At 37.1% G+C, this 62,322-nt stretch overlaps 9 protein-coding genes and 1 non-coding gene across 14 annotated transcripts; 7 read left to right on the top strand and 3 right to left on the bottom strand.

The window, feature by feature from the left end:
• The first annotated feature begins 6,343 nt into the window (after positions 1 to 6,343).
• On the top strand, positions 6,344 to 9,344 carry PBG1 (20S proteasome beta subunit G1). Its single transcript, XM_086669040.1, has 7 exons — positions 6,344 to 6,478; positions 6,580 to 6,629; positions 6,952 to 7,028; positions 7,634 to 7,763; positions 7,931 to 8,090; positions 8,229 to 8,414; positions 9,066 to 9,344. Exons 1-7 carry the CDS (start codon positions 6,473 to 6,475, stop codon positions 9,177 to 9,179), a joined length of 723 nt encoding a protein of 240 aa, XP_086525166.1. The 5' UTR covers positions 6,344 to 6,472; the 3' UTR covers positions 9,180 to 9,344.
• Positions 9,345 to 10,869: 1,525 nt separating this feature from the next.
• On the top strand, positions 10,870 to 13,521 carry LOC147550097 (uncharacterized). Its single transcript, XM_086670538.1, has 2 exons — positions 10,870 to 11,522; positions 12,673 to 13,521. The coding sequence occupies exons 1-2, from the start codon at positions 11,392 to 11,394 to the stop codon at positions 13,139 to 13,141; spliced, it is 600 nt and encodes a 199-aa protein (XP_086526664.1). The 5' UTR covers positions 10,870 to 11,391; the 3' UTR covers positions 13,142 to 13,521.
• Positions 13,522 to 14,028: 507 nt separating this feature from the next.
• Positions 14,029 to 18,095, bottom strand: LOC147550096 (Ribosomal protein L20). Its single transcript, XM_086670537.1, has 3 exons — positions 16,864 to 18,095; positions 15,206 to 15,439; positions 14,029 to 14,485 (listed from the first exon to the last, which is right to left on the bottom strand). Exons 2-3 carry the CDS (start codon positions 15,389 to 15,391, stop codon positions 14,246 to 14,248), a joined length of 426 nt encoding a protein of 141 aa, XP_086526663.1. The 5' UTR covers positions 15,392 to 15,439; positions 16,864 to 18,095; the 3' UTR covers positions 14,029 to 14,245.
• A 168-nt stretch (positions 18,096 to 18,263) lies between these two features.
• TRNAQ-CUG (transfer RNA glutamine (anticodon CUG)) lies at positions 18,264 to 18,335 on the top strand. Its single transcript has one exon. It is a non-coding gene; the product is annotated as a tRNA-Gln (tRNA).
• Positions 18,336 to 18,986: 651 nt separating this feature from the next.
• On the top strand, positions 18,987 to 22,130 carry LOC147550094 (protein IQ-DOMAIN 3-like). Of its 3 annotated transcripts, none has more exons than XM_086666096.1 (6): positions 18,987 to 19,682; positions 19,799 to 19,902; positions 19,995 to 20,306; positions 20,452 to 20,679; positions 20,852 to 20,971; positions 21,147 to 22,130. In XM_086666096.1, exons 2-6 carry the CDS (start codon positions 19,828 to 19,830, stop codon positions 21,897 to 21,899), a joined length of 1,488 nt encoding a protein of 495 aa, XP_086522222.1. In that variant the 5' UTR covers positions 18,987 to 19,682; positions 19,799 to 19,827; the 3' UTR covers positions 21,900 to 22,130. The 3 variants fall into 3 exon arrangements, with proteins under 3 accessions (XP_086522222.1, XP_086522225.1, XP_086522224.1); XM_086666099.1 differs by having other exon boundaries at positions 19,237 to 19,616; positions 19,731 to 19,902; XM_086666098.1 differs by having other exon boundaries at positions 19,468 to 19,590.
• Positions 22,131 to 23,758: 1,628 nt separating this feature from the next.
• LOC147550093 (PKS-NRPS hybrid synthetase cheA-like) lies at positions 23,759 to 27,001 on the top strand. Its single transcript, XM_086668419.1, has 3 exons — positions 23,759 to 24,014; positions 24,323 to 25,981; positions 26,327 to 27,001. The coding sequence occupies exons 1-3, from the start codon at positions 23,928 to 23,930 to the stop codon at positions 26,999 to 27,001; spliced, it is 2,421 nt and encodes an 806-aa protein (XP_086524545.1). The 5' UTR covers positions 23,759 to 23,927.
• A 3,707-nt stretch (positions 27,002 to 30,708) lies between these two features.
• On the top strand, positions 30,709 to 34,778 carry LOC147550092 (exonuclease V, chloroplastic-like). Of its 3 annotated transcripts, none has more exons than XM_086672404.1 (7): positions 30,709 to 31,159; positions 31,434 to 31,538; positions 33,038 to 33,159; positions 33,689 to 33,838; positions 33,951 to 34,104; positions 34,201 to 34,277; positions 34,401 to 34,778. In XM_086672404.1, the coding sequence occupies exons 1-7, from the start codon at positions 30,881 to 30,883 to the stop codon at positions 34,627 to 34,629; spliced, it is 1,116 nt and encodes a 371-aa protein (XP_086528530.1). In that variant the 5' UTR covers positions 30,709 to 30,880; the 3' UTR covers positions 34,630 to 34,778. The 3 variants fall into 3 exon arrangements, with proteins under 3 accessions (XP_086528530.1, XP_086528529.1, XP_086528531.1); XM_086672403.1 differs by having other exon boundaries at positions 30,780 to 31,159; positions 34,365 to 34,778; XM_086672405.1 differs by lacking the exon at positions 30,709 to 31,159 and adding an exon at positions 31,184 to 31,282 and having other exon boundaries at positions 34,365 to 34,778.
• Positions 34,779 to 39,266: 4,488 nt separating this feature from the next.
• LOC147550091 (uncharacterized) lies at positions 39,267 to 45,838 on the top strand. The gene is made up of 8 exons (XM_086666093.1): positions 39,267 to 39,698; positions 39,827 to 41,307; positions 41,794 to 42,211; positions 43,489 to 43,633; positions 43,856 to 43,971; positions 44,041 to 44,119; positions 44,416 to 44,649; positions 45,205 to 45,838. The coding sequence occupies exons 2-8, from the start codon at positions 40,146 to 40,148 to the stop codon at positions 45,553 to 45,555; spliced, it is 2,505 nt and encodes an 834-aa protein (XP_086522219.1). The 5' UTR covers positions 39,267 to 39,698; positions 39,827 to 40,145; the 3' UTR covers positions 45,556 to 45,838.
• A 2,969-nt stretch (positions 45,839 to 48,807) lies between these two features.
• On the bottom strand, positions 48,808 to 51,166 carry LOC147550090 (ATP synthase subunit d, mitochondrial). Its single transcript, XM_086668968.1, has 5 exons — positions 50,846 to 51,166; positions 49,936 to 50,017; positions 49,435 to 49,499; positions 49,261 to 49,347; positions 48,808 to 49,146 (listed from the first exon to the last, which is right to left on the bottom strand). Exons 1-5 carry the CDS (start codon positions 51,014 to 51,016, stop codon positions 49,045 to 49,047), a joined length of 507 nt encoding a protein of 168 aa, XP_086525094.1. The 5' UTR covers positions 51,017 to 51,166; the 3' UTR covers positions 48,808 to 49,044.
• Positions 51,167 to 52,147: 981 nt separating this feature from the next.
• Positions 52,148 to 54,442, bottom strand: LOC147550089 (ATP synthase subunit d, mitochondrial). Its single transcript, XM_086669279.1, has 5 exons — positions 54,166 to 54,442; positions 53,340 to 53,421; positions 52,773 to 52,837; positions 52,597 to 52,683; positions 52,148 to 52,487 (listed from the first exon to the last, which is right to left on the bottom strand). The coding sequence occupies exons 1-5, from the start codon at positions 54,334 to 54,336 to the stop codon at positions 52,386 to 52,388; spliced, it is 507 nt and encodes a 168-aa protein (XP_086525405.1). The 5' UTR covers positions 54,337 to 54,442; the 3' UTR covers positions 52,148 to 52,385.
• Between the last annotated feature and the right edge of the window lie 7,880 nt (positions 54,443 to 62,322).

The raw sequence follows: 62,322 nt of genomic DNA, 5'->3' as shown, positions 1-62,322 counted from the left end.
GTTGACGAAAGACCAAAAAATTTACTTACATTCATGAATTTTGTCATCTAAACACAACATAAAAAAAATGACTAACATTTAATTTTTCTTTGCAAAGCCAATTTGATTAAGCGGGTCTTTGTGGATTTAAGTTTGATTAGAATAGAACCAGTCCACCGACCCATCCCATACGATACTCCACAATCTCCCCCATCTAGGAGAAAGTCAACAATAAAAGAAACAACATGGGGAACCCGTGATTAAATGTGGTGAGCCCCTCCACACCTTAACACTTTTGGCTAAGAAAAAAAAAAAAGGGAGAAAAAGTCATCTGTTTTGCACTTATACATACTATTACAATAAAGGGATATTTAGTAAACGCCCCCCACTTATTTAGCAATATTAGGACTTCACCCCTAAAAACATTATCGTTCAGGCGTTAACCCCCATTGTCCCTTTTTCCGTCAAAATCTCGTTATGTAGTGTGCGTGCGAGTCACGTGCTTGTCATCGGACCAAAATACCCCCGTCTTAAGTTTTAGTATATGACCCCCATTTATTTAGCTATATTAGGACTACACCCCCAACCAAAATAGTTTGGTTAGTTGTTGAAGGACAATCTGAAAATCGATTTAACATGGATGAATTTCTTCCTTAATTTTTTTTCTTTGATTGATTCTCCTTCTCCTTCTTCAATTTCTTCTACATTTATTCTAGATTTCAATTCTTCTCTAGCAAAATCTTCTAAGATTTCATCTTTTCTTTGAAACCCATGTCTAAGCAATGGACAACTCCTTAAAACAGGACTAGAAGATTCAATATCAGATTTTTGTGAGAGTCAATTATAAAACAGAGACTTTTGAAACCAATTACACCATTTTTGGGTACAACTACTACTAGTTGTTCTTCCATTCTTTTTCGGGTTCTGTTTGGTGAATGTTATAACTTGAACTTGACCCATACAAGTAATTTTAGGGTACAACTACCTCGGACTGGTAAAGACACTTACACCCTACCATCGGAAGGTATTAGCTCGGGATAAACTATTCGAATGGACAAGGTATTTCGGTCGGGGGTGTAGTCCTAATATAGCTAAATAAATGGGGGTCATATACTAAAAATTAGGACAGGGGTATTTTGGTTCGATAACAAACACGTGACTCGCACGCCCACTACATAACGAGATTTTGACGGAAAAAGAGGCAATGGGGGTTAACGCCTGAACGATAATGTTTTTAGGGGTGAAGTCCTAATATTGCTAAATAAGTGGGGGGGCATTTACTAAATATCCCTACAATAAAATATATAAGAAAAGAAAAACAGGAAGGTGTGTGAAATAAGCTAAGACAAGGCCATTTAAATAAAGGTCTGGACTATGGTGTTTGATTATCTTAACACCAGAGTACAATTAAATTTATATCTGAAGTGGGGGAACATGATATTTATTTATTACTCGTTTTACATGAATCTTTTCAGTATTTAGTTAAGAAAGATAGTTGTTTGTTTGGAAAAACTGGTCGAGTCGACGCAGTGAAAATATAAATTTTTTTTTCCTTTGTGTTAGTTACGAGGATAATATAGAAGAATAGTGGGAACAATAAACAAAGAACTGAGAGTAATAAGACAACGATTTTTAACGTGGAAAACCTCCTCAATATGAGAAGTAAAAACCACGAGACTCGTAGTCCAACCAAATCAACTATAATAAGCAAAGTACTTACAGACTGCGTCCACCCGAGACTCAGACTCCAAAAAGGAATAAATCTCAAACACGAAGAAACACAGAGAAATCCTTACAAGAAATAACAAAACATCCCAGAAATTTGCAGTCCAAAACGACCCTAAATTCACTAGGATTCCGGCCACCAAATCTCAACCAAAACGTACAAAGACTAGATGAACAAGTCAGGAATACCTCTGCAAAATTTCAGCTTAATCGGACAAGATCTTACCGTCGGATTTTCTGAACAACGAAGACTGTGCTTGCTGAAAAGTTCTGCCCCGCTCTTCTCGGCAACCTCCTTCTCTCCTCTCTTCGCTTGTGCGTTTTTAATTGTGCTATCAACTTCTAATTAAGATTAAGGAAGTATTTATAGACTTCCCCTTAACCCTAATTCCACCGTCATAAGTAACTGACCCAAAGAAACTCGACTCCGGCCCGGGTTTGTTTCTTAAAACAAACCCAACTAGGTTTCCCCATTAGGAGGAAATCCCAACCATTTGGAGGAATAAGAAATTTTTAGAGGAACCCCACCATCAGACATATAGAGAAGGAGGAGAAGAGAGAGGGGAGTGAAAGAGAGAAGTCTTAATTTTAAGGTAGCCAAATGTAATTTGTCTGTCGTCCTTGTCGGCTTGATGAAGAAGTTGTGATAAAGATTTTGAAAAACAAATTGCAAACCATTATTTTTTACTCAAATTTATACTGGAAAGTTTTTTCTTGTTTCTCCGAAGCAACGCCCTTGTAAAAAAGACGTTGGTAGCAGTAATATGTGTTTGACACCTTTAAATATAGAGTGTATCCAAGTATTTGCGTATCGTATTTTCAACAAAAAAAAAAAAGTATTTGCGTATCATCCTTTTTATGTATTCCTTTTAACAAGATATGCCATCTCAACAAACAAAAGAAACAGGAAAGAAACAAGATATGTCATTAAGGATCATAAAGAGCACTTTCAACAAAAAAAAAAGAAAAGGTTTCAACAAAAAAAAACAAAAACAAAAAACAAAAAAAAAGAAAGAAAAAGGATCATAAAGAGCACCAACTATTACACATGCATCCCCAGACCATGGTTCACACCATATTTTAGGCTTATTCTTAGCCACAAGGTTTTTTTTTGAAAGTTCATCTATATTTTTGATACAACAAAATCCTCTTTGAGATCATCACATTAGAGATTATCATAATTGATCATTTTTAGTGGGGGGTTAATTGTTCGTAATTTTTGTGAGAACTTTAAACTTCTTAATGTTTGAAATTTTGTGTTTTTGTTTCTAGAATTCTTATATTTTTAGAATTTCAAAATTAAGTGTTATTGGTTTAGAATTTGTCAAAGAACTTTGAAATTCAACATTGTTGACTTAGAACTTCTAAATGACATATTATTCATTTTTTACAAGAAAACTGAACTTTTGAACTCAGGATCTGACCCTGGAATTTTTAGAGACCATTTTACTCACACTTTTGGCAACTTAGTGTTGGAAAAATTATCTTCGGATACAAATCAAGAGGGTTGGAGATTATAGGCTTGAAACAAGTACTAGGTACACTTTCCTTAAAGCATTATTTGCCCCCTCTCGATCTGATTACTTGAATGTTATTAGGCAAATTGCTTCCCAAGATATGACAATCCTTTGTGAAATTACACCAAGTTATGTGTGGAGATTTCACTTAAAGAGCACTAGAACACACTGAAGATGGCAAAGGATTATCCAACAGATTTCAAATTATTTCTATAGTTGTTTAGAGAAATACTTATTTATAAAACATGAAAAGGCACATTTTTAAATAAAAATCTTTTCACAAAAGATATATCTCTCCATAGATTTTTATCAAAAGATGTAACTATTAGCAATCAAAATAAAATTCAAATTTCAGCAATTTTTTTTTCAATAATTGAAAACTAATTTCTGATTTTATAAAATATTTTAATTAATAACTTGTCCAAAATTCCAACACTTAGAAGTTCCACCTGAACGAGTGAAACTTTAAAGTTTTAACTTTGTATTAAGAGTGTGTATGGAAATAATTGGGTTGAGACGACCACAAACCCCTCTTATCTATATAAAAGAAAACGACCAATTTTCTCCGTTTTTTTAAACCATCAAATTCATCTTCTTCCTTTGTTTAAAGTCGTCTCTTTTCTTCTATACTCTCATCAAGTCTTAATTTTCAAACTCGAACTCGTCACAAATACTTCTCTTTGTTCTCTTTCTCTCTCTCTATTTTTAAGCTAGGTTTATTAGTTTACAATTTACATTCGATTAAGATTGTAACTTAGGCCATATCTCTATCCACTATTTTGATTCTCCATTGAATCACCAATTTTTGCTTATTTTGTTTTTCCATGAATCCAGTTTGAATTTTGTAATCTCGTCCATAAACACGAGCAATTTAGTAATTTCTTCTATTGTAAATATTTTTGAAGGGAAGAGTTTGTACATAGTCGTGACTAACAATTTGAGGGCTCGGGACGAAATTTAATTTTAGGTCTTTTGTACAAAAAGAAATACAAGCAAAATGATAAAAAAAAACATATAATTTCTTTGTAGAACGTGTCGTGTAGAGTCTAAGTGATTTTTTGAATATGGTATCTTTTGCATCATGATTTTCAAATATGTATTTATGTATTGTGTATGGAAATAATTGGGTTGGCCCACAAACCCCTCGTATCTATATATAAAAGAAAACGACCAATTTTCTCCCTTTTTTTTAAACCACCAAACTCATCTTCTTTCTTTGTTTAAAGTCGCCTCTCTTCTTCTATACTCTCGTCAAGTCTTAATTTCCAAAATCGAACTCGTCACAAATACTTCTCTTTGCTCTCTCTATTTTCAAGCTAGGTTTATTAGTTTACAATTTACATTTTATTAAGATTGTAACTTAGGCCATATCTCTATCCACTATTTGGATTCTCCATTAAATCACCATTTTTTGTTTATTTTGTTTTTTCATTTGAATTTTGTAATCTCGTCCATAAACACGAGCAATTTAGTAATTTCTTCTATTGTAAATATTTTTGAAGGGAAGAGGCTGTAGAGTGTGACTAACAATTTGAGGGTCCTGAACGAAATTTAATCTTAGATCTTTTATACAAAAAAAATACGAGCAAAAGGATAAAAAAAAACATAGAATTTCTTTGTAGAACGTGTGATGTAGAGTGTAAGTGATTTTTTGAATATGGTATCTTTTGCATCATGATTTTCACATATGTATTGTTGGAATTTTTTAAGAAACTTCAATTTTTATTTCTTAAAAACACCTCAAAAGATGAAAGAAATGCACCCAAAATAACAAAATTATTAAGAGAAAACCTAACTGAGCAGAAATAAAGATTCATTTAGCAATTAACGTCTCAATTTAAAAAATAAGGGAAAAAAACAAACGCGCGACAATGTGATCAAACCTGGGTTAATTGCTTGGAAGCTCACAACTCTAACTAGTAGAACTAACTAACTAACTTTTCACACTATTTATTATGTTACTTATATATCACTTAAAAACCCTTAGAGAAAATAAGCCCCTTTGTGGGGGGGGCCCAAGGTGGATGCCCTACCCGACCCTCAGCCCCAACTCTGAGCCTGTACACGTAAGTTGCAATATTCTGATCAAAAATACAAAATCTAAATTATGAAGGTTATTAAAAAGAAAAAGTCGCGGCTAGGGAATAAAGAAAAATCTCCCGGTGATAAAGAATTAGTCAGTAAAAATTGACTTAGAGAGGTCATATTCTTCTTTTAGTCCAAAAATTGACTTGATCAAACATTGCTCCCTAATCTTCTCTCCCTCCCTCTCTCACGTCCTATCTCTCTCATTATCTCTTTTGTTCTCACTGACTATCTCTTTGTCGTTCTCACTCTAGATCTCTCTCTCTTTAATTGTAAATCAATCTCTTCTCTCTCGTTGTAGACATATATCTCTATGTAGATTAATTTATCTTTTTCTTTTTCTCTCTCGCAGACTTTATCTCTCTTTCTCGCAGTCTCCATCTCGCTTTATCTCTCTTGTGGTATGTATAAGATCTCTCTGTGGAGATCACAGAGTTCGGTTCTGGCGAAGGAAAACCTTCTCTTCGCCGGAACAGTGTGTTTGTGTGTGTGTGTGTGAGAGAGAGGGAAAGAGGAAGGGAGAGAGAGGGGGGGGGAAAGACAATGAGAGATCGATCAAGAAACAATGAGGGATTGAGAGAGAAACAGTAAGAGATCGAGAGACATAGATAGGGAGATCAATAGAGAGAGAGAGAGAGAGGGAGAGGCCGAGAGAGAGGGTAACCGTAAGTGAGTGAGGAGAAGAGAGAAGATGAGGCAATGGTAGTGAAAATGGTGATAGAGAAGATGAAGATTAGGGGGCAATGTTTGATCAAGTTAATTTTTGTGTTAAAAAATAATGATTCCCCGAAAATGTACAGAAACACATGGATTTCTTAGAGACTTTATTCTCGGGAGATTATTTTTTATGCCCTAAAGCCGCGAGCCCGCGACCAAAGAAAAGTGGGAATTATGGGGACTCTTGCTACAATGCGATCAAAATTGGAGAAGAAAATGTGTGTATGGTATAGATTTGGGCTTAAGCCCAAATTTTAGTTACAAATTGGACCAAATTTGGGCCTCTGCTATGATAAAAGCCCGATTAACACAATGAAAACGGCCCACTAAATATCAGTATTTATATGTGTTGCTTGAGCAAAGGGAAAACCTTGGTACTTCCAATCATCTTCTATAAACACTGATCGGAAATTTTCTAGTGCTGTTCATTTCCAGATTTCGTCCAAACTATGAATGTAAGTTCTATAATCTTCCTTGTTTTCTGAATCTCTGTTTATTTTCATTATTTGAGAACGTTTGTTTGATTTCATTATCGTTTTTTTCTTTTCTTTTGAAGTCGACTACAGATTTGCTTGGTCCTGAAAGCGAAAATAAATCAAGAACACTGTAAGTTTTCAGAGCAAATCATGAAATTTTAGTTGTTTAGCTACTCAGATTTGGATCATCCAGTTTAGAAACTCGTTTTTTTAGTTACTTTTTTACAATTTGAAAAGCTAGGGCACAAGTAGTTTGATCGTTTCGGGTTCATAGTGGTTGGTTAATTAGGGCAAACCCGTCACTGATATGGAAACATCTTGAATTTCTTACATATATATATGAGCATCGATTAGAATTTTTTTTTTTACTTTACGAGTAGGTCAATATGAAAGAAACTTGTTTTGGTATGTGATATTGAAGATGGAATATCCTTTTTCCTCGTTTCATACAGGAGCCCTTATGTTACTGGTACCTCAGTGATAGCCATTAAGTATAAGGATGGAATTCTAATGGCTGCAGATACTGGAGGTTAGTTTTCAGTCCCCTCCCTTGAATTACAGTTTTTATTTTATGTAACTTAGGCGAATTTTCTGTTTGTTATAATAATATATGAAAACAACTTTTTCATAAGAAATAATAACAAGAATAAAGATACAAAATTTATGTGTTTATCCAAAACTGGGGACTTTATAATTAACCTTTGGCGTGCTTTGAGTACGAGAGTATGACCTCGAAAAAGAGTGTTAAGATGGTAAAGAATTATGCATCAAGAAAGCAGGTTTTTGACTAAACATACATCCCCTAAGTATAAGAATATAGTGCTACCTAATCTCTTTGACAAGTGGTATGATAAAACGTTGCCAATAGAACACAAAGGACATATTCCTGGAGGAAGAAAAAACAGACACGCTTCCTCGTCAGTGAGAGCACATCTATAGTTCATTAAGGGTCGGTGGAAAAGCACATCATTTCACCACAAAAATCGCGAGCCTCATTTGTGAGACGGAGCTTCTCAGAAGTCGAATTTATTTTCTTTTCTAACTGCAAGCATATTTTAAATCATTGATTTTCTTCTCTGTTTGTAATACTTTTACTATTCTTGTTTAATGTGAATTTCTGTGTGAATTCGATAGGTTCTTATGGTTCAACTCTGCGGTACAAGAGTGTGGAGCGAGTTAAATCAATTGGAAAACATTCTCTTCTTGGTGCAAGCGGAGAGATTAGTGATTTCCAGGAGATCCTCCGTTACCTTGATGAACTTATGTAAGTATGTGTGTGCCTTCGTTTTAGGAAGCTCATGATGTTTGTTACCTGTATATGACAACTCCTCCACGCTCCATTAATTTCAATCTGCCAGTTGGTGACTGATTTAGTATTTGCAAGATTATGATATATAAGTCTGAGCTGATCCCTACCATTTGATGTTGCAGCTTATATGATAACATGTGGGATGATGATAACTCTTTGGGACCGAAAGAGATTCACAACTATTTAACTCGAGTGATGTATAATAGGCGCAACAAGTTTGATCCTTTATGGAACTCACTTGTTCTTGGTGGAATAAAGAATGGGCAGAAGTATCTCGGCACAGTAATGTTTCCCCTTTTATTTCTCGTCATTCTTCCGATTTCTTATACACTGAATTTATGTTTTGACATTCAGATTTGAGAATCGTTTTGTTGTGCATTTGATTAATACAGATTACTTTTTCTTATGAACTATATGCAGGTTAGTATGCTCGGAGTGCATTTTGAAGACAATCACGTAGCGACTGGATTTGGAAATCACCTTGCTATCCCAATCCTGCGTGATGAATGGAAAGAGGACTTGAGCTTTGAAGATGGTGTTAAACTACTCGAGAAATGCATGCTTGTCCTTCTATATCGTGACAGATCTGCCATCAACAAGCATCAGGTCCTTTTTTTTCTCTCTTTGATGCGTTCAACTTTCTCTGTTCTTTTCTTGTGGTTATATATTTATATGAAATGAAATTCACTCATTCACTGAACCACACAACTTGCAGTGTCACCCTCATGAGCTAATTTACTGATTATTTATTGAGAAAGTATGAATCTTAACTATCTAGATGAATACTGTGTCCATAGGGCATTTTGAGAAATTTTACTGGGGTTCTATTATATTCCACATTTCTACTTGTATCTAAAACTAAGTAGTTGCGCTCCAAACTCGGTCAGCTTGGCCAGGGCCAAAAACTGGTCGAAGTAGGTTGCTCAAAGGAAATGACCCTACACAGCCTGCTTCGCGACAGGGACGGTCATTGCCGAGCCTGGCCGAAATCTCGGATGTCTGGCCATGGCACGTCATGGGCCATTGGTGACTTCCGCAGTGGAGTCACTAGGGAGAGACAACCTAGGTTCGACTTACTTGCTAGTTCAGGTTACTATCATTTCCTGCTACTCCAATGTAAAACATGTAACTCTTTTGACTACTGACTATCAATAAACTTTTCTGTAGTTTGATCTACAATATTAGTGCCTATAATAGTATAATTGGAGTTGTATAAGACACATGTATTTAACCTAATGTACTACTTGGAAACTGCAGATAGCGAAGATAACTGAAGAAGGTGTGACTATTTCTCAGCCTTACTCATTGAAGACTTTCTGGGGATTCTCTGCCTTCCAGAATCCTTCAACTGGTGCTCAAGGCTCGTGGTAGTGATGTAATCTTTGTTGTCTCTCCGGTACAAACTTATTTGGTTCCTAGTTATGCATTTAAGAACACAGGATTTTAAGAAACAATTCAATGTCTCTGTTTTAACAAGATATTATAAATTGCTGCGACTTGACTTAAGAGATTGTTTAGAAGTTTTTCTTCATGTTACTGGATTGTGGATTTTATGTTTTCTGCATATATTTGTAAGTATCATAAAAGTCACAGAAGCGTAGTGAGTCAAAACCTTTCAGTCATAGAAGCTGGTGTGACAAAACTACACTTATACTAGTCTTTACGTCATAAGACATTTTATTCTCTCCACAGCTGCGTGTTTCCATGTCATCTTCTTTGGATTTAGAATTACCATCTCTGTCTTCTACGACATGCTGAGCCAAATACCGAAAACTGAAACTGGGATATCTTCCTGATCAGCAGTTACTCTTCTTCTTTAACATCTGCTGTTCCAATGTATCCACAGTTCCATCCAGTTTTAAACTGGAGTCTTACTCAAGGAGGATGATATGAGTGTGACAAAATCATGAGACTAGGAAATTGTACGATGAAACAGGTAGATCCTTGATGGTACTTACGAAAAGCTGGAGAGCAATTACTACGCTCAAGTCTTGCAACAAAAAGTTACTACGCTCAAGTTGGATCATCTATCTGAAGGTGTCTTCAGTTCCATGTTGCACCTCAAACTCTGCCAAGCATTTCTGTTGAGGTGCATACCTCATCAACTCAGATATTTCGTTTGGCACGCCTGATATGGCTCTTTGCAGGATACCATGCAGTTACTGGTGCACATAGGTCCACATAGTAGTACACAATTAATAAAAATATAAAAAATGGGGTGAACGACAGATGACACTATTTGTCTCTCATTGTGGTCTTCACCACGACCGCCATCAACCACCAATGTGGCCCATCACCAACCAGACCTCGCCCTCTCCCTCCCTCCCTCCCTCCCTCCCTCTCTCTCTCTCTCTCCCTCTCTCTTTCTCTCTGTGAGTAAAGAGATATGGTGGTTGGTGACCGTTATGGTGCAGTTTATGGAAGCTTAAGATGAAGAGAGAGAGAGAGAGAGAGAGAGAGAGAGAGAGAGAGAGAGAGAGAGAGAGTCAGAGAGAGAGAGAGGAGGAGAGTAAAAAGAGAAGGTAGTGGTTGGTGGTGGCGAAGAAAATGAGGATGAGTTTTTTATGTGGGGTTTTAAAGAATTGACATAGTTGACGCCAATGACTTCGTCAAATTCTAAGCTAAAGGAGTACACCGTTTATATAATACCTAGATAAGAAAAGGGGAATGTATGCTGAGATACCAAGATTTTAAGATGCAATGGTGAATAAAATAAATACAACATAACCACAAAGCAAATAAAAAATAAGGACACAAGATTTATAAAAGTTCCGACTTCGGAGCAAGTCTTACGTCATCTTTGAACCGCACCACACTACCCACTATGAATATGAAGTTATAACTTTTGTGAGTGACCATACATAATCACCAGTGACTAGTGACCTTCCTTACAAATCTAATTATAACTCTCTTATCCTCACTAATACTAACTCTCTCTTGATCTCACATTCTCAGTTTTCTTTCTCTCTTGTAAACAAAGCAAAGGAAGATATGGATAAAGATTTCCATGCTTCCCAGCATAACTTCATTTCAATTGCGTTTAAGTCCCACTCAACCTCACCTTCCTAACATGTGATCCCAACACAAAAAAAAAAAAAATAGCCTCTCACCTTGCATACTTGGCTATACCATGGAACAATACATTATACTCCACTTTCTATCAGTTGAATACAAAAGAGACATTACAAATGTTGGACTATCCTAATTCTTTCTTTCCCTAGAGACTAGAGTTATAAGTCAGCCCACATCATCCTCATAGAAAAAAGTGTCCAATTCTCGCTCACTGTGAAAGAGAGGTTCGACACGAATCGCGCTTACGGGCCCGAACTCCTGCGCCTCAGGTCGCGCGGTTCGTTTCGCGGCCTGACCTCATTCCGCATGTCTTCTAACCTCTCTCTCTCTCTTTCTCTCTCTATAACTTGGGAGAAAAGAAAAGTGAAAGTCAGAAAATACCATTACTACAACCGAAGGGAAACACGATTCCAGGTTCTCAACAATATTTCAGAGATTTCAGCTAAAATTCTAGAGAGAGAAACTAATCTTAGAGAGAGATAGAGAGAGAAGAAGAACTGGTTCTACAGAGATGGTTTTATGGGAGATCACATTAGGTACAGCTTACTTCCTGGGATTGAAGAAAACGTATAAACTCGCTCTCCGTCTTCAACGTCGCCTTATTGGTCCTAACCATCCTAAGATTCAGCAATTTGTTCATCGGTAATACAATACCGTCTCTCTCTCTCTCTCTCTCCTTCTTATTATTCTCATTTGATTTTTGATTCGCGTTTCTTTTTATTATGATCAAATTGATTGAACCAAGTGTAATCGTGTTTATCCTCTACTTATAAATTTCATTTGAGATGAATATTTAACTCTCACGCATATACAAATTATTTTAGGGTTTTGTTTTGTTACATTAGGATGATGGTGATGATACCGTCACCAATAGTCTCGTTTCTAGGTCCTCCTTTACATTTGCGTGATAAGGATCACCCCATTTTGTAGATGGCATTATGATCAATCAATCACTCGTAGAACTGGCACGAGGGGCCCCAAATGGTGGGATCCTTTCCACAAGGAGAGACTTGACTTAGCGATCTTTGATTTACTGATTGCTTACCAAGATGGAAAACCTGATTGACTGATTTGAAGAAGGGAAAACGCATGTGTTTCAGAAATTCGGCAAGATTGATAACCAAGGTTTTCCATCTTGGCTAGAAATCTTGTAAGGTTAGCTTTAGTGAAGTTGTAAAACCTTTTGTTTCGATCAGGATTTGTGGTTGAAGACAATTTATTGGTTTCTTTTTTCCTTTAGTTGTAGTGACTAATGAGTGATAAAATTGAAAATAGAAGATGTTTTTTCTTGCTGATTGAGACAAGGCTTATATTGGTTTTCATTTACTAGTGACTAACCTAGGATTTCGATTCAGAATTTTCAAAAAGGTAGTTCTTTCGGAAAATGATAAAATTCTGACCCTGGATACGTCTCACCAGTGTAAAATTCAAACTTTGTTGTACCTAGCTTTTTACGGATGCTCTTTAGACGCTAAATTTTCTGCTTGCTTGCCAAGTCTCGTTTAACAACTTGTGAACATATTTTGTTAGGGAGTAGTATAGAATTGAGAAGAAGGAATAGTTTTCTTCCACACACGGGGTGATTGTTAGGCATAAGAATTTCCAAGCTAGACATCGTGGAATCACCTTATACGGTAGGGGTATAGGGCTGTGAGTCCCTTGTCATTTTGTGCGAAACTTTACAGGTTACACATCATACATGTGTTTTCGAAGAAAATCCTTACTTCGCTTAACCTGGTTGATGAATAAGTTTATTTTTTTCGTGGACTTCTAACTGATTGTATCATTTTAGGCGTGTTCGTGCTGTTTTTGACATGGCAGTCAAGGTTCACAAGAACGTACAGCAGAGAGACCTAGAAGTTGGTAGGAATTTTGGAAACTGGATTCTAAGGTGGCTTGATCGAATGAAACCGTCAGCTCAGATACGTGCACTTCCACCCGGAGAGCTTCCCAGTGCTGGAAACAAAACGAAGCATATGACAAAGTCTAGCACAACACAACCTCCTGGGAACATCAAGAATTCCGACAGCAAAATCCCAAATTCGAAATCTGATGGGCGTGTCTTTACCTCATCGACGAACTTGAAACCAAAATTTCCTACTTTCATGAGAATGATGGAACCAGTAAATCCTACCAGTACAAGTACTCAGTACAGGCGTTTATCCATTTCAGGACCTGAAATGCCAAGACTTAACTACAGTTTAAGTAGACACGAAGGAGTGATTAGAAAGGACATAATGCAATGGATGGCGAGGAACTGAAGTTCGAAGATTTTATCTCTTTCTTTCGCCTAATTTTGTGTTCTCGTCCATCATGGGGATCTTGAACTTTAAAGGAATTGCCCCCAAAATCGTTGTTAGGAGAAGCAAGTTTAAACACGATTCTTCTGAAATGTTAGTTCTTATTGGTTTACAGGTGATGCTTAGTATCGGAGGTGGTCTTTGTAACAGTTCAGTTCTTTGTATTTTCTTGTTAGGTTCTGGTATTGTCAAACAGAAAGAACACGGAGACAACTGTTTCTTTTATTTTCCATCTGTGGATTCTAAATAGTTTGTTGGATCTGCGATGTTTTAGAATTTTTCTTATGCAACCCTGTAGTATGTTTGACTGAAAAATGAATACAACTAAAGCTCATGTCTAATTACATATACTTTTGATCCAGCGGTATGCATCTCCTTCTTAAGGCTCAGAGGTGATGGTTCGGGTCTGGTTAGAAGTAGTTTTCTCCAAATAAGGGACTTTACATGACCTTTGAGGGTTTTAGTCTCTTGCTTATGGCAATTAATTTGCTTATTCAATTCGTGTTGTATCAAAGGCCATGTGACTCTTGGAGTCCTCTGTTAAAAAGAGACATGTTTGGTCAACACTTGGTTCCCAAATGGTTGATAGTATTGACATAAACCCTAGAACCCTAGAAATCCTAGGTTCAATTACGAAAGGAGGTGAAATCCATAATTGTTGAATTTGAGTTATGAAAGGTATAAATGTAATAAGTTTGTCCGATTTTAGGCCTCTTTCCTGTTGTTGGGTTTTAGACCTATTTCATTATTAGTTTAACTTAAGCGGTTATCGGGCTTATCACATCTTCATGATGTATCAATGCCTTGTAAGACTAACCTAGATCGTAGTCGATTCCTCAAAAAAAAAGTGACCTGTGTGAGTACGGTTTTATTACTTCTTCAACCAAAAGAGTACACATACCAAAGTAGCTTGCTAACAAAGGAAAATCCAAAATCAAACATCGGATTTCTGTTAATCTAAAATTATGATGAATAGTATCTCGAGCAATCCTAACCAATCTTAACCACAAAATGCAACATGGATATCTTGGAAATTTCAGTCATCAAAATTGATGATTACATGGTTTACAATAGTAGAGACAAGCCTTCCTTTTTGGGTGCAGCAGCAGCAGCGGTAGTAGAAGCGGTAGCAGAAGCAGCAGTAGCAGAAGCAGCGATTTTCTTGTTTCCAGGAAAAGCTTCGCGAGAGATGTCAACGAGGGCCTTAAAGCTATAAGGTTCATGCATGGATAACTCTGATAAAACTTTCCTGTTCAACTGGATGTTTTCCTTCATCAGCCCATGCATAAAGTTCCCATAGTTCACCTAACATTGGATAAAAAGGGAAACATACTAAGAACACCAACTCTTAAAGAATAGTTCTAAAATACCGAAGAAAATACAAGCTGAGGCTTAAAGTCAACCGCGGGTTATCTCTTGAAGTAGGCCATTGGGCTAGGGACTCCAGACAGCCAAGTGACTCAAGAGTCGCTCATCTCAGCTATTTTTTTAATATATATATATATATATATATGTAATATGTGTGTGTGTGTGTGTGTATTATCAGGATGTTGGGTTACAGATCAGGAAACTGGGCGGAAGACCCTATTTCATGTTGGTCTTGGTGAAAAAGTCGTGTATTATTTGAAGTCTTGGGCTCTATACGTAAACATGTGCAAAGTGAAAACCTTGCATCCAATGTGGGGACTTGCGCACTTTATATAGGGAGCTGAAGCCTAGCATAATTGACGGATCCTTTTCGACAAAAGGAAACTTCGCCTAGGAAGTTTTTTTGTCATTTTCCCCTAAAATGTGTGTGTGGCATGTGTGTGAGTGGGTGCATAAATGTTATATTGTATCTGTGCCTTTGGTCCTTGGATTTAATAATCTACTTGATGTTTAAATCATTTCCTCATCAATCAATCTATAAATGTCTCGACGAATTCACGAAGGAGGCAAATATTGAAGAACATAAATGTGTACATTTCGGTAACTTAATATCAATGAAAATTTAGCAGTGAGATATACTCAAGATTATAAACTTACTCCATGCAAGCGAGAGCCAGCATTGATACGTTCAATCCAAAGCGACCGCATGTCTCTCTTCTTAGTTCGTCGATCTCTATATGAATACTGCAAAGCCTTCTCCACCCTCTCTCTTGCTATCCGTATGCAATTCTTTGCTCTTCCCCTAAACCCCTTCGCAAGTTGGAAAATCTTCTTCTTGTTCATGTTTTATAACCCTGTGAACCTCTTCTTTACTCCACTGAGTCCCTAGGTCTGAATCACAATTGCACAAGAAAACTATCATGTTTCATCATCGGAGAAATACTGAAATCATTTATACTCCCTTCCACCTTGATATGAAAAGGAGAAGAAAAATTGGTCCAAGAGCAATAAAAAACTTAACTCTTTTGACCAAGAAACCAGACAGTTTTACAAAAATATGAAAAATCGAGAAAGCGTCACAGGGACATGGCAAGTGGAACTAGATCACCAAACCTCGACTACTTTAAACACAATTTCTGATCACATCAAAACTATATTCAAGAACCAATAATTCTTTGAGTTCTAGAAATGCTCGAGCCATTCAGCTTATCAGCTATATCCTTAAAACACTACAACACTCTACCATGTAGGATTCGCAGATGGAGTAGTGAACAAGGATATATAAAGAGCGAAGAAGAAAACTGAAAAGGAATGAAGACGAAAGAAAATCGAGCAGATTTAAAGGAAGGAAACAAATAAACCTAGAAGTCAAGGGGCTTACTGGGTGTCTGGGAAGTTCCCTACTGAAGAAGGAGGTGAAGTAGGGCTCGAGTGAAACTCTAAAGGGAAGTCTGAAGTAAAGTTGTTGTAATGACATCCGGAAAAAAAAGTGTAAAAAGAAAAGAATACAAGAACTTCAGACTCGAGCTAGTTTGAAAACAAATTGGGCTCTGTATAAAGTGGATCTGCCCACTGGTGCCTAGTGCTTTACTAGCGCCTAGGGCGGAGTAGGCCACGATTTTTGCAGCATAGATTAGCTATAGCCGTGTAACATTCCAAAACACTGAAATATCATAACCAAGGCTTAAAAAGATGAAATAAATTTGAAATTTAAAACAATCTTAACATAACCTTGATATTTATGATATGTTTTGAATATAGATTTTTTAGGGTAATTTCATTTTCGGTAAAGATTGATTCAATCGACTAATATCCGATAAATTGGAATATAAAAGATTCAAAGGAACTGTAAATGCTTATAGCTGATAAAGTATGCAACTAAATATAAACCTTAATTTCATTTTAATCAAGGTGTTTCTCATGGAAAGTAAATGAATCACATAATAAGGAAAATGAGATTTCTCTAGTGTTGGTTTTCAGTCGGAAAAAAGAAAAATCAAAGCTCAGAACAAGTATAAAAACCTTAAAAAAATCCCATTTTAACCTAAACCAGAGAAACCCAAATTAAAAAGAAAAAGTTAAACTTGATTAAATTTGATTTTTTTTGTTTCCGCAAAGAGATTGAACATTAGTGTCCCCAAATGAAATATTGGACTCTCAACCTCCATTAATGAAGACTTCATACCTCAAACTCATGTAATTTCTTATAGAGGGCAAGATCTAACAAGGAGTTTTTCTAAAACCCTGATTATTTTATCAACAAGTGAATTCATTAGGCTTCATAAAAACAGAAAATGCATCATAATAATACTCACCGGAAAGCGGTAAAGCCTGTGACAGGAACTGGATTGAGTCTTCGTCTGAGGAGTTGAGAGAGAGAGAGAAGAGACAGATGCTCACAGAGGTTTTAGGTAAGGAGCTTCAGATGAACCCTAGGGCTTATTGGAATTACGGAACAACTAAGATGTACCGCTAATTTCCCAGGAAGGTCCCGCCAATCCAAAGGGAGTTCTCTGAAGTCTAAATTTTTGGCTAAGGGCGCCGTATAGAAGTAATGTTGGGCACCTATTGAATTACCCATTCTACTTGGGTGTGGGAATCGGTCCGGACGGGCGGGAAACGGACGCTAACTCAACTGGCCCGGGCGGAACGGGCACAACTCCTTAGTGTCCACTCGGACAAAATGAGTGGACATTTCGGATTTTTCTCCAACAAAGTGCCTGACCGTGACCGTTTAATAGTCGCACAAATTGGGTATCGGTCGGTCGGTCACCGGTCACTAATGAACAAATAAGAAAAAAAATTTCAAAATTAAAACTATTTAGTAGCTAAATACAACTTTATAAACTCCGACTTTATAAATCCAAAAAATAAATGAATACAAAATTAAAAGATAATCATTGAGATTTTTCATGGATTACGATCGGTTATATTCTTCTTCTCATAGATTACGATCTTGTATTGTGGAATCTAAGGTTACTCGTGAGATATTGAGATTTTGGAGGACAGAGTGACTAGAGAAGTAGAGATACGAAGACAAGATTAAGGAAAACGATTTCTAAGGTTATATATTTTTACTCTTTAAATCTAACGGTTGTAGCCAACCTTACAAATCTAAAGGCTTAAAATCAATCATATAGGTGGTCGGGTATAATGGGTAGGATAAACGGACGGGTATGGACGGGTTCGGTCGGATGGAATATATAAGCGGGCGGACTCGGTCGGATCACCGGGTAAGGACCTATGCCCGCGTCCGTCCTCTTAAGCTCTTTCGGTTGGGCGCGTACGGACCGACTCGGACATCGGACGGTCACGGACCCTTCGGACTCTGGACGGTCGTGGGCGAATTTCGGGTTTCTGGATCAAAATCCCACCCCTAATTCTACTCCATAAATGAAGGTCTGTTTTTTCTGATTCTACTACACACACTATCCTTCCCAAGAAATATATTATGGAAGAAAGACAAAGCTCAAAGCTCCATCTCTGCACCCCTTTTAGGAGAAATCTGAAAGAAGAACGTCTCAAACTTCTAACCGAGGGTGAATGTGCTCTACTGAAAACAAGGGCGCTACATCTATAACATATTCTTCAGTCGGGATCACGCATTTGGTATATTGTAACTAATGGTACATACAATTTTCAAATTGGGACTTACATGTAGATTCGAACTATTAATATTGTAAAAAACGTTGATGTTATTTTACCATCACAACTTGGTCCCATGGTCTAGTGGTCAGGACATTGGACTCTGAATCCAGTAACCCGAGTTCAAGTCTCGGTGGGACCTATGTTTTTTACTTTCTACTTCTTTTCCTAATTCTCCATTCAGTTTTTCAAAAATGATTCTCTATTTGTGTGGCGATTTTATTCGAATCTATGAAAAATAAGAGCTACACTAAATAACAATTCGACTTTTCTATAATTTGGTTATATACCTTTTTTTTTTAATTGTTCGACGTGTGCCTTGAATCCTTGACCTTTAGGTGGAAGATTATACCTCTTACCACTCCAACCAAGGGTTGTTGGCGGTTATATACCTGTTGCAAAGTGCTAAGATGGCGTAAGTTACACGGGTAACATATAAGGCCTCAATGAAACCTAAAACCATTACATATTTCTATTAAGATTTCACAGTCTCTGTCATACAAACAAGGATTTATAGCTTGCAACAAAAAAAGACACGGATTTATGGAATTGATATATTCTAATGCACATTAAGTCTTATTCCAATAATAATGCACATGACGTGAGTGAAGATCCTTATTTGGTGAGGGTAAAAATCCATAGTTTAATGATTCTACTGACTATGAAAAAAAAAAAGTAGATTATTTATAATAATGACGATTAGGATAGTCTTTTATTTGAGCTTTAAGGATTATGAATATTTTTAAGACTTTTCATTGCATTTATAAACACATTCCATCCCTATAATGTATCCAAGTCATTTGATGTATAACTCAAGATGTCTATTGTACTCATATAATCCCTTATTTTCAAAAAAATAATCTTAATATCTTCATGACTATAATATCTGAACAACGTTTGCAAGGAATGTCATGTACGCGTAAAAATCCACCAACTTATTAAGAATAGTATAGGAAGATATGAAGGAGTGGAACCCCTCAAAATCAAACATAGCACATCACTTTAGTCATCAACTCTGACTCCACATCCACAAATGTGTTTTCAATGAATTTGAAAGATTTGTATCATTCCACTTAGATACTTATATCAAATTTATTTAAACTTTGCAAATTCAAAACTATAATTTTCTGACAGATTCAAATCTGAAAACTCATCAAAATAACATTTTTAAACACATCAAAAGATTCATCAAGAGTTTGATGATATCCAGTAGAAGAACTAGTCAATAAAAATTGTGAAGTTATGAACTAAAATAAAAAGAATTGAAGCAAAATGACAGCTTGTTTTTTATTGTCCAGAAAAAAAAACTCAGAAACTCATTCATAAGTTCATATTTTAATGGACCAACTGTCTTAACTCCCTTGCAAAATTCTGTTTCTTCTCTTTCAAAGACAGAGGTTTAGGGTATTCACCTGTTGCTCCTGTGGAGATTGAGATAGAGAGGGAGAGAGAGGTTTGGAGAATTGGGTAATCATTCGTCTACCAGCAGGTATTATGATTTCATCTGTTATTAATACATGTCTAAAGTTCAAAAAAGAATATTTTTCCCCTGTTCTTGATCTTGTTTGGGTTTGAAATTGATTAGTTTAATTTTGTTTGTTAAAGATCAAATTAGGGAGTGATTATAAGAGATAATGGGGAGAAGAGGGAAGTGGCTTTCAGCAATAAAGAAGGTTTTTAGTCATGAATCCAAGAAGAAGAAAGACAAGGTTAGAAGTTTCACAATATCATCCATTTCTTTTAAAATCTATTAATATCTTGAGTTGAATTTTATTGTGACATATATTTTGATTTTAATCAGAAAAGAAAGGCGAAGAAGAAATTATCCGAGAAAGAAAAACATGAAGCAGATCTCTCTACTTTGCCTATAGAAATTACACCAATATCACCTCCTCCTCCTTCTGAGGAAGTAAAGTTGACAGAAGTAGAGGATGACGAGAGAGACAATGCATATGCCATTGCACTTGCAACTGCTGCGGCTGCTGAAGCGGCTGCCGCTGCTGCACAGGCAGCTGCCGTTGTCGTAAGGCTAACAACCAATTCACGAAACCCCGCAAAATCAAAGGAGGAAATGGCTGCAATTAAGATTCAAACGGCGTTTAGAGCTTACTTGGTATTGCCCTTTTTCTCATTTGACGTTTTACTTTATATTAATCTTCCGTAATTCTGAATTGGTATCTAAGAAATACACAAGAAATGTTGTCGATGAAATGATGTATCTAATGGTGTATTGTTGTTTTTCTTTTTCTTTGACATAGGCGAGACGGGCTTTGAGAGCTTTGAAAGGGTTGATTAGGTTGAAGACGCTAATAGACGGACAATCTGTCAAAAGACAAGCCACCACAACCCTAAGGTGTATGCAGACCTTGGCTCGTCTCCAGTCTCAAATCCGTGCGAGAAGAGTCAGAATGTGTGAAGAGAGTCAGAGTATTCACAAACAATTTCAACAAAAACATGAAAAAGAGCTCGAGAAATCGAGAGCCTCTGTGAGTTTATTTTACCCCGTTCTATTTTTTTTATACGTTATTGTTTGTTTCTTTGTTAATTACCTATGGATACATCATACATGATGATCTACGAATGTTATCATACCATAGTCAAGCCTAGACGACATATTTTTCTTCGATTGAGGTTTTTTAACTTTTCTTTGGATAACAGATGGGAGAAGATTGGGATGATAGTTTGCAATCAAAGGAGCAGATTGAAGCGAAATTGTTGAACAAACATGAGGCTACTATACGAAGAGAAAGAACACTTGCTTATGCTTTCTCTCACCAGGTAACTTCCCATTCGTATCTTCTATTATAATTTCAATGAATCAATCATAGTAGTGATTCTTGAAGAATTCATTCAGTCGGCCCTCAGGCCTACCAATGAAAATTTCCATTTCTCTCAGCTCTTGTAGTTCTTTTAGCAATTCGATGATTACCTAAGGACTTAGATAATTTTGCAGCAAGTGATGAAGAATTCTTCAAAATCGGGTAACCCAACCTTCATGGACCCGAATAATCCTCAGTGGGGATGGAGTTGGTTAGAAAGGTGGATGGCAGCCCGTCCATGGGAGAGTCAAAGCTTAACGGATAAAGAGGCCAACAACGATCAAGTATCCGTGAAGAGTACAAGCAAAAGTGTGGGAGAGATCAGTACATATGTCTCTAGCCCGGAAATAAATTCAAAGAAGACGTCCCCGTCGGCTCAAAAAGCGAACCATATTTCCGATAGTCAGCCACCATCAACTCCCCTTTCAAAGGCAACAACTTCATCGCCTGTTACTAGGAAACTTAGACCAGCAAGTCCCCGTGGCAGTCCTCGTGCGGGAGTTATGTCAGCTCGAGATGAAGATTCACGGAGCACAGGCAGTATACAATCAGAAAAAGCCCGACGACACAGCATTGCTGGGTCACCTGCAAGAGACGACGAGAGCTTAGCTAGCTCACATGTATTACCAAGCTACATGGCTTCCACCGCATCTGCAAAGGCTAAGGCCCGACTTCTAAGCCCGTTAGGAGTAGAGAAGCATGAGACGACACCAGAGAGAGGTTCAGTCGATTTGGCAAAGAAACGAATATCATTCACCGGATCGCCGAGAGCTGGGCAGCAAAGGAGACATTCAGGACAACCCAAAGTAGATAACAACCCTCCAATGAAAGACATTGTCATGAACACAGAACACCAAAGTGTGAGAATGGGAGGAGGGAGTAGATAGTTCTTGGTTAACACTTAATACAACATTCTTCTTTTTCATTTATGTAATTAGGATATTGATTGATTGATTTGTGGGAGTTGATAAAATGGGTGATTTGACCCTCTTATTTGTTTAGTTGTTCTTGGGCTAGTTTGTGAATTGTCTTGAGGCATTTAAATAAGAGATGTGCACTGAGTGTAATTGGGTTTGTAAAATTGCAAGGGATATTTATCGATCATCTGTTTATAATCATGTTCTTCGTATGTGTGGATTAGCCAAGGGTTGATTCTGCGACAAGTTATGGCCAACACGAAAAAAACAAACTTCTTATGTGAGAAGTTCGTGATGTATGTATTTACATATATCACTACTCTTATATATTACAGTACATCATACGATATAATATGTGCTCTAGATAGATTATAAATATGGGGTCTAGCATATGACCTAGTTTCAAAACTTGCTTAAACAATTAAACACAAATTTATCTACTTTCTCCCTTAACATTAGCAATTGGTTTCATAAGATCATAAGTTAAAATTTCGCAAATATAGTTTAAATCGATATCTTTTGATATCATTTTTTTCATCGATACACATACCAAGTCAAAAATTAAAAATCTATCATTGTTCAATCATCCAATTCTCTTCGATTGTGACTTATTTGTATTTTCATAATTTTGCAGACAAACATGCTTCCCATTACTTTGATTAGTTCTAAATAATTAGATTATCATGTCCATTACTTTAATGAATTCAAAGATAGCTAGGTCTTCTCTGCAGATTTGCAACACAATAGGTGGTTTCGGCTTAAACCATTAAAATACTTTTTTTAAAAATCAACGTGTGGCTTTAAATGTCAACTTTGTTTTAAAGAGTAGTTTGTGCAATGTCAAAAAAAAAACACGTGAGACAGAGATGAATATAGTTACCAGTTTTGAAAGACTGTAAATTGTGTAGCAAGTATTTTTCAAACAAAAAACAAGCGCAATATTTGTTATCTTATGGATCGGTTAAGAAATTGTTATAGACTTGTAAACTGATGCAGATACAACATAAACGCATCGAAATTATTACGAAAATCATAAATTTTATGAAAATCTTAAACCCATTAAAATATATTACCACTTTTAAGACTCACATTCTAATTACATATTGACTTTTAGTTGATTAGGTTTATGTAAAACAAGTTGCGGCTTTGAAGCATTCAAAGTACTTTCCGGAGCATAAAGACTTGGCTATTCAAGTTACACCACAACAACTTCTGAACAACCGTTAAAATTTACTTGATTGTATTTCGCCCCTAGTCTACTTTATGTTCTCCTTCTTCTTTGCAGATTTGTTGCCTTGTTGCACCGATGAAAACGAAGGGGCGTCCGCCTTTGTCTTCATCCTCAACAAAATTTTAATCTGCTTGGTTTTTCAGAGATAGAAAAACAGGAGAAAGAGAGATAAATTGAAAATTGTGGTAGTGGTCATAAATTACGGTGGTAGAGGTAAGGAGAAGAACTGAAGATGAGGACTACGAAACCAAATTCAATCAAGTAAATTTATGGACTAACAATAAAGATGTCTCCTTTAATCAAAAATAAAATAAAATAAAGATGTCTCATAAGTCACTCTTGATCGACTATTTTAAGATGCCCTAGAGCCGTGGCCTAAACAAACAGCCCCTCAGGGTGCTTCTAAAGGCACCTGACCAAACAGCTGTTAGCATCCAAAAATATTGTTGACTCAAGTCAATGATTTTTGACTTGAGTTCTCTATAAGCACCAGTTTTTAATGTGGGTGACCTTCACCTTCGTTTACTTCTTCCATCTTCTTCTTCCAACAAAAAAGGAATCCTAATCAATTCTTCTTCAAAAACAAAACCCTAGAAAAGAGTGCAACATTCTCCGGCAACGGCGACGGCAACGTCTCCGACACCTACCGGCGACTATTCTTTTATTCGAAAAAATCAATCCGGGTGATTTATTCATCATACAGCTGTGTTACATCTAATTCATAGCTTCTTTATATCATCTTTTGAAAAGAAATTAGGAAGATAACCATGGAAGAAGAGAGTTCTAAAAATTTAACAACTACATCGATTCCAACTCTTTCACCTAATTCCGGGCAAGGAGAAGTTTCTCATGAGGTATACAACCATTCCCCGATCCTATTTTATATGTTTTTATACGTGTTGTGTGAGTTTTTGAAAAAATCAAATTGAAACTTCGGTGACGCGGACGGACTGAACCAGTCCGGTACTTATCAGTCACTAACGGATCGGTCTATCCGTTTATAAATGAAAGGTCACGGACTCAGAAGTCCGTGATCTTGTAGATATGGACGGATAGGCTGATCCGTCATTAGCTGATAAATCCCGGACTCGTTCAGTCCGTTCCATCCTGAAGATTTTTTTTATCTTTAAGTGTTTTTTATGTTTTTTTCACCTTTTGACAGATTCCGGACCTTAATATTGTTCCTATTGAAGAGGAGTACCATGCCGAAGAAGAAAATCGACCTTCAAATGATGGGTGTCAATTTATTAGTATTGATGTTGGTGAGTATTTTGTGACTGAAGATGTTTTTCAAACTAAAGAGGAGTTAATCGTTTGGGCTCAAGAAATTGGGAAAAAACATAAGTTTGTAGTATTGACCTCTAGGTCAGGTAATAGAAAAGGGGGACAGAAACCCCGGTTAGAATTATGTTGCGAAAGAAGTGGAGTATTTCGTTCACATGAGAAGAAGGATTTAGTTCCAAAATCCCATCAACCACCTATAAAGAAAAGGAAATCGAGCACCAAAAAATGTCAATGTCCGTTCAAGCTCAAAGGAATACCGGGGGTTAATGACACGTGGAAAGTGTCAGTTGTGTCTGGAATCCATAACCACGAGTTAGCTGAAAGTCTTCTAGGTCACGCATATGTGAATAGGTTGAAACCCGATGAAAAAGCTGTTGTGAAACATCTATTAAAAATTGGTTCGAAGCCAGCTCAAATTCTTTCTCAAATTCATGAACAATTCAAGGATAACACATCAACGTTGAAAACCATTTACAATGCACGTGCGAACATACGTATGGAAAACCAAGAAGGAAGGAGTCCGATGCAACAAGTCATTAAGTTGTTGGTGGAACACCATTACGTCTACCATTTTTCAAAGAACGAAGACACTGATGAGGTAACAAATCTATTTTGGGCACATCCTGATTGTATTCTATTATTACAGAGTTTCCATACCGTGTTATTGCTCGATTGTACGTATAAAACCAACCGATTTAACAAGCCATTGCTTGAGATTGTCGGGGTAACTTCTACGTTGAAATCCTTCACCGCGGCCTTTACATTTATGGATGGGGAGACAACTAATCAGTACACCTGGGCCCTTAATCGTTTGCGGACGTTGTTTTCTCCCAACTCAATGCCAATCGTGTTTATTACCGATCGTGAACTTGCATTGATTAACGCCATTGGTGAAGTCTTTCCAAATGCTCAAAGGTTGCTATGTACTTTTCACATCGACAAGTGTGTGTTAGCCAAAGTCAAAGGTCATTTCAAACAAGAACAATTCAATGTGTTTATGACAATGTTTCGAGCTATCATGTATGCTGAGACTGAAAGTGGTTATAATGAGGCGGTAGAAACTTTTGTGAAGTTTTGGTCAAACACACATCATAAAGATGTTAGTTATGTTCAAGATACCTGGTTGGGATTGAAAGAGAGATTTGTGACTGCATGGACTAACGGGGTTATTCACATGGGAAATACTACAACAAATCGTGTGGAAGGTGCTCATTCTAAATTGAAGAGATATCTATGTAGCTCCGAAGGTAACTATGTTACGTGCTGGGAATTTATGCATATCATGACGGAAACCGAGACATGTGAAATTATAACATCTTTTGAGCACAGTCGTATTAAGGTGAAGGAAGGGCATCAAATCAAGTTTTTTAAAGAGCTACGTGGTTATGTCTCGCACGCGGCATTAGATCTTATGGTAGATGAGATCGACCGTGCAAATGGGATTGATATTAACGTTCAAAATTGCGGATGTGTTCTAAGGTATGTCTATGGTCTCCCTTGTGCTCATGAGATGGTATCTTTGATGAATCAAGATAAGGTATGTCCAAAGGACATCATTCACCCTCAGTGGACCAAGCTATCCATTAACCCGACTCCGCCGATTCATAATGATCTTGACGCATCACATGAGATGGAGCACCTTTATTTAATGTGGGATAAATCCAGTGATGCTGAGAGGACCGCAATACTTGAGAAGTTGAGGGAAATTTCTTTTCCGGTCATGACAAACTTGTGTGAGCCATTGCAACAAACAAAGACAAAAGGGGCTCCGAAACAAAGAAGAATGAGCAAAAAAGAAAAAGAAGCTGCAAAATCTACTAAGAGGAACCCATCTGCTTTCGAATATGCAAAGTGTGTTGATGAATGTGTTCCCTCCACTCAGACAGTACGTAAAGTTAAAAAAGTAACCAAAGCACCGAAAGCAACCATACCCAATTTTGAAAGATACAAAGGACATATTCCGTCAGTTATGCATCCATTCTTGGATGACATTATAGATGTGCCAGGCGATGGTCATTGTGGGTTTCATGCCGTTGGTAAAGGACTTGGGTTTTCACTAGAAGATGGTTGGAAACAAGTTCGCGAAAATGTCATAAAAGAACTTGAGGATCAGCACACACTCTACAAAGAGATGTTTGGAATAAGAGATTACACTCAAACACACAGTGCCGCGAACAACTTCAATTCTACATGTCCGGAAGATTGGTTCTACATTCACCCAAACACTAGTATAGTTGTGGCGAGTAGCTTCAATTGCATATTAGTTCATTTGTCTTACGGTTGTTCGACAACTTTCTTACCCTTACTTAGTGGTCCACCTTCTGAGGGTTATAAAATTGCATGCATTACATATACTGGTGGTCACTTTATGAACGCTAAACTCAAAAAAGATTCTATACTCCCTCCCATTGCACCGCAATGGTCTAGGTATGCATCGCTAGAGGCAACGGGTTGGCTTCAACTTGTTAGAGATAGAATCGAGGATGGAAAGAAATTTTATTCTCATGATAATTCGAATGAGCCAAGTAGTAGTGTGATAAATTTAAGTGATGATTAAGTTGTACTGAAAGACCGAGTTACAAAGTTTTTGATTTTATATTTGAATAAATTTAGATGATTAATTGTCTTCGTTACTTAACTTTTTTTTTCTTTGGGTTTATAATCGAAGAGAAACAGAAAAATAGGAATTTCATACAGGTCACGGATCCCTGAATCCGTTCTGGTTCACAAAGGGACGGATCCAGAGATCCGTTTCTTGTAAAGTCGTCACGGATCCATAGATCCGTTACTTCTTATAACCGGGGCTATTATTTTCATGTTAGAAAGAAACGGATCTATGGATCCGTTTCTTGTAAAGTCGTCACGGATCCATAGATCCGTTACTTCTTATAACCGGGGCTATTATTTTCATGTTAGAAGGAAACGGATCTATGGATCCGTGACGACTTTACAAGAAACGGATCCATAGATCCGTGACCTGAGAAGGGAAGGCACGGATTAGGTGATCCGTACGTTTTTTTTTTTTTTTTTTTCCGAACAATGGTACTTAAGGTAGATATTAAAACTTGTTAAAAAAACAAGAATAACAATCAAAATGTACGGTAGATGTTAAAACTTGTTAAAACAAGAGTAACGATGTTCAAACATAGATCAAATTGTACGATACACATCGTTCACAAAAAGCAATTCAAAATAACGAGACTACTCTTGAGATTCTAAACCATAATATATGCCTTAATATAATACTTCATTCCATTTGTGATTTCCTCGATTTCTTCACCGTAGCTTTTCTAGACGATCTTCTTGGTTCGGGTTCTGATTGAGGTTGATGAGGACATTCGGGAAGCGGCATTTCAGCCCTCGCATTAGTTAGGATTTCAAGCCCTAACGAAACGTCAGACGCTTGAATCGCTACAATGGCACGATCAATTCCATCTCTCTAAAAAAACAACAATGGATTAATAACAAATTATAGCTACAAATTCAAAAGTAACAAAACAAAAGAATGATAAATCGAATACTCACGTAGTACGATACCGAACCTATGTACTGTTCTGGTCTATTGGATTTGTACAAAGCTGGGTTTTGTACAAACGGGTGAGATACTCTCTTGAACCAATGGTTATACTGAGCGCTTGCCTCCCACGGAGCCAAAGATACCTCCTTCGGTCTATCACTCATGTTTAGTAGGTGATCTTCCCAACGCCCCCAATAAGAAGCCACATTACCAAAGTTTTTAGAATCTCCATCCTTCGACACCTTTTTTGGTCGAATCGGTTCTTTAGGGATGACTTGAACCAATCCAAGTTGCCTTAACACCCTATCAGGGTGATAGGGCTCGGCAATATCATTAACCGCGATGCAACCAGTGTAAAAAGAGTATTCAGGAAGTGGTAGTGCATCATCAGACGATAAGGGACGATATGGGTCCCAAATGACCTACATGATACAGACGTTTAACGAGTGATTCCTATAGCATACGTCAGGTATTATAGAACACAGGAAAAATTAATAAATAAAATACATACATCTCTCTCGGTCAGACCGTCCAATTGCTCACGAGTGCTTCCTAGAGCACATGCCTTGTTGCCTTTCAAGACGTGTTCCTCCCATTTATACATCCGGGGCACGTTAGATGTAGGATCATATTTTGGGTTGGGAACAGACACCCCAAGTTTGAAGTGTTCATCGATCCACGCCTACAAATGTAATGTTAAATACACATTTATTATTCGCTACTCTAACATAATAAAGAAATAATTGAGAGACAAAAATAAATATGAAATTACCTGAAATAAAGTAAGATAACCAGCCAATTGATTTCCTCCCCTCGAAGCAAAACCAATCTGCCGATAAAGATAGGCAAGCGCCGCTGTTCCCCACGAGTAACTCGAAATATCATCTAAGTTCTTCAGATAACGTAGATAGAGAAAAGGAACCTTAGTTGCACTCTTATCAGCAAAAAGAGTACAACCAAAAAGATGCAAGAGGTATGCCCGTGCAACAGCATCTTTGACATGTTCAGGGTCATCCTCTTTCGACCCACTGCATTGCTCCCTCAACCACTTAAGCTCCACAGACTTAGATTTACCTAAGTGCAGTTTTACACCTTCGTAATCTAATTGTAAATAACGAGAGACTAGTAATGCATCTGGATCTTTTGTATCATCGTCATCGTCATCGTCATCGTTCAAATCTTCATCATCCGTCTTAGACAGAACAACGGGTTTACCTTCAATTGGAAGACCACATATGCGATACACATCCTCTAACGTGATCGTCATCTCCCCGAACGGCATGTGGAAAGTATTTGTGTCCTCGTACCACCGCTCTGTAAATGCCGAGATTAGAACACGATCTAGCTTGGTGTATGAATATTTGGCGATGTGGGCCAATCCCGTGTTCCGGACTCTCTCTCGAACACTTTGACACTCAGTTTCGAGGTCCCACCCATTCGTCTTCTTCAAAGCAGTACCCACAACTACGGCAGACGCATGGTTGTGTAACTTCAGCACCGGCCTCTCCTGAAAATAAAAAAGATATTGTTTTAGATTGATGATTAACAAAATTTTATCATAACTACTAAAATTAGAAAATAATATTTGCTTACCGGTTTGTTCCAAATCGTATAAGCAACATGATTCTTGAAACAAGGTAGAAGCGAACGATCTATCGGACCTCCAGAGTACGGGTCTGAAAATGAAGATGACCCCCCTACTTCTGTTTCTGCTGTCGAAATAGGAGGCTCTGTTTCGTTCTCATCTCCTTGCGTTCGTCGTTGCTTACGTGGTGCCATAATAACTTTTGAATAATACGCGTATGTGATGCACAAACAATAAATAATCAAAATATGTTTTCCTACTCTAAATTAATGAAGGAAAAATTAGACGTATCGCTACAAAAAAGGTCATTCAAAATATGCACGTATCGCTACAAAAAAGGTCATTCAAATAATGAAGGAAAAATGATGAGAAAAATAAAGAAAGAAAAATATGAAAGATTAAAAAAAAAAAAAAAAAAAAAAAAAAAAACTAAGGTCCCGGATCAGGTAATCCGGACCCTTTAAGTCCGGAACGGATTACCTAGTCCGTCACGGACTCAAAAGGGAGTCCGTTTCTTTGTACTAAGTCACGGATTAGCTGATCCGTGACTAGGAAGACACGGACGGACTGGACCAGTCCGTCCGAGTCGTTCCAGAACGTTCATAAACCTAGGGCAGTACACATGGGCATCAAACATTCACAAAAAATGCTCTAAATATGTTCGAAATTGAAGAATACAACATTCTAAACATGTTACAACACACTATTAACATCCCTAATCAATCAAACAACAAATTTATTCAAAAAAATTATAAAAGTTAGGGTTTTTGAACCAACCTTGAAGGAGTAATTGTAGCTTGATTTCAACTTCGTCTCCACCAAATGATTATTGATTCTAAGAGTTAGAGAGTCGAATGACTTATTCTCAGCAAAATTTGAGGGAGATTAGTGAGATTATGAGTGATTTGATGAGGGTAAAATTCGGTTTTGGGTGAGCTTAGAGAGAGAAAGTTTAAAATCCCCAATTTTGGATGGATTTTGTGAGAGATGGATGGAGGGGGGTTAGGGTCAACAGATAATAGACGGTGCCTACATACTTGAGTGGTGCCAACAGAGAATAGAGCGGTTGGGCGTGGTGCCAACAGAGATGGATGCTAACAGCTGTTTGGTCAGGTGCCTTTAGAAGCACCCAGCCCCTCATCTCCTTTTGATCACCCTCTATAAGTGAAAAAGAAGAGGATAACTTGGAGACGTTAAGTAACCGTTAAAGTTAGTTAATTTAACTAAATTACCGAGCTTAACGGAACAGTTCCAAACATTCAATCTCCTATTTCTTCAAACCACAACAATGATCTCTTCAATTATCACTTCCCCTAATTTGGGATCCTTTAATAATGATGACTTTAATGGAGTCTGGGTTTATTTCTGCAACTCGTCCTTCTTCCTCTTCTTTCTCTCGATTTTCTTATTTCATACATTTTCCTTCATCTCCTAGATTTGCAAGTATCCCAAGATCAATCAAACCCTTAACTCTTCAATCAAATGGTAGAGAGAAATGTGTTGATAATTTGGGGAATTTAGGGTTTTCTCAGAATAAAATGAGACAACCCAAATCGTTCTTACATCCATTTCAAAGGAAAAAACACATTTCAGTCAGTGATCTGGCTGCTTGGGTAAGAATTTCTTTTATTAGGTTTAATTAAGCTGTTAAATGAACTCTTCCTGTATTGTGCTGCTGATTAGGTGCTTGTTGAAATGTCTAAGAGAGTTCTAAGAGACTAAAAGTAAAACTAGAAGTGGGTCGATCATTTCTATCACCTATAAATCACTAAATCTTCGATTTGTTTTCTAAGTCTGTTTGGTGAAATTTATATTTTCTTTTTTGCTTTTTAATGTTCAATAGATTGAACATATTGTGTGTTTACTTGCTGTTTAATGTCTCACTAGGAATGGTGTGAACGGAAAATGAATTTTTCTCTCCCGTGTGAAATGAATAAATACACGAAAGCTATGGAAGATGGTAAAGCTCGTCACGCAGAATTAGAAAAAGAGGTAATCTCTTGAGTCTGTACCATTCTAGTTTCGTTTTATTAATATCTTGAGCCGACTTATGAGGATTCAAGTTTACGAGGAAATAGATGTTTGCCAGTAGGATTTAGAAGACTTGAAATTTTAATTATGAACATTTATATGAGAACTGTGTTAAGTTTGTGGCCATCCAACTCAAAACCAATTGGCAATGAGTGGAGAGGACCTATACTTTATACTCTTGGTTGCTAGTTACCCATTCTCCCATGTGGGACTATTCTCACAAACTGTGCCTACATGGGTAGTAGCAACATGGTGAGTTGGAAAAAGGCGCATAACCGGGACATGATTGTATACCCATTTACTTTTTTGTCTTAGTTTTCAGGTCCTTATTTTACTTGTGACTTTGTTTTTCCTTCTGGTCCAAATATTGCTGCATTATACCAATATACATATTAACCTATAAATCTCCAACACGAGCGTTGGCAGTGAAAACACTAAGAATAGTGCCCATGTTAGGTAGAGTTTAGGTTTTGTTTCAAAAACTCGATACAAACTTCAAAATGTTACTCAGTATCTTCTCATGGAATCAAGTCCACTATACATTTTCTTCTCGATGCCTATATGCCCTTCTAGTCAGTTTGTTCTAAAATTGTACATACCAGAATAGAAATATGGGGCGAAGATAAAAAAATAATTATTTTGTAGCGAGTCAAAGTTTGTTTGTCATCTCTTATTTTTTATAAGGCAAAATCTTATTAAAAAATTCCCAAGGCAAGAGTGCTTTGAAAAGAGTCTGCACATGGACTTAACGGGGTATCCATTGAGACTCGAGTGCTAAAGTGATATCAGAGCAACTCCCGCCGTTGCTTGCCAAAAAGAATCTTCACCAATTCTTTTGGCAAACTTTTCAAATTCACTCAAACCATGATTTGTCAAATTTTTACCAAAATTCAATTCTTGAATTATTTTAGTTATTTTAACTCGTACATTGATCATTAATATTCTAGTAACTAAAATTCTTACGAATAAATGATAACACATTTTACTTACAGAAATTGTAAGAGATGATTACCAAATGATCTTTATGCAGTCTTTCTATTTGTTTATTGTACTGCTTTGTTTTGATTATGTAATTAGGAAGGAATTATGTAATCGTATATAATTATGAAATAAAAATATTGTAATGTCAATTAATAAAGTTAAAATGACTAACATAAATTAAAAGGCTTAAGTACATAAAGAAGGATCATAATAATTCATTTCTCTCTGGCACATCCCTTGTCAAATTTGGCAAGCCACTATTCGCCATTATCACAAAATATTTGGTGGTTTGGCAAGTGGTTGGAGTTCCACATTCCATCAAATTCTACTGAAATGGTGAGTGACTGGAGTTGCTCTTCAGTGGTCTTCAAGTGTTCCAATTCTCACTTATGAAAATTTTCTACGTAAGCTATGGAACCTCCAACATTTAACTTCTGGCACAAGCTTGATCCTATATTTTCTATATGTTCGGAGGGCAGGTCTCGAAAAAAGTAGAAATTCGTAAAGTATCGGAAGAAGAAACTTGGGCTGTGAAATTCATGAATTTTATCATCTGTGCAAATCAATTACAAGTAGAAGGATTAACTCGTGAGATACCACTGTAAGTGGGGTTTATTCCGAGATGCTGTATTTGGTTTATGTTGATCTCAATTGTTTACAAATTTTGTCTCCTTGGCTTTTTTCTTGATAAAGCTAAGATTATGTTAAGATGCAAGAAGGTAAAGAAGAACTAATGGACACTCTATCTGCGCATAGAAAATCCCTGCTACAAGAAAATTGTCATGTTAGGATCATTCGTTAATTAGACATAAAATAGTGGATATGATTTAGGAGAGAGAATCAGTGGTATAACTATCCACATCGAATAACTAGGACTGACTGAGCTAGTGAGATGTTTGATTAATAATTCTTTTTAACATAGTTGGATGTAATTCTGACTTTGGGTATCTTTTTTATGTCAGTGTATAGGTTAGTGGCTTAAGTTGGATCCATATTACTCTTAACTTACGCTACTTTATCTTGGATTGTGGTTTACTCCTTTGCATTTATTATTAATTTGAAGCTTTGCACAGTATATGAATTTAGATCTTAAGATACTAATTTTTTTTTTTACCTTTTCCTAATTACAGAACGGGCTTTGTGAATGATATATGGATGGTTGGAGTAATTGATGAAATCAAAATGCCTGTTTCAGGAACAGTTCGAAACCCTAGATTGATAGACACCAAGACTCGTTCTTACGCTACAATCCCACCTGAAGTGCAAAAAAGAAATGGAAGGTAAACTTCGTGATGTTTCATTTCTGATATTTCTGTGGAATTGCTTCAGATTGAACTCTTTCCTATGCAAGAAATGAAGTTCAAATTTCTCGATGGTCATTCTTTTTGGCAGGTTTCAACTAATGTGCTACAAATATTTGTGGGATACTGTAGTCACTGATAACTTCCCTGTAAATAAATTCTTTAACCACTTTGACTTGAATCCTCGATATGCTTTATCTGAAGAAATCCAAGAACATGCTGCTAAGTTCGGGTTTCCAGCAAAGGTTTCCGTTTATCTCTGCTTCATGAAAATTCACATTTCGATCCGACATCTATGATACCCATCTAACCATTATGAATACTTCCTTTTACATGTTTAGACCCTCCAGGAATTAGTGATGCTATACGGAAGTACATGTTGCACAATGCCTCTTGCCCACGACCAACTCCTGCTAAGGTGATACATTTTTCGGGAACTTTAGAAGTATTGCGCAGGATATGTAAAGATCAGTTTTGTTTCAATCTTTTTGATAAGTTTTGGCAGGCTTGAGAGGTTATATAATAAGATTGCTCAATGTAGATATGAGTTTCAAGGAGATCATTCTTTGCTGGGTGAAGTTCATTTCACATATGATTCTGTCTTGCTGAAGAGTAAGATTAAATACTTTCTTGAGTTTTGGTTTGGAGAACGAAATGCAAACTATGTTCCTGTTCGGGAGCGTTGGAAATGTCGGTCATGTAAATTTGCTTCTGAGTGTCGCTGCACTGTCACCAGCAGCACCACCACTGCCACTCCACCACACAGCTAAATATGTTATATACGTATGCGCTCCTCTGTAACAAAGCTCAAGAGCGTCATATAATGTGATGGACCAATTAACCGTTGGACTATTCACATGTAGAACTGTATTGTTGTAGACGAGTTTTGGTTTAATAAAATCCTCCTGTCATTTTCTTATGTTTTGCTACATTTTCAGTTACTTTGGTATTATATATACATCTAAAATGATCTAGGGCCGGATTTTTGTGAATTTCTTGTTCCAGGCTTGACGATTGCACATTACGACGTAATCCATAACTGTCTTAGGGTTTGAAGTGTTAAGTTGGCTGCAAATATGACATCCTATGAATCTAACTTTTTATTTATCTTCATAATGCATTATTATGTGAAGTTTGAGTTGAATGATACAATGTATAGTTAGCTTCCAAAAAAGGAGTAAAAGAGAACCCTTTTTAGGTCAGTAGTCCTAGACTTCTAACGACCTACCCATGTCGTGTCACAATAAGTATAGCACATAGTAAACTCCACAATAGACAAGATGATGGATAGTTGGGGTGCACAAAGACAAAAATGATGGGTGGTGGGGTGCACATAGTAGATTCTCTTACTTGCTCATTTGACAGAACAATATATCTATGAGTACCTAAAAAAAACATACAAAGAACTTGATCTACTTAATTGACTATGAACAGTTTTAATGTTTTGAAATGTTCATTTTGCAAATTTAGGGCTCATTTCAAACTTCCAATGGTTAATTAAGGAGTAGGTGTCAAGGTTATCCAAAATTTGGAATGACACAAGTATACAACAGAGTCAGTCCATTAGGGATGCAAATAATTGTTTTAGTAGATACAATTGCATCTATTAGATTATTTGATTGATTCCCACTTGAGTCTATAATTGATCAAAGAACAACAATTATTATTATAACTATTATTATGTTATTCAAAACATGATGGGTTAAAAAACAAAAAGTATTGCTATTTGGTGACTTAGAATAAAAGAGTTCATTATTTAATATGATTGATTATGATTATCTTTGTTCAAATATATTTTTATTTCTATTACTATTTCTATCTTCTTATTTATTTCTATCATAGTAGTAAATATTGGTTCTAGGAGGAAACTCTAAACATATGGTCACAATCTTATTTATTTCTTTCTAACAAAAAAAAAAACATCTTTTTTTTAGTTGGATAGTTAGACTGGGTCTCTACAACCACTACAAACATGTAAAAATTTCACTTACCAAACTACTCTCAGAATGGTGGTAATGAGAACCAGAATTTACTTGGCAAATAACGGTTAGGATCGGTCTTTCTCAGGGCCAGTCTTGAGATTTCGGAGGTCCGAAGCTAGTTTTAAGAATGTGACCTATATGCGTTTCAGAAGAAAAAAATATTATATATCTGAATTTTCTACATTTTCCTTGCACATAATGTGGGTTAAAACATAAAACTTGTGTTCATAACTTGTAGTCTAAATCGAAAGAGTTCCTCGAAAACCGGCTCGAGTCGGAAAAGCCTTGTCAATCCTTAGTCAACCTCCCGATCAAGTAGTTAAGCGAGTTCGAAACTCGTCGAATTAGTAGCTTTTTAGTTTCTTTTTTTTTTAAACCGAGAATAATAATAGAAAATGATTATCTGAGAAAGAGCCCAAAATTTTTTTAACCTTTTTTTTGTACTTATGGTGATAGTGTTCGTTGTGGTTTGATGGTGGTTGTGGTGGTGGAGGTTTAGTAATGGTGGTGTTGATGTTTAGTAATGGTTGTGGTCGTGGTGATGGTAGTGGAGGTACATGAAGAATATAGTTGTTCGGTCTGAAGGAGATGTCCTTCCGAACGAGTGTCCTTCGACCAAGATGGCAATGGGATCAATTTGTCAGCTAGGATAACGATGAACTCATCTTGAAGATCATCCAGTCCGGTCCAATTAGGGGTCGTAGCGTTTTGTTAGAAGCCAATTACGATCGTCGTATCACTTCGGTGATTCGCAGCAACATAGACCGGATCCTACAACGGGTTACACATAAGGGTGGTAACTTAATCGGAGAGAGTTGACTAGACGGGAATAGGCTAAAGATGGATAGTATCCAACTAAATAGGCCAAAAATGTTCGAATGGCGATTCGGAACAAGATAGAAAGAACTGGGCCAAAAAGGGGTGCCCGGAGCAAGGCTCTAAGGGCCGGCCATATGATGACCGACCAAGGGAAGTGGGCCGGGCACATAAAGCCCATGGTGGGCTGCTTTGGCCGACCATACTAAAGGGTGAATAGAAAAGGTGTGGATTTTTCTCGGAAAGAAAAATTATACAACTCTCTCTCTCTCTCTCAATATACAGCTAGTGGAGAGAGAGGATTGTAGAAAAAAAGCTCTCGTTCTATCAATCTAGTCAGGAAGAAGGGTTCTTTCTCAACCTTCTATTAAGTTCTAGCAGACATTAAAGAAGGTTGATCAAGTTAACCTACTCGGTGTCTCAAGTAGAGAAGCTACACTTGAAGCTTTTGATCTTCACACGGGATTGGGAAGGTTCGAGGGAAAAACGCGATTAAGGTATTTATTCCCCTTCTAGTTCATTGATTAGTTCATGCTTTATGATCCTGAGTAATCTAGTTTTAACATATAGATGTTTGAGATTCCGCTTAGAACACTAGATGGACGTATTAGATACACACAAAATCCAACAGTACAATGATAGAAGTTTGGTAATTGTGGTGGTGGTGGAGGTACAATTGTATAGGTTTAGTAATCGTGGTGGTGGTAGAAGTGTCAACTAAAGTAATTAAAAAAACCTATTTCATGGTGGTGGTTGTAGTGTCGAAGTTTAGTAATGGTGGTGGTAGTGGAAGTATATAATGGTGGTAGAAGTGTCAACGAAAGTAATTCAAAAAATATAGTTTAATATAAAGGAAAAAATGCTTTTACTTGAAAACGAAATTGGGTTGTTTGAACTCTCTAACATGCTTTCTACAATTGAGCTAAAATAAACTTTTTGTTGTTTTTGGTAAATTTTCTTATAAAGATAACATAAATTGGGGCCCCCATAATTATTATTTTTCAGTCTTCCTGGAGGCCTTCTGGCCCCAAAGCGAGGTTTTGCTCGCTTGCCCCTAAGGAGCGGCCCACTCTTAGTTGGAAACGTTTTTTTTTTTTTTTTTTTTGCATATTTACTGGGTTCCACTATCAGAACGACTCGAAAAGCATGCGTCCGAATCGTCGAGGGTTTGAATTTCAAACTAAGAATTGCATAAAACTGATTCCATATAAGTGAGAAATTAACCTTCAAAGATTGAGTTATTTAGTAAGGAAGATTTGAGATAACTAAGAAAATGTAAGAAGTTATAATAACTTACTCTTCCTACTTCGTATTAAGTAATAATTGAAAAAATATTATGCTATCACGAATCAATCACGTATGGGCGCTCTTTTAACCGAAATAATTACTAAATCTATCACAAGGAAGGAGAAACACATACATCAATTTATATTAAAAAAAATCAATTTAGGAGAAACAGATCTATATACTTTAACAGATTTTGTTTGTGCAAAAATGATAGGGGAACAAACTAGTTGAACATACCCTGGGTAGACGGTCAACGTGTCGAAGCCAACTGAAATACAAATTAGAGTTAATTCCTATATGCCCCCCTACTTTGTGACCAGCTTCCTTTATGGCCCCCTTTTTTTTTCGTAAATTCAAATATGGCCCCCCTATTTTTCAAGTAAATGTCCTAATTGTCCTTCCTATTTATAATTTTTCAAAATAATATTAAATACATTCCACCTCATTTCCATCTCACCTCTATCTCCACCTCACATGTCTCTCCGCCTCACCTCTCTCTCTCCACCTTTCTTTTTCTCTCTCTCTCTCTCCACCTTTCTTTCTCTGTCTCTCTCTTTCAACCTCTCCCTCTTTGTCTTCCCCGGTAAGGTCGCCGGTCGGAAAATTTTCCGGCCGGCGACCTTAAAAAAAAAAAAACACTCATCTCTCTCTCTCAAAAGATCTGAAGGTCTGTTCTGTCTGGTTCAACAGATTCCGGCGAAGGGTAACCCCTTCGCCGGAATCTTTTGAGAGAGAGAGAGATGTGAGTTTTTTTTTTTTTTTTTGTAAGGTCGCCGGTCGGAAAATTTTCCGGCCGGCGACCTTGCTGGGGAAGACAAAAAGAAGAGAGTTTTTTTTTTTTTTTTTAAGGTCGCCGGCCGAAAAATTTTCCGGCCGGCGAACTTAATCGGAGAAGACAAAGTGAGGTGGAGAGAGAGGGAGGTTAGGTGGAGAGAGAGGGAGGTTAGGTGGAGAGAGGGGTGAGGTGGAGAGAGATAGAGAGAGAGGTGAGGTGGAGAGAGAGAGAGAGATGAGGTGGAGAGAGAGAGCGGCGAGGTGGAAATAAATATGTTTTTAATATTTTTTTTAGAAATTAGGAAGGGTATTTACGCCATTTACATAAAAATAGGGGGTCATATTTGAATTTACGAAAAAAAGAGGACCATAAAAGAAGCTGGTCACAAAATAGGGGGCCATATAAGAATTAACTCTACAAATTAATTCGAGAGGCAGGGGGCAAAACTAAGAAACTAAAATACTAGGACTAAGCGGTAAAAATAACGTAAGAATTTAAGATATCCAAGGCAAGACGGCCTCTGTTGGCCTAGTCGGCTAGTCGGTTCCCCTATCATTTTTGTTGTGTTGCGGGTAGTGCAATATTTGAATGAGAACCGACCTGACAAATGTCTTTCAAGTCGAGGGCAGTGCAGCTAGGATATGTCCTAGCAAGAAAACGCAGGAGGAGACCAGTGCATTAAAACCGGGTACGGTATGGATAAACTTGAAACGAGATATGAGGGCACTACTGTAAATTCACATTTAATTCCCAAAGCCTTCTTTCTCATACGTGGCGTTACATCAGCTTTCACATCATTTCATTATCCAGATTTATTAAAAAAAACTACCATCTTTTTCCATTTTTATTATTTTTATTCACCTTTTATTTTACTCACAAATCTTTCTCCTTCTTCTTCCCTCTTCATCTTCTTCTTCTCTCTGGCCTCTGCTCCGCCCCCATTTTATCACCTGCAATCCTTAACCCTAAAACTTTTCAGGTAATTCATCTTCGAATTGAAAGTATCGTTCTTATTAGATTAACTTAACTGAATCTGTAGTTATTCAGATTTTGGATGCCTAAATCTGTTTTGAAGAAGAAGTTTGTTTGTTCTTTTTGTTTATACAGATTCTAGGTAAGGAGATTTTGAAGAACTTCTGATTTACTAGGTTGATTTGACTGGAGGAACAAGTAGTTTCTTTCATACAATAAAAAAACGTTACTATTGAAGACTTCAGTGTTGGTATTTCATACTTGCTTGTTGATCAAAATGATCTGATTTTTTCGATTCAATACATTTGAGATCGATTGAGTTATTTCATTTTTAGTTTGGAAGGTGGTGATTTTGTCTTGTTTGGTATTCAATGCGAAATTCTGTTCGTTTGTGCTTAAATCTGATTTTATCTTAGGATTTGCATTAGAATTGCTTAAAATTAGGTTTTGGTAAATGGTGTCTGCTAATGATCCCGTTGAGTCTTTCTTTAATTCCCTTAATGCGGTTAAAGAAGTATTTTCACCACTTGAATCTGGATTTCGGCGAGCTGCTAAAGATCTAGAGTTGTGTTGGGAAGCAAGTCAGAGAAATGGTGTTCAAAATCTTGAGTTTTTCCCTAAATTCAATGTTGTTGCTGAGAAACGTAAGGTTGAGAGTTCAACTGTGAAGAAAAAACAGTTTGGAGATGTTTTCAGTGATGAGAGAAAGAAAGGATCACCAACTAGGGTTCATCATCATAAGACGTTTTTAGGGAATTTTTTTCAGAATAATGGAAATAACAACAGTAAAACTACCGACTTAAAGAAGAAAGGATCGAAAGAGAAGGGATATGCTAAAGAGGATGGATCTTGTGTTAATTGCTTACATTTTGCTATGACATGGTCCGTGTTGGTTAACAACTTCGTTCAGGCGATTCCGTCACCTTTTAAAAACGGAAAGAGGCGTTTACAGAAACATTCTGGCAAAGAAAATGCTCCTGCAGATTCATGCAAACAATCATCACTGGTATTTTCTTCCAAATCAAAGCAGAAGAAATCTGAAAATGGATTTGATTCAGCTTTTGAGGATAAGGGGAAGACGATATACAAGGAAGGAGCGATTTTGTCGTTGGAACTCTTAGGTATGCTTTGTGATCAAATTATTCTGAATATTCAGAAATTTGAAGAGGGTATGCAGAAAAGCTATAATAGGGATGGAATAGATGCTTCCTCACATGCCTCTGAAGTTGATCACCTTGGGGTAATTAAGAGTATATTGCAAGGAAGAAAAGCAGATGTCAATGGATTTTTGGGAAATTTGAGATTTGCGAAAGTGGGAGGTGTGCCATCCAGTTTGGTTGGAGCAACTTCAGTCAAGGATGAGGATGAAGCTATTGCACCTAATACAGAGAATAAGGAAGAACCCGAGAATAATAATAATTCAGCGCAAAGGATTGCAAATGGGTTACTTAGTATTCCATTATCAAATGTTGAGCGGTTAAGGTCCACATTGTCCGCTGTTTCTTTGACTGAATTGATTGAGCTTGTACCTCAATTAGGTCGTCCGACTAAGGATCACCCTGACAAGAAGAAGCTATTCTCGGTGCAGGATTTCTTCAGGTACACAGAGGCTGAAGGTATGTAACCTGTAACATCTAAACTCTCTTGTAATTATTGCACAATTTTCTGTTATTTTTATTAAAAAAAATTACTTAATTTTTAACTCCATAGGTTTAGGAATCACAAGTTGCTTGCGTCTTACATAACTCATGATATGTGCCCGATCGTATCGTTACAAGTTAGAAAGTTTGTCTTATTATGTTTATGTCGGAATTTGGCACGCTAAATAGATATTATGCAATTAAAATGAATGAAAAGCACGTTTATTAACTAGGAAAAAATATTTACCAAAAATATGCATGTTTCGCAAAACATCTAATTTGTTGCCATAAGATGGTGCAGTAAAAGGTTCTAGTTTGTCTCGCTGAAATATTGCGACATGCAATGAAAAAACTGATACTGAAGAATCGTGTCTTTTAAGGTAGAATTATATAACATGCAGCTTATTCCTTCATTCATGCGTTTCTAATTTAAACCAATTAAACAACCGTATGTGCTTATAGGAAAGCGCTTCTTTGAAGAGCTGGATAGAGATGGTGATGGACAGATAACTATAGAAGATCTTGAAATTGAAATGAGAAAGAGAAGATTACCACCTAAATATGCTCGTGATTTTATGCGGCGCACGAGAAGTCATATCTTTTCTAAATCAGTTGGGTGGAAACAATTTTTATCATTCATGGATCAAAAGGAACCAACCATTCTTCGAGCTTATACTACTCTTTGTTTGAGCAAGTCTGGGACTCTGCAAAAAGGCCAAATCCTGACATCCTTGAAGAATGCAGGACTTCCAGCCAATGAAGAGAATGCTGTTGCTATGATGCGCTTTTTGAATGCGGATAGTGAAGGATCTATCTCTTATGGCCACTTTCGGAACTTTATGCTTCTTCTACCTTCTGACCGGCTCCAAGATGATCCTCGGTAAGAGGTTTTTTTATTCATGAAAGATTCATTTCTTTCCTAGTATTGTATGGTTTGAGGTTCAAATGATAGATTCATTTTTTATTCTAGGATTGTATGGCTTGAGGTTCAAATGAAAATTGTGTGAACGAAAATTATCTGCAAGCTTAGCTCTCATCTAGTATGGATGTTAAAGCCCTTCATCTACTAGTTTCTTCATTTAGTAATGTAAGCGGTATAAGATAACCTTGTTGTGCTTAGTTTTTCCTTTTCGAGGTGTTAGGTTTGATATCTTCAAGAGGCTTGTGTAAAACCATTGTAATAAGTAACCTTCCATATTACTTTGAGTTCATTCCGATACATCGTTAACTAAAATTGCAAAAAGAAATTGGAGGAGTCCACGTTTTTATACGGGCGTAGAAGTATTTCTGTTACCTTTATGATAGGTTGGTTTCTTTGATCTGGAACACAGAAAAAATTTAGTAAGTTGATCTCCTTTCCGGAATGATGTACGAGTAAAAGAAACATGGTTTTTTTTATGTGATTATGAGTATCTCTAAAATGTGATACATTATACTAGTAAAGTTGTTGTACAGTGACTTGCTTTCTTGCTGGTCTTTTTCATTTAAAAGTTGATTTTGGAGCAAGATTCACTGCTTTCCAACTTTACCTAAATTATCATTGGGGGTCTTTGAGGTGCGAAGTTTCTGATATTTCCTTATGGGCAATGAGTTATGACTGTGTAAGATTTCCCCAAAGTACGAAGACTCAAGAGTCAAAGAGGACATATCTTGTTCTGCACGTTGAGAGCCAGCACTGGAGCTATTATCAGCACTTAGTTCGTCAATAATTGATGATAAAATTGAACTTATAAATTCAACATCACATTATTTAAGCATTATTGCTAAGAATCAGAAAGCTACTGCAGGACTATAACCATTGTGTAGAGTCGTATCATACTTGGCCTTTACTGGTAGGGGTAAATATACAGTTAAGTTACATATTTGGCACATATAGGGGCAGTTTTTTATCATTTTTTTTTTTTTCTTGTTTTCATTTTTTCTGTTGTACATCCTTTTTCGGAGTCAAAACTTCCGATTCCTGTTATTTTCCACTATTCATTCAAAGAGCTTTTCGAATTTAATGTGATCAATACTTTAAGATGTATGTGTGTCGCATCTGTCTGAAAATTATATTTATAATTTGCATATTCCTGATCACGAGCATTTCTCATGTAGGGAGTAAATGTTATATGATACTGATCCACTAATAGACACAAGTATGGATTTTATTTACAGGAGTATATGGTTTGAAGCTGCTACAGTTGTTGCTGTTCCTCCACCTGTGGAAATACCTGCTGGAAGTGTTTTGAAGGCAGCTTTGGCAGGGGGCCTTGCTTGTGCGCTTTCTACTTCTGTACTTTACCCAGTCGATACAATAAAAGTTAGTTCTTTATCTCTTACTTGATGATGCCATATTGCCAGTACATGGCGATATCTGTATTGGTGGTAAAAACCTAGGGTACAACCTTGATCACTTCTGAAGGAATTCTGTTTCCAAAAAAGTTATTTTCTACAATGGTTGTTAATGAATTTATTTTGAAAATTTATTTTAGTTTGAAAATTTCTTGTGGTTGATTATTACAATGGTTCAATGGTATACCAGACCCGGGTACAAGCATCTACATCATCTTTTCCAGAAGTAATTGCGAAGCTTCCTCAAATTGGAATTCAGGGATTATATAGGGGATCCATTCCAGCAATTCTTGGTCAATTTTCAAGGTTAGCTTCTGATCTTTAGTTTCTATGTGGAAAGCTTTTGGGTTTTGCTCACTTTTATCATCTCCACAGCCATGGATTACGGACTGGAATCTTTGAAGCAAGCAAGCTTGTACTGATAAATTTTGCTCCTACCCTCCCTGCACTTCAGGTAACAATTGGAACTCATAATTCTATATCAGGTTATGTTTACATGTTTCTCTCGTTATCTCAACCGATTTCTTTCGGAATTCCACTTTGAGGTGAAAGCATTCTAAACTATTTTTCAAAAACTTGCGTTATTCTGAATGCTTTTAATTTCCCCCCATTTTAACTACCAGTAGGAAGGCACTTATGTAGAGAATTACTGGTCTGATAGTGTATGATATCGAAACCCATAGTTGCAAATCTGAACTTCATGAGTTTCATTATTTATGAAACTTAAATTTTATCGACATGTTCAATTAGGTGCAATCCATCGCATCCTTCTGCAGCACATTCTTGGGAACTGCAGTACGAATACCATGTGAAGTCCTGAAGCAGCGGTTACAAGCTGGCCTTTTCAACAATGTCGGGGAAGCAATTGTTGGTACTCTACATAAAGATGGTGTTAGAGGTTTCTTCCGTGGGACTGGTGCTACTCTTTTCAGGGAGGTTCCTTTCTATGTTGCTGGCATGGGTCTCTATGCTGAGTCCAAAAAGGTACTTGGCCTTTATATAGACGACTACGAAGTACTAACATATAAACTTTCTTTATTCACCTCATAATTTTCAATAGTATATAATGTTTACATAACTAAAATCTCTCTTTAAGAAACCATAGATCTTTTTTGCTTTCTTTCATTAATTGCAGAACTGTGTTCATGTCTTACCATTTGCTCGTATGACCTCTAGTTACAAGTGTTACTTTTAAGCTTTGTTATGTTGTTAGGTATCTGTATTTTGTATGTTAGGGTATATGTCTCCTGTATTCTATTCGCGGTGCCTTTTGCCCTCCTTTCCTAGATATTATGTTTTCTATGATGCATGTACCACAAATATATTACACTCCATGCAATTCCATTTCCGCGAGACTTAAAATTTTAAACATTTTAACTAGTTAACTAAAACTCTTGTGGTTGACCTCTCAACTAGCTTTGATCAGATAAATTTACAAATATTGGGTGAAATTAAAGGTTATTAAATTGAATTTGAGTATCCAAAAATGTGACTGCCAATCCGGTAACGACTTATGACTGACCTAATCTGTTTTTTAAGGGCGTTCAACATCTTCTGAGGCGGGAACTGGAGCCATGGGAGACAATACTTGTTGGGGCAGTATCTGGTGGACTTGCTGCTGTTGTTACAACTCCATTCGATGTGATGAAGACGAGGATGATGACAGCTCAAGGTCGTTCAGTTCCAATGACAATGGTGGCAATGTCGATTCTTCGTCACGAAGGACCACTTGGTTTATTCAAAGGAGCAGTTCCAAGGTTTTTCTGGATTGCACCATTAGGTGCCATGAATTTTGCAGGATATGAACTTGCAAGAAAGGCCATGGACAAAACTGAAGAACCCACAACATCTGATCAACTTCAACAAAAGAAACTTGCTAATGCTGGGTAATTGTCTAGGATATACACCATCCTCAACACTTGTTTATTTAAGGATGATAATCACTTTTAACTGTGTCAAGGTGGAAGGATTAGAACTTTTTGTAATTTCATCCATCTTTATTCGTCGATATTTCTCGAAAAGACTTAAAATGCAAACTTTTTTGTTTGCTTATTTTGCTTTAGAAGGATTTTGTTGTTTAACAGTTGGGAGTCTTTTTGCCTATGTTGTAGTTGACTCAAGTTTTGGGAAAGAGCTAAGTGAACAGATTAGTAAACAGTTAGTTTTTTGAGCATAAGCTGTTGCTTCAACTATTTATGTACATTTATTTCACAACATTTTTTTGAAAAAAGAAGGTAAAGTTTGGATCATAGTTTGTCCTGTAGAAAGATAAGATATTGAGGAGTGACTTGAGAATTCTCTCAACAAAAATGAAAAAAGGTACTTGAGAATTACTCAGAAAGGCTGACTAGAGGATGAGAACATGCGTGTATGTAGGAAGAGTATGGTGTTACTGAGAAGTTTCAAGCCCTAGCAATTCATTTTCTTCTTTTGTTGGTTAGACTATGAATGTAACTGCCTTAATCAAATGGACTTGGTTTCGGTTTTAAACTAGTGAGCCGCAAATAAACAACTGATTTCGGAGTCGGTATAGATTTCGGGTTAGATTCATCAAGAAAAGAAAAAGAAAACACTTTAACATGAAACTGATCAGAGTTAGATTAATTAAGAAAAGAAAAAGAAAACATTTTGACATGAAACTGAGGGTGGTATGACTATGGCCTGTGTAGGCTTGCTGCTTTTCGCTGTAGCTTGCTGGTCCATGGAAGAGGGCATTTCCATCACGAAGGATTCAATCCAGCCACAGGTTTTCACCCACGGCTACCTTGTTAAGGCCTCACCCAGGTCGAAGACGCGGCAATAAGACTACACTTAGATATTGAATTCCTACACTCGCTGCAAAAACGCTACGTAGAGTAAGAAGCACTATTGTGCTGCCTACACAGGCCTAGTCTCGCTATCTCTCAGAAAACTTCATACATGACGGCAGCTTGAGCACACACTGCTCTCGCATTCACCTTTAGACTGTTTTGTCCCGCTCAGCCTTTTCTTTTTCACTCCACCATCGTCCTTACTTCTTTTCTATTTCAATAGTTTCCGTTTTGAGCTTAGATTGAAGAAAGACCCTGTCTTCAAAGAAATATGTCTTTCGTACTCCTCATTCTCGCAGGAATCAGGAGAAAGAACGAAAGGACTTAACTTCAGGAACTTAGATTAGCTGGTTACTCTCCTACGAAAATTTGCCTACTCGCTTTTTTTTTTTTATATATATATATAAGCATTCATCAACGGATTCTGCTTCCACTGCCTTACTGATAATTACAAACTAATTATCGTCATCCCAAACCCCTTACAAAGAAAGGTAGGCGTGCAATAAGAGAAGGGTTTGGTTGGTTTAGGGGATTAATTGATTGGGTACCCGAGAACCATAATCTGCTCTAGGAACAGCTTCTACAACGAGTCAACGATAGGCATAAAGGCATGATTAGTTCCATGAATGTCACTGCACTGACCATATTAAACTCCTGCTGGTGTACCTCAAAGTTGGGTTGTACCTTCCTCAGGGAGTAGCCACTTTAAAAATCGACATCAGTCCATAGGGCAGAATTTGACTTAAGCCAAAAAAGGGGTTAGGGCCTTTTCAATGTTCGCCCTGCCGCCCCAAAGGGCAGTGGCCCAGAGCCAAGTATTGAACCGGCTGGGGAGCGACCCAAAGATCGCTAAATGAAAGACCAAAGAGGTTCGTTTTACCCTTTTGCATTATTTCATATGGAATCCTATAGACAGGACAGGAGTAGAAGTGAGTGCTTCTGGTGGATAAGCTTCGACACTCTCAACCTGGTTTGGATCGTTTTCTAAGGATCCGCGTTCTTTACAATCATAAGCTCGATCATGAGGACCCAAATGCTCCAGCCGGAAAAAGATAGGAGAATGACAGAAGAAATTGATCTTTTAATTTAAGTAGGCGTCTCTTTGCTAATGCTCAGTGAACCAGCTCCTGCACAAGCATGGGCAACCTTCCCTTCTTCCGTTATGCTTGTCTTTCCTTAAGAAATGACACAGAGCAATAGAAGGAATAGAGGAAGACAGGTATTCGTGATTCAGAAAGAATAGAAAAAGGCGAGTGATAGACGCCTAGGGGTACACTCTCACTCGGGGAGGTTAGAGTTCCCACTATTTCAAGTAGTCATTTGACTCATTTCTACGCTATATGAAGCTTAGAGTTATAGTGTTGCACATTCAATATTTCGTATTGCAAATCATATCTGTTATAAGCAACGAGACAAAGGGGATACGAACAAGCAACAACATATAGCCCTACCGCGACAGCCCCTTACTAATATAATATAGGCGTTAGTGCATACCCTTTCTTGGTGGGAGGGTTCACTTTGAAACACGTGGAACGGGACGTACCAATAGAAGGTGATGAAGATGTCCTAACCATCTTCACTTCAAGTTAAGACCTTTACCTTCTTATCGATGACAACAGAAAAAGCCCAACCCCACGGGTAACATCCTCCCCTTTTGCCATGGGAGTAGCTCATGCCTCAAAAAGAGCTGCTGGGTCATCCTCTCTGTACTAGAATAGCCTCCCTCTCTCTCATCCCAGGCCCCCTCTTAACACTCTCCTTGATCCAGTTAGCGGCTGAAGATCCCCATAGGAAGAGTCGAGCCATTCACTAACGTACTAGCCTTGAATCCTACTTAGAAGACCATCCCGGTCGACTTAGTAAGGCACTAGCCAGACTTCTTCCTCTTTCATCCGGCGAGAGGAAGGCTCTCTAACTTCAAAAGCAGAAGCACCTAAGCAGAGGCTTAACCAAGAGGGATTTCCCACTCTTTCTCTCTCTCTGAGACATGCTTAGTTACGTCGCAAGATTTTAGAGAGAAATATATAGTTACATAGTGAGATGGACAGAGAGGGAGTGAGATTCAGAGACAAATATATTTACATAGAGAGAAGGAGGGAGAGAGAGAGACAGAGAGAGATTAGAAAGTTTATTTCAATCAAGTAAATTTTTGAGCTGAAAAATAATTATTCTCCTAAACTAATGTTAGATTGACTAAGTTTGATGGGACACTTTCCTTTATGCAGCCTCCACCTTCATTTTGCTGCCCAGGTTCCAGTTTCATTTTTGAGTTGTTCTTTTGAACAAAAAATAACGAAGCACTGTTAGGTTTAAATGATACTCATGGTAAATATTTTTCTGAACAAACAACACTCAATTCTATAAAGAAGAAAATGTCCTCAAAACATGGATTAATGAAACCCAAACTCTTTGACAATCAGAAATGTGAAGTGAAGGTTCTCATTTGGACCTTTTATTTTCGAAATAACCAGGCAACTAGGTTTAAATAAAAAAATCCACACATTTCGTGCCTATGTCACTTGCAGTTTAGAGTCTTCAGACTACCTCAACAACGTTTAGGAAGATAAAATCAGTAACCCCAGTAATCGTTCCTGATTTCATCATCAAACTTCTTCTTCAGCTCAGGATGCTTCTCAAAGTATTCATTTGCAGTCATGGTGCTGATTTTTTTCTGTTAAAACGCACAAAGGGTTCAGAAGACAATCAACTAACGAAAATGGAAAAATCCCACAACGCATAAGAGGAGACAAATTGTAAAATGAAAAGTTAGTGTCATCTTTCCAACCTTCATTTCTTGAACTTCAGCTATCTCCTTTTCCAGTCTTTCAGACTCTTGTAACGATTTCTGTTCTGCTTCTTTCAGTTCCACCAACTAGAGCAAAGGACAATCAACATCGTTATATCTAAGAAAGGCTAGAAAATGTTAAGAAAAAGAAGGTAGGGTAATGTTGGTTCATACCAGTGACTCGAATTTTGGTTTGTATTGAGGAGTGACTGTATCTACATACTTGGGTACCTGAATGCCTGCATTTCGAGAAATCTCAGCACAACACCAAACAAAAAGTTCAAAAGAAAGAAGAAAAGGTGCCATGGTTGAAACTAATAAGAAGAGAAACCCTAGTAGGTCATTCAAATTAGTAAACCAGATGGATCTCAGCCAGTGTTTCAAGTAACTAAATTCGTCAATTACATATTACTGACGGATAAATGTCTGAAACCAGAGAAAATTCACAAAAATAATATGAATTGGATTTGATTTGTAAATTTTAAGTTCATGCATTTGCAGTGTGCTTTTGCTTCTGCAATTTATTACAGATGCTATTGAGTATTCGTGAATCACCACCGAAAAGTAAATTGTTAATTAGTGTTCCGTGCTCAAAATAATCAGATCATAAAGAGAGAAAAAGGAACAAATGGAGTGAAAATTCCCAAACAAATGACAAAGGAAAAAAGAACTTACTGTCAAAAGCCTCCTTGTACATATCCACCAAACGAGGGCCAATTCCTTTTCTATAATATTCCCAATCGATGGGTTCAGGCTCCTACAGAATGCGACAACATTCTTAAATGTTAGAAATCAATAACCAAAGTGAAAAAAGCCAGCAATGAATCATAAATAGCGAAAGCGGATGCATCAACTGCTAAATACACAACTTTTGTAATTCCGACGGCCCTGGATAAGCTTTTGAAATCCCATCAGCAATGTCAATTAAGAAATGATTCTCAGATAAAATTTCAGTAACGGTAAAAGTAGAAATAGACATACGGGCGTTTCCAGTGAAACTTCATCAAAATTTTCGGAGTTCCTTCAATCCAGAAAGAGATTTGCAACTAATTCACAAGGTTTCTTTGGGTATCTTTTTAAATAGCAATCCACATATGGAGGCAATAAGAAGCAACTGATCCTCTAAACCTAGTTCTATATGATATTTTTTCTTTTCTTTTAATAGCATTAACAAATATCCTCCTGTTGATTTACACCTAAAATACCAGCTTCCATTACCCATCTAAATATGACCCAAACATTAAGGATTAGGTTATGCAAAACCAATGAGCCCTAAAACTTAAAGGCCTAAAATTAAGCAACATTCCATTAAGACATAGAAAGAAGGTACATTTACATTATAAAAATCTCATTTTTAACAGCAATATAGTGAAAAACCTAAACCTTTTGAATCTAATCTGATGGATTATAAGGTCGTTAATCTGATCAATGAATTATTTTTCTTAAGAGGTACTGAAATCGAAATAAGGATCATTACCCTTTTATCAAAATCGAAACCCAAATTTCAAATACCCAATCAGGATCGATTCTAATAATAAAAAATAAAAGAAGATCCGGATCTATTAGAGAGAGAGAGAGAGTATACCTGGCTGAACTTGGTCTGAAGGGTGGAGTTGACCTCATCGAAAGCGCGACGGAGAGAAGCGAATTCCTTACGAGCTTCTTCAGTGACTAGTAGCTTAGCCATGGCATCCCAATCGATACCCTTCGATGCCTTCACGGCAACATCTGCGATTTTCTTTCCAGCGCCACTCATCCTTTTTCTCTCTCTAAACTCTTCTTGTTCTTCTTCTTCTTTTTCTCTCTCTAAAAACCAGAACTATTGAAGGAAGGAACGAACGCTGCTCTCTTTCCCAACACAAAGCGATCAGATTGATGGATCGTTTGATGGGCTTATGGACCTATGGGAGTGAATTGAGTCTAGGATCCTTCATGGGCTGTTTTCATTTCAGGCCCAAAAATTAACAGATAAAGCCCAACTAGTCATCTCATAACAAGAGTCTCTTGAAGACTGGCTTTCAGGGGTCCTTTGCAAATTCTAATGGCAGACCGTTTGAACGGTTTTCTCAGTGATGCTTTACGGGACGTGTCTTCGATGTGTAGTTGAATTGTTGTAAGTGTTTGATAATACATCCTCAAGAGGCCAACGACGTCAAAAGTAAACGATTTTGTGTGATATTTTTCTACCATGAAAAGTACCCGTAGATCGTCCTTCACGTTATTTCCTAACACAAAAGTTTACTTGATTGAAAATTTTGTCTCCTCTGTTCCTCGCTCTATTTCTTGTTGCTCATTGTCTCTCTCTTTCTCTCCTGTTTTCGTCCTCCTCTCTCAATGTTTCTCTCGCTTTCTTCTTTCCCTCTTACACACCTCCTACTCACCATCTCTCTCATTCTCTCTCTCTCTCACTATTAGTGTTCCCCTTCGCTTGAACCAAACTCCGAAAAAGGTCTCCAACGAAACCTTCCTTGAGGCCTTCTGGCGATGGTTTAGAGTGACATATAAAGAGTAATATATAGTAACATAGTGAGAGAGAGAGAGAGATTAGATTTGTGAGATATATATTGAGAGCGAGAGGGTCAGAGACCGCGCGAGAGAGATAAAGAGAGAGACAGAGGGGAGGGGGGAGAGATGGTGAAACAGAGAACGGGAGGGAAAAGATGAAGATTAGGAGGCTTATTTCAATGAAGTAAATTTTTAGGCTAAAAATAAATATTCTTAAGTCAACATTGATTGAATAAATTTTGATGCTCATCAGACTTTTCTTTATGCCCCAAAGCCTCCGTCTTAGTTTTGCTGCCCAGGTTTCAGTTTTGTTTTTGAGTTGTTCTTTTGAACAAGAAATAAGAAAGCAGTGTTAGGTTTAGATGATACCCATGGTAGATAATTTTTCTGATCAAACAACACATAATTCTATTGAGAAGAAAATGTTCTCAAACATGGATTAATGAAACCCAAACTCTTTTGACAATCAGAAATGTGAAGTGAAGGTTCTCATTTGGACCTTTTATTTTCGAAATAACCAGGCAACGGGGTTTAAACAAAAAAAATCCACACGTTTTCATGCCTATGTCACTTGCAGTTTAGAGTCTTCAGACTACCTCAAAGACGTTAAGAAGATAAAATCAGTAACCCCAGTAATCGTTTCTGATTTCATCATCAAACTTCTTCTTCAGCTCGGGATGCTTCTCAAAGTACTCATTTGCAGTCATGGTGCTGATCTTTTTCTGTTAAAATGCAGAAGGGGTTCAGACCATCAACTAACGAAACTGGAAAACCCACAACTCATAAGAGGAGACAAATTGCAAAATGAAAAGTTAGTATTATCTTTCTAACCTTCATTTCTTGAACTTCAGCGATCTCCTTTTCCAGTCTTTCAGACTCTTGTAACGATTTCTGTTCTGCTTCTTTCAGTTCCACCAACTATAGCGAAGGACAGCCAACATTATTATATCGAAACGAGAGGCTGGAAAAATGTTACAAAAATGAAGGTAGGGAAATGTTAATCGTACCAGTGACTCGAATTTTGGTTTGTATTGAGGAGTGACTGTATCTACATACTTGGGAACCTGAATGCCTGCATTTTTTATAAATCTCAGCACAATACCCACTAAAAAGTTCAAAAGAAATAAATGCCATGGTTGAAACTACAAAGAAGAGAAACTCCAATACGTCATCCAAATTTGTAAACCAGATAGCCTGAGCCAGTGTTTTAAGTAAATATATATGTCAATTACATACTACTGACAGGTAAATGTCTGAAACCAGAGACACTTTCATAAAAATAGTATGGAGTGGATACTTGAATTTGTAAATTGTAAGTTCATGCATTTGCAGTTTGCTTTTGCTTTTGCAATTTAAAACACATGTTATTGAGTGTTAATTTTATATTCCGTGGCTACAAGATTTCAACATTTAGGAGTCTAAACATTTAAGCAGACAAGTATATGATGAATCACCACCGAAAAGAAAATTATTAATTAAAGTTCCATGCTCAAAATAATCAGATAATAAAGAGAGAAGAAGGAACAAATGGGGAGCAAATTCCCAAAAAGATGACGAAGGAAAAACGAACTTACTGTCAAAAGCCTCCTTGTACATATCCACCAAACGAGGGCCAATTCCTTTTCTATAATATTCCCAATCGATGGGTTCCGGCTCCTACAAAATGTGATAATATTTGTAATGTTAGAAATCGATAACCAAAAGCGAAAGAAGGCAGCAACGCCAACGATTCATAAATAGCAAATATGGATGCATCAAACAACTAAAATATTAAGATATAACTGAAATGCTGAAAACTATATCCTATCTGTACTTCCAACGGCACTCGATAAGCTGAAAAACCATCAGCCACGTCAATTAAGAAATGAGACCTCAGATATAGTTTCAGTAATAGTGAAAATAGATATAGACAGATGGGTGTTTTCAGTGAAACTCCATCACAATTACGCAGTTCTTAACTCCAGACAGAGTTTTGCAACTAATTCATTAGGGTTCTTTGGGTATCTTAGAAATACTAATAAGTAATAAAAAAAATAGTTTTTGAAGATTGTATCCTAGTTGTGTAGGAGAATAGCTTTTCTAGATAACTAACCACATATGGAGGCAATAAGAAGCAAGTGATCATCTAAACCTAGTTCTGTATGAGCCTATGAGATTTAACAAATACCTCCTATTGATAGAAACCTAGAAAACTAGCTTTCTTTACCCATCTGAATATGACCCAAATAATATTGAGAATTAGGTTATGCAAAACAAATGAGCCCTAAAAATCGAAACCCAAATTTTCAAATACCCATTCAACACAGAAAACCTGAACATAAATATGAACAGGATCGATTCTAATAATCAAAAATAAAAGAAGAACCAGATCTATTAGGGAGACAGAGGGAGGGATAAGACCTGACTGAACTTGGTCTGGAGGGTGGAATTGACCTCATCGAAAGCGCGGCGGAGAGAAGCGAATTCCTTACGAGCTTCTTCTGTGACTAGAAGCTTAGCCATGGCATCCCAATCGATACCCTTCGATGCCTTCACGGCAACATCCGCGATTTTCTTTCCAGCCCCACTCATCCCTTCTCTCTCTAAACTCTTCTTGTTCTTCTTCTTCTCTCTCTCTCTCTAAAACCAGAACTATGGAAGGAACGAACGCTGCTCTCTTTCCCAACAAAAAGCGATCAGATTGATCGATCCTCCTTTGATGGGCTTATGGACCTACGGGCCTCACATGAATTGGGTCTAGAAATCTTTCATGGCTGTACTCATTTCAGGCCTAACAGTTACCAGCCAAAGCCCAACTTGTCATCTTGTAACAAGAGTCTCTTGAAGACTGACCTTCACGGCCCTTTGCAAATTCTAACGGCAGACCGTTTGCACGTTTTTCTAAGTGATGCTTTACGCGACGTGTCTTCAGGGACGGATCTACATGAAGGCCAAAGGGGGCCATGGCCCCCCTTGACTTATTGCAAATTGATTTAGAAATGTTGATTGTCCTCTGGTTTATCACATAAATAACGTTCAAGTCAAACTCATAACACACATGTAGCGTGGTTGAAATGGTAGAGGTGGTAGTTGTGGATGTTGAGAGACCCGAGTTCGAGCACTGGCGTAGGCTTAATTTTGTCAATTTTTATGATTTTTGGTTGGCCCCCCTTGATTTCTACTCCTAGTTCCGTCCCTGCGTGTCTTCCATGTGTGTAGTTGAATTGTTGAAAGTATTTGATAATGTAATAATTTGTCGGGCTTTAGGCCTCTTCGTTGTCGGGCTTTAGGCCTCTTTCAGTCTCAGTTTAAATTAGGCGGTTATCGTGCTCATTACATCTCTATGATGCATCAATGCCTTGTAACGACTAACGTAAACCGTAGTCGAATTCTCAAAAAAAAAAAAAAAAAAAAAAAAAAAAAAATATCCTCAACAGGCCAACGACGTCAAAAGTAAATGATTGATCATCCTTCATGTTGATTAGGTTAACTTCAGTTATCATAACAGTAAATTCTATGTTTCAGCTACATTAGCGAGGTTAGGCCTGTCCACCAGTCTTTTGTGCAACGGTTGGACACCCCTCTTAAGTCTATGAGGTCGTGGAATCGAGTCTCAGTGCAAGCAGTTCGTCATCAAGATTTATCTTATGTAATGTAGGCTATACATAATGTAATAATTTGTCGGACTTTAAGCCTCTTTGTCGTTGGATTTTAAGGCTCTTTCATTCTTGGTTTAAATTAGACGGTTATCGTGCTTATTACATCTTCATGATGTATCACTGCCTTGTAACGACTGACGTATATCGTAGTCGAATTCTCAAAAAAAAAAAAGCAAAATTAGGCCTAATCTTTTTTATGTTATCATCAGTTTTGTTATACTTCCGGTCCTTAGCTCTATGTTTGGGTACGTCACATGCATAATAGGGTCCTCCTTCTTTGGGTTGAGTGATATCTCCTTTAGGATTACGAATTACGAAGGATAAAGTCATAACTTTTTGATTTTCTTTTCCTCAACTGTATTAGCATTAGACACCATTGTCCTTAGCTCTATGTTCGGGTAAGTCACATGCATAATAGTGTCCCTTCTTTTTGATGAAAAGAAGTATAGAGGCATAATGATATCTCCTTCTTTAGCATAGTGTCCTTCTTTAGGCCTAGTGATATCTCCTTTAGGATTACGAATTACGAGGTATAGAGGCATAACCTTTTCATTTTCTCTTCCTCAGCTGTATTAGCATAGACACCATTGATGCAACAACTTTTGAGGTCTTTTCCTCTACCTTAATTCGAAGGATTAGAGCATCTCCAATGCAACACTCAACAAAAACTCAATTAATCCAATGTGTCAAGTATGAGTTGAGTTTCTCTCTCCTAAGTTGCACTATTGAGATGCTCAATTCAAAATTCATCTCCAATGCAACACTTAAAAAAAACTCAACATTTACTTTAGATTTGTTTTTGGTTCTTATTTTAATATATAACATGTTGATGTTAACCAATTGAGATACAACAATAAATGTTGAGATACTCAAAAGAAAACTCAATTGTTGAGTTTTCTTTTGAGTATCTCAATATTTATTGTTGCCACATCATATTAAGATTCTAGTTGAGTGTTGCATTGGAGAGTGTTTTTTGTCAAAAATTCAAATAGTCCTATGTGTCAAATTAAGTTTTGTAACTTGAGTGTTGCATTGGAGATGCTCTTAGATAAACGCATATCTATGTCTTTCCTCCTGTGCAGGGCGGCCCCACATAGGGGTCGTGGGGTCACGTGTCCCCAAGGATCCGGAGTCACAAATAATTTCTTCTAGAGCGGCACAAAGTTAAAGTGTTTGTGATGCTGTGTTGTTGTCAAATAAAATTAAACACATATATTTCACATGAAAAAGAATTTGGTTACTTGGTTGAAGAATGATATGCTAGATTTGGTTGACAAGGGTTCGAAGCCCCCCCCCCCCCCCCCCCCCCCCCTCCCCACTTATCAATTTTTTAAGTTCTTCACTTTAACTTTTTGTCCTTAATTTTCTAGACTTATATTTTTGTAATCAACATTCCATCGTGTGAATTATTTCTTTGTCTCCATATACTTTTATATCCTATTTTGTCTTTGACTTTCTTAATGCATCTTTTATCTCTAACTCTTATCTCTCCTTAACTTCTTTAACTAACATAAATTACGAGGATTTTGTTTTAGATAAAAAGACTCTCATCTTTTTATACATAATTTTTTATGTAATTTAAATAGTATGACTAATTATCTATATTGAGATTATTATTAAAATATTTCACATGTTAGTCACATGCACTTCGTTGAGAATGTCCTCATAACATTTTACCAAAAAATAAATAAATAAAAGGTTACGAATTTGAACACCACATGTCCACCATCCTTTGGTGTAACGGTTGGACACCCCTCTTAAGACCATGAGGTCGTGGGATCGAGTCTCGGTGGAAGCAGTTGCCATCAAGATTTATCCTATGTAATTTAGGATATGAATAATGTAATAATTTGTCAGGCTTTAGGCCCCTTTCATTCGCAGTTCAAATTAGGCGGTTATCGTGTTCATTACATCTCCATGATGCATCTATGCCTTGTATCGATTTACATAGACCATAGTCGAATTCTCAAAAAAAAAAAAAAAATTTGAACACCACATAAATTGTGGACAATTTACCTATAACTCAATGGTTTATGTAATCTTGATAGAGGTTGGTAATGTAATTTGACAACCAACCATCGATTATGATATTTTCTTTTTTACCATTTATTATAATTAAAGTGTGCCCCCATAACCAAAAGTTTCTGGGTCCGCCACTGCTCCTGTGACACAATATTTTTTTTCGTTGTATTTGCTTTTGTTGAAATCTGTACTGGTTTCTTTATTACTGTGCAACTTGAAAAACCTCGCTAATCACCATTCCTTCTGTCAATTTTTAGTTGATGATTAACCAGGGTTCTCGGGACGAAGTCCCAACCTGATTTTCCATCCTCCATTTTGAAATCTAAAAACCGTTTTACCATAAACTTTTTAAATACTGAATTTTTAGAAATATACTTTTGTTGTAGAAATTCCACAACTCTTTAGGAAACTCTGAGTGACAGTAGATATCATATAGAGTGTTTGATGTAGATTGTTGCGGAAGCGTAAAAGTAGTAGAATTCATTAATAAACTAAAAGAGAAACGATAAATAATGTAAAGATAAACTGAAATAACTGAAATAACTGTAAACAAAGAAGATGCAATCAAGGGTTTTTGTGTTTAATAATTCAATTGTGTTTAACAAGACAGACTGGACTTCTCTTATATAGAGATTATATTTTTCCTAGTTAGACTCAAATAAAGAAAGAAGATAACTACTAAAGATACTTTCCTTGATTGCTAGGACTCTAAACATGGGAACATTAAATACTAAACTGGAAACTTATATTAATATAGGATCTTGGCTGTTAGGCCCGTTATTGGTCTGGCCGTGAGGCCCATTAGTTGGATGGCCGCCATCATACTCCCCCTCTGTGGAACAACTTGTCCCCAAGTTGGTGTAAATTGGCTCATCTGAATAAAACGGGTAAATATCGGCGACAGTGAAAGTGTTTGAAATATTGAAATCTGGCGGGAGATCTATAACAAACGCATTGTCGTTGGTTTTGTGAAGGATCTTGAATGAACCAAATTTTTTCTGACCCACTTTCTTGAAAGTGCCGATTGGAGTTTGCATCTTGGAATTAAAGACCATAACGTAGTCGGCAACTGCGAAATCTTTAGAGAAATTTCTTCCTGAACCTCTCGAAAAAGAAAAGATTGGTGGTATCACATACAATGACATCACCAAAGCAATTCTTAGTTCCCACTTTGAACAAAAGTTGCATTGGGTTCGAAGAACAACCACTTGGACTAAATCACTAGCTTCAATCCCATATTGCAAAAACAATTGTAGGAAGTAGACTTCCAACAAATTGCGACATCTCCCATCATCTTTTAGGTTGAAGAAATAATATAAGATATTATCCTCTGCACTATGTTTATGAGCTCTTAAGATTATCTCGTCATCTATACCTTCGATTATATGTAAATAAACATGACGGAAACAAAAAGGTAATTTGATAGTCCCTTTACTCCATTTTCTGTTAGTATCCATCATCTCATCATCTTTGTTATCATCTTCAAATATCCAAAGCTTCACAATGTAACTACCCGTTCTAAACAACAAAGCCACACGAACTCCTACTTGTATCAAATCAGCTATTGGATCAAGTATATGATTCAAATACATCACGTATTGATTTGGATGCTCATTAAAAACAAAATTAGGGATTTTGATTGTTCTAAACCTCTCACTTGTAATATCAAATGCCACTATGCATGAACGACCAACGCCATCATTACGTATATTAAACGCTAAAAGCGTTTTAGTAATCCAGTAAATACAACCATTCACATAAGCAGAACTTGATTCTACTAATTTAAGAGGTGGAACCTCTTTGATCCTTCTCCATGAATTATTCCCTATTGGCAAGACTTCACAAAAAGTATAACCTGTAGGTACATCCACTGGGATACCATTTGAAAAAAAAAAACCCTAACCTAGTTACAAACGCCACACAAACTAATTTGTGTTTGGTAGTACAAGGATCAAATCCAAGTTGGTAGCTTCCGTCAAACCAGCCTAGCCAATCAGGATCGCCACCCTTTTGTTTTTCTATAGGTATTACTAATGATATAATCCATGGTGTTATTTGTCGAGTGGCGATAGTGTATATACGAACAGAATAAGATGCTTTTGAGTCGATGAGACAAATTAAACCGTTTACAGGCTTTGAAACACTATGATAAAACCAAGAAGACGTTTTACATACCGTGGTAATAGATGATGATGATCTTCGACAAACCAAATCGGTTGTCAAATAAAAATCGAACTCTTGATAAACGATGCCAAGTCTAAAGGAAAAATTTCCAGAAAAACGACATCTTTTTGGCCCTTGTTCAAGAACACTGATAAAGAGATGGGGTTGTTGAGATCGGATACGGTGTGAATTGATAGTTGTAGTATCTTGTTTAATCAAGTGGCACCATCTAGTACATACACACTTGAATCTCAGAAGATATTCCACTGGGACTCCGCTTAGTATCTCGCTTAATATATTCTTATCTCTAAATATAATTGAACCTTTCTTCTTCTTCTTCTTAAATTGAAAAGTTCTAACTTTAATCCACTTAAATTGACAAGGTTCAGTTTTAACACACTTCTTCTTCTTGTTCTTAATTTGAATCTTCTTATTCTCATCAACATTGTAAGATTCTAAGGATTTGCCATTATCTTCTGGCAACTTCTTAAATTGAAAAGGTTCATGTTCAACACACTTGTTTTTCTCAACCGTGTAGAATTCCAAGGGTTTCATATTAGGGTTTCCACCATTAGAAGGTAAAGCAACGAAAGATGGAAAATCAGAGTCTGAATCGAAACCTTCTTCTTCAGAAGAAGATTGAGATTGTTGGGTTGGGGCGTTAACCTCATGTTTCTCTACAGAGAATTTTGACTTAGCGGCTTCTTCATCTTCTTCATCTTCTTCATCGTCTTCATCCTCATCTTCATCTTCTTCATCCTCGCCTTCAGTTTCTTCCTCTCCTCCTTCAACTTCTTTGTTTTCTTCACTAACTTCTTCTTCTTCCTCTTCTTCTTCTTCTTCTTCCTCTTCTTCTTCTTCTTCTTCTTCTTCGGAAGCTGAAGCTGCAGGAGGGTTCTCAAGTAATGGAGAACGACGTTTGGGAGCCGAAGTGAGACTTTCTGAGGAACAAGGAAGGAATCGGAAAATTGGTATCTTTGATTGGGTTTCTTTTGAATTATTATCATCTGCTTCTTCATCGTTGGTGATGCTGTCCCGGTTTGGTAATGTTGTCACTGTTTCGGTGGTGATACTGTTACGGTGGGATGGTTGTTGCTGTTTCGGTGATGTTGCTGTCACGATATCAATGGTGGTGCTGTCACGGTTGGGTGGTAGTTGCTGTTTCGGTGGTGGTGCTGTCTCGGTTGGTCCGTTTATAGTTGTTTGTTCCTCCGTTAATGGTCTTAGTGTTAGAATTCGTCGAAACCAAGAAAACTTGAAGGTGTTAGCCCGACAATGATAGGTGGCGTCGACGTCAAAAATCCATGGTCTCCCAAAGATAAGATGACAATTATCCATGTCTACGACGTCACAACAAATTGAATCACGATAGTGAGAACCAATTGAGAACGAGAACGTGCATTGGGTTCGTACCGATAATTCTTTATGATTAGAAATCCAACCAATATTGTACGGGTTTGGGTGTTCGGTTGTAGGTAGGTGGAGAGCATTGACAAGGCGTTGGGAAATCATGTTCTCTTCGCTGCCATTGTCTATGATGAAATCACAGACTTTGTTGTTAATTGTAAGTCGTGATTTGAAGATTTTATTTCTCTCCGGGTGATTTGTTGGTGAAAAAATTTCAGGATTTTGTAAGCTCATGATACCAGCTGATGTAGATTGTTGCGGAAGCGTAAAAGTAGTAGAACTCATTAATAAACTAAAAGAGAAACGATAAATAATGTAAAGATAAACTGAAATAACTGAAATAACTGTAAACAAAGAAGATGCAATCAAGAGTTTTTGTGTTTAATAATTCAATTGTGTTTAACAAGACAGACTGGACTTCTCTTATATAGAGATTATACTTTTCCTAGTTAGACTCAAATGAAGAAAGAAGATAACTACTAAAGATACTTTCCTTGATTGCTAGGACTCTAAACATGGGAACATTAAATACTAAACTGGAAACTTATATTAATATAGGATCTTGGCTGTTAGGCCCGTTATTGGTCTGGCCGTGAGGCCCATTAGTTGGATGGCCGCCATCAGTGTTAGCAAGATAACTTTTGTTTTTGTTAGCCAGACAACTTAAAGTATAATAACTACATAAGTTTTGCCTCGTTTATGGTGGCTTACGAAAGAGGTACTCCATAGAAGCCATAATATATCACCTCTCTTGTCCACTATTCATAATTTGCAGGTTAATCAACGGGAACCACCAGCACAAGGATCTGTTAAAATAAATGTTGATGGTGCCTATCGAGTTGAAGGAGGAGCAGCGGCGGCTGTGATGAAGAACCATGAAGGAGAAGTTATGGAAGCTAGAACTGTGCGGTTTCCACCAGTCTCGCCTCTTCATAGTGAGATGAGAGCATTCAGATTAGGGCTTGAAATGGCTCAAAATTCTAATTTATTGGGGGTTCAGATGAAGGAGATTTGAGGGTCATGGTGACCCTACTATCGGACGGCAACCCTGAAATCCTTTGGCGACTCCTCAATGACGTTATCCAGCTACGTGTATTAATCCGAAAGATTCACGCTAACGTGTCTTATTGCAACCGAATTTCGAATTCGGCCCCTCATAATCTAGCATATGAGGTACAGGTACCTCAGTAGTACCCATTAGTTTGTCGTTATTTGCTCATTAGTCCTTTTTATTTGTATAGGACTTTTGTTTCTTTGATATATAGTATCGTTGTTCAAACAAAAATAACTACATAAGTTTTCAACTTTTTCCTATACCATGTTCACT

Source organism: Eschscholzia californica, unplaced genomic scaffold (genome assembly GCF_041429995.1).
Source record: "Eschscholzia californica isolate CP2 unplaced genomic scaffold, dmEscCali1.0.p SCAF_3, whole genome shotgun sequence".
NCBI lineage: Eukaryota > Viridiplantae > Streptophyta > Magnoliopsida > Ranunculales > Papaveraceae > Eschscholzia > Eschscholzia californica.
This window is presented reverse-complemented; position numbering and strand designations above follow the sequence as displayed.

Excerpts from the sequence above, each read along its gene's own strand:
- PBG1 (XM_086669040.1), top strand. Across the intron at positions 6,630-6,951 it reads GAAAATAAATCAAGAACACT|GAGCCCTTATGTTACTGGTA; the intron begins GTAAGTTTTCAG and ends CGTTTCATACAG. Across the intron at positions 7,764-7,930 it reads CGTTACCTTGATGAACTTAT|CTTATATGATAACATGTGGG; the intron begins GTAAGTATGTGT and ends TTGATGTTGCAG.
- LOC147550097 (XM_086670538.1), top strand. The coding sequence starts at position 11,392 with ATGGTTTTATGGGAGATCACATTAGGTACAGCTTACTTCCTGGGATTG. Across the intron at positions 11,523-12,672 it reads ATTCAGCAATTTGTTCATCG|GCGTGTTCGTGCTGTTTTTG; the intron begins GTAATACAATAC and ends GTATCATTTTAG.
- LOC147550096 (XM_086670537.1), bottom strand. The coding sequence starts at position 15,391 with ATGAACAAGAAGAAGATTTTCCAACTTGCGAAGGGGTTTAGGGGAAGA. Across the intron at positions 14,486-15,205 it reads CTGGCTCTCGCTTGCATGGA|GTGAACTATGGGAACTTTAT; the intron begins GTAAGTTTATAA and ends ATCCAATGTTAG.
- LOC147550094 (XM_086666096.1), top strand. The coding sequence starts at position 19,828 with ATGGGGAGAAGAGGGAAGTGGCTTTCAGCAATAAAGAAGGTTTTTAGT. Across the intron at positions 20,307-20,451 it reads CGGCGTTTAGAGCTTACTTG|GCGAGACGGGCTTTGAGAGC; the intron begins GTATTGCCCTTT and ends TCTTTGACATAG. Across the intron at positions 20,680-20,851 it reads TCGAGAAATCGAGAGCCTCT|ATGGGAGAAGATTGGGATGA; the intron begins GTGAGTTTATTT and ends TTTGGATAACAG.
- LOC147550093 (XM_086668419.1), top strand. The coding sequence starts at position 23,928 with ATGGAAGAAGAGAGTTCTAAAAATTTAACAACTACATCGATTCCAACT. Across the intron at positions 24,015-24,322 it reads AAGGAGAAGTTTCTCATGAG|ATTCCGGACCTTAATATTGT; the intron begins GTATACAACCAT and ends ACCTTTTGACAG. Across the intron at positions 25,982-26,326 it reads CTTTGATGAATCAAGATAAG|ACAGTACGTAAAGTTAAAAA; the intron begins GTATGTCCAAAG and ends CCCTCCACTCAG.
- LOC147550092 (XM_086672403.1), top strand. The coding sequence starts at position 30,881 with ATGATGACTTTAATGGAGTCTGGGTTTATTTCTGCAACTCGTCCTTCT. Across the intron at positions 33,839-33,950 it reads GTGCAAAAAAGAAATGGAAG|GTTTCAACTAATGTGCTACA; the intron begins GTAAACTTCGTG and ends TCTTTTTGGCAG. Across the intron at positions 34,278-34,364 it reads CACGACCAACTCCTGCTAAG|GCTTGAGAGGTTATATAATA; the intron begins GTGATACATTTT and ends AAGTTTTGGCAG.
- LOC147550091 (XM_086666093.1), top strand. The coding sequence starts at position 40,146 with ATGGTGTCTGCTAATGATCCCGTTGAGTCTTTCTTTAATTCCCTTAAT. Across the intron at positions 41,308-41,793 it reads CAGGTACACAGAGGCTGAAG|GAAAGCGCTTCTTTGAAGAG; the intron begins GTATGTAACCTG and ends ATGTGCTTATAG. Across the intron at positions 44,120-44,415 it reads CTACCCTCCCTGCACTTCAG|GTGCAATCCATCGCATCCTT; the intron begins GTAACAATTGGA and ends ATGTTCAATTAG.
- LOC147550090 (XM_086668968.1), bottom strand. The coding sequence starts at position 51,016 with ATGAGTGGCGCTGGAAAGAAAATCGCAGATGTTGCCGTGAAGGCATCG. Across the intron at positions 50,018-50,845 it reads TTCAGACCAAGTTCAGCCAG|GAGCCTGAACCCATCGATTG; the intron begins GTATACTCTCTC and ends CGCATTCTGTAG. Across the intron at positions 49,348-49,434 it reads AACCAAAATTCGAGTCACTG|TTGGTGGAACTGAAAGAAGC; the intron begins GTATGAACCAAC and ends CCTTTGCTCTAG.
- LOC147550089 (XM_086669279.1), bottom strand. The coding sequence starts at position 54,336 with ATGAGTGGGGCTGGAAAGAAAATCGCGGATGTTGCCGTGAAGGCATCG. Across the intron at positions 52,684-52,772 it reads AACCAAAATTCGAGTCACTG|TTGGTGGAACTGAAAGAAGC; the intron begins GTACGATTAACA and ends CCTTCGCTATAG. Across the intron at positions 52,488-52,596 it reads CTGAAGTTCAAGAAATGAAG|AAAAAGATCAGCACCATGAC; the intron begins GTTAGAAAGATA and ends GCATTTTAACAG.